This window comes from Haliotis cracherodii, unplaced genomic scaffold (genome assembly GCF_022045235.1).
Source record: "Haliotis cracherodii isolate W230 unplaced genomic scaffold, xgHalCrac1.p SCAF_16, whole genome shotgun sequence".
Taxonomy (NCBI): domain Eukaryota; kingdom Metazoa; phylum Mollusca; class Gastropoda; order Lepetellida; family Haliotidae; genus Haliotis; species Haliotis cracherodii.
In genome coordinates this window covers 24,062,073-24,130,513 of record NW_027266271.1, presented here as the reverse complement: position 1 = coordinate 24,130,513, position 68,441 = coordinate 24,062,073, and the positions used below count along the sequence as shown (strand labels likewise).

The window sequence follows — 68,441 nt, the reverse complement described above, 5'->3', positions numbered from 1 at the left end:
ATAATTTTAATAGGTTAGAATACTTGGACTGATGTCTTATCGTTGAAATGGTTAGTTGGAGTCCTCGGCGCGCTATCACTAACCATTTCAACGATTAGACAGACACCAGGTTATCATGCACTTACCTATACATACATGTTTACTTTTTCTTTAAGTACAGTCTCGTCACGTTTATTATTGCTGTCGCGATCTATTCAGATAAATGTAATTATTCTTTGCCGGAGGCCATACCGGAGTTTGTCGTTTTGTTAGTTACATGTCATCCTAAACAGAAAATTACCACCAAACAATTTTTATAAAGAAAACGACGATAGTTATTAATCAGTCATTCAGAACATTGACGCTAATAATGATGTGGCACATGCGCCTCTGGCATTTGCTGTTGATAAATATTTTAAGAGAACTCCGTCTTTACACATCAACAGATAACCATAGAAAATGTGATGGACATTGTCAGCCCAACTCTGTATCAAATGTTATAGTTATTATTTTCTTGTTGCTTTTCACGCGTGCTCCTGTATCATGATGTCGGACAGTTATATGATGTTCCCTTTCAACACAGATCAAGGGAAAACATAATACCAGCAGATTGTATCAACAGTATTGTCATCCCAATTTTTAATATACAGTTTATGTAAAACCCGAGGTGTATGCAAAACAACAACATTTATGAATTTGTCTGTATATTTAAATTTTTTTGCCGCACCATTAATATTAAAATAGTGCTTAAGAAAAAGCGAAATCGTGTAAATGATGTTGTCTGTCATAAGTGCCAAATGAAATGCATATCATGTTGCTATTGTAAAATATTTCGGTATAAAAAATATGTATATAAGAGATTACAATTATGGAAAATATAACTAATTAGTATGTAAACTTTTATAATGGAGCATGATATCGGTTCTTATTATGTATATCCACGCAATTAGTTTAACAACCATGGACTGAACTCACTGACCACCTGTTAAAATATTTCTTCTTTGCACTGTCGACCACACGGCCGAATTGTTGTTATAAATATATCTTTCTATCTACCACGTGAATTAAGGAAGGTGAAATTCCTATTAATGATGGTCTCAATTGGTAAAGATATCAGCAGCATTAGGATGAGATTTAATGGATTAAGTTGTCGGGCTCGGTCACATGGTTGATGGCGTGTCATCGTACCCCGTGGATCTTTGCTCATAATATTACAGGCTGCAGTTATATAGCCGAGGTATTGCCGACCTATAAAATATGTCCAAGGACAATATATTACCCGCAACCATGTAATTAAATAGAAACCTTTTGGGAAGATAACTTAAACACTGTCAGACACGATGGGAAGTGACTGGCCCTGAGCAGCAAACAGAACGCCTCTTGTTTCAGCCGATTTTAACCAAGCGAATAACTCTGCCGGGTTGCCGATCCTCTCAATACACTGCACATAGAGTCGAACCAGTGGTCGTTCTTGAAAAACTGAGTCTGGGCCGATTTGACATTGCACTTCGCTTATTTGACACACAGTTATGTACCGTTCAACTGCGTGTAGAGGGGCAAGGGCCCTGAGCTGTTGATGAGTTTAACCAGCCTGACTGTGCCAGGATCACCCAAACCCTCTTTGCTGCATTTTTTATTTTAATCTGTAAATAATAATAATTCACCCATGTTTCGTCAACTGTGTACTTTAAGACGTGAAACGTGCTACAATATTCACAATGAAATCATTTACAGCATTAACACCGCAGTGACTGAGTGTAAACCTTTGAATATCTGACATCTTACGTTCAGTGTAAGAAGAAGGCTATTTTCCCTGCGGCTGTAATTTCACGGATGGAATCCCAATGTCAAATGAATACTTTTGTCAGAGTTTATAAATCTTAACAATGCTTTATAAATTCCAATTCGTAATTGTATGTCCATTTCAGAAAAGAATAATTGGCAATGCTTATTTCACTCTCAAATAAGGGTGTAACTAATCTACAGATACTCTTACTCAACGATAAAAAATATGTTGTTCAAGACCACCTTGCTGCTTAAGATTTAAAAATATTGAAAAATAAATATGAATAAGAAGTAGTTCTGTGCTACGTCAGGTAACAAACAAACACTTTTTATTGAAATTGTGAGTTCTGCCGGTAGAGCAGGACATGAAAACCTGGAGTCATCACTGTTTTTCAGTAACCCATTCATTTAATTTTCACCGCAATTTGGCTTTTTACGCCAAATGGAATCTGTTTCGACGGATAATCGAGATTCTCTAGCGTTGATGTTCTTTGTCTAACATGAGGATCCAATTTTGACTCAAACAGGTGATAAACAGAATGAAAGGAGAGATAGGGAATCTTTAAGAAAGGCTGTGAACTGGGATTTGTGTTTGAGATATAGTTTCATGTAGACACGCCCATCGTTTGAAATGTCGCGTACCAATATTGTTTGGGATTATAAGAATGAACTGCACAATCTGGAAGAGGGGATGAGCGAAGGTAGAGCACCACAGGTACTCTCAGGTAACGGATCTCGGCGAAGGACCTTATTGAAGACACACCACAGCTTGGGTTCATAGTTTCCCCTAATGCCGTACGTACATTTATTGTCCTTGGTGAATGAATGAGTTTTAAAAACATAAAATAAAATATTGTCCTTGGTTCTTCAGTGTAGTTTTTAGGCTCAACTAACGTGGTTCATGATGTACATCACCTGTATTTGTGTGAAGAAAACGTGAGAGAACCAATAGGTTATTTGGCTCTTATTTCTGATCCTGCTTCAAACTTGTGCATTATCGTACGCATTGCGTTTTCCCACAACGTGTCACACATCTAAAGTATTACTATATTTTCCGCCCGAAAGCCCCTGTTCATCAGCATGGGGCATGTTGTTGTAAGCTGTGATCCGGGCATAATTTTATTTCAATAAATATATCTCAGTACATATTTTTGGAATGAATCATTGATATTTGTTTGAATTTCAATGAAGTTAAATATTAACTAGTTTTTGTTTTTTTTCTCCATATTTATACCATAGGCTATGCCTCCATGCATCACAATGTACACACTTACCGATGTACGTGATAAAGGGGTTGCTCTCATGTGGATGCGGTCCCGTGTAAATTCCAGGCTATCAGCCCATGTACACAGCTGATACAACAATATCATATATAAATGGCAGTTAGGCGGTAGATGACACACCATACTTACTATCAAGTGGAGATTTACATTTCAGAGCTTCTTTAACGAACGTAGCACATTTGTAAGGATTGACACATCATTAGAAGTCAGTAATTTATTAAATTTACAAATATTTGATGAAATATGCCACTTCGGTATGTACTTATTTCTAAACAGTACGTATGCCTCGCAATCAAATATGAAATGGAGTTCATCTTCAATGCTATTAGTATTACACATCCTACGAATTCGGTTAACAGTTATTGCTTCTTTACATCTGATATTACAACGCAGCGGCAGTTCATGCAATCTCAACAAACATATATATCTTCTTAATTCCCTAACATTGATGTTTGTAACATAATATTCAACAGTCAGCACTGACTTAATATTCTTATAATGTGCGTGTTGTTTTGAATCATTGATGATACTAAAAATAATTTGTTTTCCACAATCTTGTAATCTTTGTCTGAACATCGACAGAAAATATGAAATATCTCCAATATCTTGACTAACCCATGCATATCCGAAACCATACATATATAACAACAATCTTACACAAGATGCCCATGTCTTCCTTCCTGCTGAATCTAACTTCTTAATAAGTAGGTAACAGTGTCTTGGATAACGATCTTCTGACATTCCTAACAATTAAAAGCAGCACGTTTCACATTTTTGGTAGTAATCTATAATTATAAAGTTCATGTCTACCGCAGTCGGCTGAAGCTGTACCTCTCGGTACATGTTTACCAATACATATTTACAAACATTATTATGAAATCTTTCAATAACATCTCTTACTTGGAAGCCCCAAACCACCGCCCCATAAAACAAAATAGGTTTTATTTTACAATCAAACAACTTAAATAATATATTTACAGGAATATTTAGGTATTTATTCTGTAATTGCTTAATAACAAACATAGCTTTACTGGTTTTTGAAACAAGAGTATTTGTACACACTGTCCATGACAACCTAGTAGAAAACATAATACCTAAATGATTATAATACGTTGATGTCTTTAGTAGCTCACCATACAAAAAGCAATTCTCATAATGTCGTAAATGACCGCCATTTCGAAAAACTAATATTTCTGTCTTATCCTTTATCTGTAAGCCCCCGGATTTGCAATATTTACATAAAATGTCAATCTTTCTTTGCAAACCAATAACACTGTCATCAAAAATACATAAATCATCAGCATACAATAATAACAGTAGTTCCAAATATTCTACACCTATGAATATAACTCTTATATCTGCATCTTCAATCATGTATTGAAATTCTGAAATAAACATTGCAAATATAAACGGGCTGATAACACAACCTTGTCTGACTCCTGTTAAACTATCAAAATAATCAGTAATAGTAGTGTTGGATACTCTTACAGCTGCTTTTATATCTAAATGCATATTTCTCAGTACAGAGAATAATTTACCATGAACACCTTTATTCATTACTGAATATCACAGTAATTTCCTATCAACAGAATCAAATGCTTTCTTAAAGTCTACATTAATACAGTAAAGACGTCCGCCACTTTTAGATAGATACTATTGTACAAGACATTGCAAAGTGAACATATTATCCGTTGTGGAATGGCCTTTCCTAAAATCTGCCTGGGCCTCAGGCATACTGTTAAAGTGATCAGAAAAAAACGTTTAAGACGCGCATTTAGAATTGAGGAGAATAACTTCCCCAAGATATCCATCAAAGATATGCCTCTATAATTATTAACACAGTCAAAGCTTCCTTTTTATGGAGTGGAACAATAAAACTCTTAGCCCATTCGGATGGGAAATTACCAGTTGACAAAATAGTATTATACATAACTAACAAATATGGAATTAAAACAGTACTACAACCTTGGATCATCTCAGTCTTAATACCATCTGGCCCTGCAGCTTTACCCTGTTTCAGATCTTTTATTGATAATTCGATCCCTTCCTGGGTAATATCACCATTAAGAATATTATTTACATCATCATCAGTACAGAAATCACACAATAGTTCATTATGGTTATATCAAGTATATCAGTATGGTTTAAACTATTCTTAAAACAATCAACCATTCTTCTTGTGGCGAATCTTGTTGGAAACAGGATTACCACTTGTCGTCTTTGTCAATGCACTTATCTTTTTCCAGAATGTTTTTTACTATCTCAATTACTGTCTCTTTATATTCTGATCTCTTCTTCCTGCAAAAAGACCTGTAACTATTCCTTAATGTAGAATATTTAGAAAGAATCTCCTTATCACCAGTAACTCTAAACATATCTGATACATTAAACTTTTTATTCTTCATATCCTCACAGTCATACCATTTTTCTCCAAATGTTCGTTTTGATTTTCTAGCTCTAGAAAGTTATCCGCATGAAATAGAACCATTATCTACAGCATTGGTCAAAGCTTCAACAGCTAAATCAACATTCAAAAACAATAAATGCATAATCTCATCCATGTGAAGTGCAGACAATGACTCAGAAACATTATGTTTAAAGGCACCACATATTTCATTTCTCCATGTATATCTAGGACTATTATTTACATGCATTTCATTAACATTATCGACCTGTCTATCACATCCATGGAGGGTAAGTATGATAAGAAAGTGATCTGATTCACAGCGAGTATGTATGTAAGAGAATGGAACGGGAGTTCGAGTCTTCCCGCTGACCAGAAAGGTTCTCTCTGACTGTTGGAAGTTGCACTACTAAAAGTTGGAAGTCAAGAGTGAGTGAGTTGTGTTTAACGCCGCTTTTAACAGTATCCTAGTTATATCACGGCGTGTCAGCTTAATGTCGGAGGAAAGCCCGAAGTGATGCAGGTTTCAGACGTTTACCACTTCGGTGAAACCCACGAGCACGGGTATGGTGCTGACAAACCTAGAAACATAATCGGGGCGAACCGGGATTCGAACCCACAATCATAGGTTTCTGGCGTGTCCAAGGGACGCAACTCTGCACAGCGAATTGCGGCGCCTTAGACGACTGGGCCACCTGTGCCCCCTGTAAGTCAAAAGCTGATGTGAAGTAGTACTGCGCTCTCAGTGCATCATTTAGATATGTGTTGTGTCAGGCAATAGCAATGCATCTGATGACTTATTGTGTGTAATGCTCATCCTACATCCTACAATGGGGGCGGTCGGGTAGCCTAGTGGTTAAAGCGTTCGCTCGTCACGCCGAAGACCCAGGTTCGATTCCCGACATGGTTACAATGTGTGAAGCCCATTTCTGGTGCCCCCCGCCGTGATATTGCTGGAATATTGCTAAAAGCGGCGTAAAACAATACTCACTCTCTCTCTCCTACAATAGATGGAATTAAACAACCACCCTGACTTATGATTTAAATGAGCTACATCATCCATGAACCAGGCCAGAAGGGTAACACAGTTCCCGAAATACCAGGTAACAGCTAACTGCGGCGAAACAACTTTCATCGCTCATGTTGTGTGTTGCCGCCCTTTATCAGCGCAAGTTTTCAGCACATAATGACTTATTTTGTTCATATTTTTCAATTAGCTCGTAAAGAACCAGGTTAGAATGTGTCTTCCAAAACACATGCTTGTCGCATGAGGCGATTAACGGAATCGGGGCCTTCTCGCTGACCCGGTTCATGCATGTGGTCGGATGCCTATTACGTTGATCGATGCTCATGGTGTCAATCACTCGATTTTTTACAGACCGCCGTCATATAGCTGGAATATTGCTGAGTGCGGCGTTAAACAACAAACGATTACGATGCACTGGGTCGCTGGTCTGTTCAGTTACACAGAACACGACAAGCCACTGTGCTTTATTTGACCTGTAAGGATGGTGACCTGCTGGGACCGTAACACACAAGATTGACCTTGGCATTATTAAGACAGATGTATAGAAATGTAGCAGGTCGTGCGGAATGAATTCATTGTAGAGCTCCAATAAGAGGGCAATGCGCCTATTTTAGTATTTTCTATGTAGAGTCTTTCCGAGGGATTAACTAGATCTTTACCAACACCATATTATTTAATTGCGTTTGATACGGGGATCTACACACAATCTCTTTTGGAAAACTAAAGGCCATCTCAAAGCAATATAGGTCAGCTGTAGAAATAGGGATCTTAACTTCACCTCTTGATGGTTTCAGCAAAATATGGAATTCAGTAATGATATAGAATCAAATGTTCACAGTTTGTTGTCCTGTTATCTCTTTTTCATTATCGACCTCATTCCCTGACCCGTGATGATCCGGGTAGAGAATAGGCAACTTATGCTTGTTATAAGAGGCGACTAACGGGATCGGGTGGTCAGGCTTGCTGACTTGGTTGATGCATGTCATCGTATCAAAATTGCGTGGACCCCACTGAGATACCATTTCGCAGTTTAACGTGAATACCCCGCTCAGACACAGTATACTGACTCCGAGCCGACCAGTCCTTGTTTTATCCCCGTATTGCCGAGCGCCTGGCAGGGTTAACAACACGTACACTGTTTTAACGTCATTGGTCTTTTGGGGATCGAACCCCGACCTTCCGCACTACGGACGGACGCTCTACCCCTAGACCACGGAGGCGGTCATAACGGACAAAGCCGCAAAGACAAGTGAGAACACAAAGGGACCTCAGTGTCACGGATGGACATAAAAGGTAAACGTAACACACATTGTCATTCACAACCTACAGGGTTAATCCCGTTGTTTGCATGTGATAACATCTTGTGATAACAACGTGCTCCCAGGCTAACTGTACGGGTGCGCCCTATCTACGTGTATCATTGCTCATGCTATCATCCACGGTTTTGCCCAGCCCAATGGAACTTGAGTCAGTTGTTAATGTTTATGTGTTAAAGTACGGCAATGCAAACAAACCTAAGTATGTCGCCAGTCAAACAATCCATTCATCCCTTACTAAACATCTGTGTTCACATGAGCAAACGGTCGGCCCAGTCGTCTAAGGCACCGCAATTCCTGTGCAAAGTTGTGTATGCGTGTAGGAAAACCTGATCGTGTTCGAATTCCAGATTCGCCCTGACCATGACTATGAACAATGACTTAAGCCTCAGTCACACAGACAATGCGACCGCGATGCAACCTCCTGATCCACCGGGGCTTCATCTGTGACTGGTTGTCGATCGGTTGCAAAGTGGTTTCCAAGCGTCCGTAAAGGCAGGAGCACAAAAGAACCAGAAACTGTAGAAGATACATTAGAGACAACTGCTGTGGAGCACATGTCTGCTACAATTGAGCCAGAGCCAACAATATCTCAACAAAAGAAGAGGCGGACACCTGATGAGGAGGGAGAGCCAGAGATGTCCGATGTTGACAGACTCCATTCCGAGCTTGCCCCTGAAATCACCACGATTTTCTCTCTCCAACGCTACCATCAGATTCTCATAGTGTCCTAGCTATGGCCTTCTCGTGATCCAAGATCTCAGCCAATACTGATTTCGTCTTATCCTTCTCATTCTTCTGTATATTATAATGGTAGCAACTGCAGCATTTTGATTAAATTTATTCTTTGCAGGCGGAGCAACTGCAGCTATTCTTCTGTTAACATCTGGACAACTTGAAAAGAAATGATTTGATTCAGAAAAGCACCCTTTTTATACACATTATGTTTTGATCGGTGATCGATCGACAACTTATCACCGACCAGTCCCCGTTCAGTTGCAACAAGTCACCTAAGATTCGCTGACTAGTCATCGACCGGTTGTACACAAGTACCGGTCTTCATGGGGCGTAGTTACCCTGGGTCTGCCCGTTCTTGGCCCGTCTCCTATCTGCCCGGTCTGTCTGTAACGTTGTGTAAGGTAAGTTACCGCAAGACGGGAGCAACCAAAAGTTCTAGCAAAGTGGGAATGGGCGGCTCCTATCTGCATCATACCCAGGGCCCGCTCGCGTTGTTCGGGTGTCAGTCGTTGCACTTCTGTGGTGGTTTTTCATCAGAGTGAGTGTCTAACGTGTATCACTTTCTGCATAGAGCATTGCTGTGTTTGGACAATGTGTTTTGCATTGATTAAAGCTTAGATTTTTGCAATTGCAATTTGATGTATTTTAAAAGATTTAAAAGTTTCTTTTAGCCGTCAGTTAATTTATTTTAATTTAAAACAATGAGCCTGTTTTTTTAAAGAACATACCTTGTAACAATGTATGTTTTTGTGGCAGATAATGTCAGTCTGAATGATTCATAAATAAAGTCCAAGCCCTTCCAACCCCATACCCACCCCCGTATTAATGTTGAAAACATAGCTCTCAAACTACATTAATATAGGATATATATATATTATAGTCATTATCTTTAATGTGTGAGTGTCGGTTCAAGGGATGAAAGACAATTTGTTAAAAAAAGAAATAATTTCAGCACTGACCATAACAGTTCAACATAAAAGAATGGTATTATTTGTAAATTTCAGATTAATTATCTGCCAATTATGTATCTTCAAACTATGACAAGAAAGATAACACTTTAAATGAGTATTGTTTTTTAAATCTCGCATTGGAGGTCACTAAAGGATTACTAGTATCTAGACCCGTTTTTGAAACGACGCCCAAATGGTTTAAAATATTTTACTTGATTACAAAATAGCAGGGGCTATTTCATACCATAAATTATATCAACTTATCATATGCATAACACCAAAGCAATAATTACAAAGGGGTTGATGTTTATATATGTTTTATTCAATATTTGACAAAACATTTATTAGAGATGCAAACAAAGGTTCGACTTATTACAATCCAACCCCAGATCTACTAATGCTCAAGCTAGTTAAAACTGTACACATATTAATAATATTTAATCAGCTAAATGTAAACGATACGAATTTTACCCTCCTTATAAGACGTTCTGAAATCTTCACTTCTCCTCCTCGGTCACCCCACGGACACGAATTGTTATTACAGCTACATAGTTCTCATACCAAACAAAACTAAACAGTGTTAAGGATACAACATTTTTTCCCAAATACAAAAATAGAAGGTTGATATATGTAACTCTCTCACAAGACAAAATATTATTTTTGTCAAATGAAGTTGATTTTCGACAGAAGAAGTCGGGTTTTCGTTATTCAGAAAACAATGCTGTTTCCTTAATGTCAGAAATTAAACCAAAATAAAACAACAAAATAATCGATCAATATGCATAACCAATCTGGGCTTTGTCTCGGAGATACATGACAGGTTTGATAAGATTATATTTCTCACTTGTTTTGAAAAAGGTTTCAGAATTATCCCAAAGGGACGTAAAAAATACTTCTGAAATGTACGACCTGACAACCAGCTCAAAGTGTTATCCAGATCGCTGTTTTTATAGTACACCCCTCTCCCTGTTTCTAAATAATTTGATCTCTCTGTCATGAAGCGCAACAATGGTGTGGATATTGTACAATGCAGATGGATATGCAAAGATGCTCATATGAATGACGTGAAGGCGAACTGGAAGAAAATATTGGAAGCAAACGTAAAATACTGCCCTTACACCTACTGTAAAACAACTGAAGAAATATGGGTGCGTGCACTGTGCTTGGGACGCTAGGCGTTCCGCACGCGATGGAAGACTCCATTTCCACTGAAAGGGGGTCTGCTGTGGCGTGTGACGCAGTGCACGCTTCCGTGTATTCGCCATACCTGATGTTGTTATCGACTTCACGTATTTTTCTGAAATTTGTTTTACAGCAAGTATTTAAAATTATAACCTTATCCATCAATTTCGTTAAAGTATTTATATCATGGCTGCTTGTGGTAATTCAGAATAAATGCATGTAGAAGTAAATTGCATGAGCGATTTCCAGGCCAGCCTGGCTGAATGAAGGAATAGCCACTGCGTTGATTGTGTTGCCATGGTAACCTACAATTTCAAATAGTTTTGTTACGTTAGGAATTGTAGCTTGTTGAATGCGTCGTCAAATGGGTTAGAACTCTTCAATGGACTATGCTGTGATAGGAACGCAAGTCCTGTGATGAATTAACGGGAATAATGTAGTCATAAATCTATAAAGTTGAACAGGAAAACGGGAATTTCAAAATATAACACTTTAACTCTTGGTAACTTGTGACCATAACTGTTCACAATTTCTCACCTAATGTTTAAAAAACACCTCGCAGCCTTGTGGGCGAGTAGTGATTGTCTCAATACTTGTATTTACGAGTTTCCGGGTAAGTTATGTCTGTGGTATCTTTAAAGTAATATCACTTTCTTCAGTACAGTGATATTCTGTGAACTCGGACCGCATCATTTCCAATGAAACGTCCAAAGTAACACACCATGCGTTTGGAGTATGTCACTTTGTGTGTCGACGGTAATCATACGGAAGGCAGTGATTTCGAATAAACGAGGTCCGTACTAACGAGGTTCACTGTATACTTAAACGTCCTCCGCAGGAATGAAACCGAGACTCAACTCAATGATTGTCAATTTCTATAATCAAAATAGTATTGATACAACCCTTGTCTATTTGTCAGGCATTAATCGTACCAATCATGTGACATAACTTTCGACATGAATCACGTTGACTCATATGAACCTTTATCAGCATTGACAATGAATATGTGTTAATATTATTCTTTCAAATGTCCTAAATATTTCAAATGACAACCATTGATATCACCACAGAGTCATTCTGTGATGGGTCTCTTATCCTCGGAGTCCATAGAATACTCGGGCGTTAAGGTGGCGTGTTCCACTTCCTCCTGTAGATGTTCCATTTGACGTCGCAGGTCCTGTAGATGTTGATGGATGTCGTGCATCTGTTTCCGTGCATTCTGGAAGGTCGACGACGCTGCGTCTGCTGAGATCTCGATTTGCTTAAAACTCTCATCCGCTGTGGTGTAGTCTTCCCAAAAGTCGTCACTGTCGTTGGTGTTGTTGTTGTGTTGTGTGTTGTAGAAGGTGCAGCTGACGACGACTTCGTTGCCATCCGGTTCACTGTAGCTCCGACTGAATAACACCTCACTTGCACCGTCATCTTCGTCGTCGGCGTACATGCTGTCTGTGCTGATGTCATCTCTTTGTTCGGATATGTCAAGGTCAGATTCTGTCCGGTCAGTGATAGCTGGGGACATCCTCGATCGCCGACCATTTAAGTAATCCGGTGGCGACCTCAGTCCTTCCGAGCTTACAAAAGAAGGTAGCTTTTCTTCGGTAGGGGTCCTGTCTTCCAAGTCCTCAAGAATATGCTTCACAGATAAGAGCTCACTGAATGTCTCCTCGATTTCGGGAATACGCCGAGAGGATAGCTCTAAGTTGGATGTGCTTGGATCTCCTGAAGATCTTGATCTGCTATCACAACTGTCCTCAGAGTCATCATCACTCTCATATTGAGGTCGCACCATGAGATAGTCACTCTGCTTTATAGAGTCGTCCTCAACTAATGTCACATCTTGGTCATCGGACAACGTTTCTACACTCACACCAACGATATTTTCAAGTCCATATGCTTCAATAACATCTTGAATTTGCTGAGATTCCCTCTTGGGCGGACTGTTCTCTTTTTCTGATTCATCCGTCTCACTAACACTTGTCGTTTCGTCAGATTTAGTCCTTGCTGATGAATCATGGGTGTTTTCAACTTGTTTCAACTCAACAGGTATTTCAGGTTTCCTCACCACATTCCCTTGTTTATCCCTTTTAGATTTGCTTTTATCTTTCCCACCCTTCTTTTTGCTTGATTTCCTCTTCTTCTTTGCTTTTAAGGTACCATCATCAACAATATACCCATCTTTGTCTTCTGTATATGATTCTTCACCTTTCTTCATGGAAATCGGTGAAACATCCTCAATAGTCTCAGCAGGTACAGATACAACTGTCCTCTCAACAACTGTCACTGTGGCAGGTACAAGCATTTCATCAACAATTTCTTTGGGCGGACTTGTCTCCAGTCTCACCTCACGCTCAAGGGACATCTCCGGCGTCTTTGTTTCTATAGATTCGTCCATATCATCACCAACAAGACCCATGGATCCTAAATTCACGGGTCTAGAATCTGCTTCGTCAAGGTCAACACTATCTGAGAAATCTTTGAATCTGTCATCTAAGTCTTCATCTTGACTTTGACTTTCCACAAGACTTGACAGTCGCTTAAAAACTGTTTCACCAAACAGTTGGACCTCATTTAGTTGTGTTGTTTGTTCCAATGAGTCCAGTGCCTCTTCGTCCTCCTCATCTACCTCTGCAAGCGCATCCATCGCAGAGGGACTTGGGGGAGGGACATGTTTAGGTGATGCAGGCTCTGGAGGAGAAAGGTTTTCGCCCGCTTGATCACTCTGTGTAGGTGCTTCCTGTTTGGTTTCAACAACCTTACCGTCGCTTGTTACACTGCCACTGGTCTCTTTTGTAGGCTGGGCGTTTTCAATCTGATTTGTTTGTTTACTTTCTGAGATTGATTTCAAAACGTCAGAAGTAACATCAGAAACTGCACCCTCTGGAAGTATGTTGTTTGATTTGTCAGAAATCTCTTCATTCACAACCTCTATATCACTACATGTATCTTGAACTTGTTCGTCCTTTCTTGTGATGGTATATTTAGAAATGTCCAATAAAGGTTCAGGATTTTTCACATCATCTGTCAATGTTTTCTCAGGACTGTTAGATGTATTGTCGAGAACAGTGTCTATCACTGACTGCTTTGTGTCACTGTTGTCTGCTGCTTTTGAAATATTGATTTCTGCACTTCCTTCTAAATTATCATTCACAGTGGTTGTTGTATGTTCTGGGCTTTCAGAAAGGGAATCTGTATTTCCCTTATCTCCAGAACTTACTCCTGTTGAGTCGGAAATATCTTTATTTAAAGGAATGTCTGTTTCACGTTTTTCTACACTTTTTTCATTGTCTCTATTCTTTTTCTTTTTCGACTTCTTTTTCGATTTTCCAGATTTCTTTGTTATTTGTGCGTCTTTAGGCTTAGCACCTGATTCGCTGTTAACAACACATGAAGCTGTCACTGATGTGGCTTGAGAATGTTCATGTATATCAGCTTCAACAATAGTGCTTTGGCTTGGCATGTCTGTGCCCCTTCCAGAAACATCTGTAGACTCCAGACAATCCAATTTGCTAGCCTCTTCTCGAGTATCAAATCCAACTTCTGCAAGAGTGGAAGTAGACGAATCAGATTTTGGGGGAGTGTCCCTTGAATCGGCTGCTTTTATCTTCGGTACGACTCGTTTTGGTAAGGGGGAAGAGTTCGATTGAACAGTTTTCCTGGCAATTCGTGGTGACAGTGATGTTTCTTTTGATCGAGATGACTCAGCTTTTGATTGCTTTCTTGATTCAAGGGAGCCATATTCAGTAAATTCTTTTTCAGAACAAATGTCAGCGAGGTTGTAAGACAAATCAATACAGCTGATAAACATTTCATCCATCTGCTCCTCGTCGAGAGGCGTGTCATCATCCCGCAGCCATGGTGACACAGGACATTCCTGAGAAGCACGGAGAGATATTTTATCGCTGCCAACAATTAGCTTCTTTGTCTGAGGTGAGGTCGTAGCTGCCTTTTCAGGTTTGACATCCTGAAGTGGTAGAGTGAAACTGTCACTGTCCAGTACAGCCTGGCCCAGTGCCCTCTTTTTCTTCACGTTTCTTTTTCCTTTGCTTTCAGTTGTAGACGTTGCCGATGGCGGAGAAGCAGCAGCAGCGCCTTCTTCCCCTGGAGGTCTGTCCGACAAATTATCTATGATAGTCCTTTCAATTGACCGACCAAGTTCCTCCAACCTCTCAGTAGAGGTTTGGATTGGTGGCTGTTTGGGTAAAACACATCGTTGAACTTGAGGAGTTGATAAAAGAGGAGTACTGTACCCAACTGTACTCACATCCGATTCGTCATCATATGACCATGTACCTTGGGAACTTCCTGGACTTCCTAGAGGTGATCCGGGAGACTGGGTTCCCAAGTCGGCCAAAACATCGGGTCTCTTAGATTTGGATTTTGAACTTGAACTAGAAGGAGAGGCGCAGGCACCTGGACTATGCCCTGAAGAACCCTCTCCTTCAATATGTTGTGAATGTCTCTTTGATTTACCTTTGGACTTCTTCCCTTTTCGCTTGGGTTTGTCGTCAGGTTTCTCTGGTTGCTTCTCTTCTTCTTTCTTCTTCTTCTTATCTCCACCATGACGGTTACCCATGGTGTCTAATTGCTCAGTCGTTCCACTGTCAGAAGTGGGAGTCTCTGGGAGGATGTCTTCGGGAGACAGAGAGTCGGAAGCAGATAGGGACTGCAAAAGGCGGGAATCAAGCGCGGAAATGACAGTGTCGACGCTGTCGTCACTCTCGTCACTCATAAGCTTGTTTTGCTCCACTTTTCCCTGGGCAGAAGTTGAAGCACATGCGCCATGATGAAAGGTTTCGTCTTGGAGAAAACAGGGCCAAATTCAGATCCTGAAAACAACAAAAATACGCTTATTGTAACTCACATGTAATGTACATAATATTTAGAGACATCTTTGTTAAGGAGGGAATGTTTAATTATGATTTATCAAAAATATATTTAGAAAATCATTAAAAAGTCATTACAAATAAAACTGTTCATTTTGGCACTGCAAATTGGATGATTTCTAAAGGACAAACGCTTAAGAAAGGCAAAAAAAGAAATACAAAACAGACATTCTCTAATCCGTCAATGTACCATTGTGTACCAAAGATAGCGCGTTTATTTCGTCATATTTCAGAAAAGAATGCAAATATACTAACTGAGGTATGAATAAAAAATGATGAATGTCTGAACAATGATGATATTTTAGATTCGTAATATTTCCACACACACACGCTCACGCACACGCACACGCACGCACGCACGCACGCACACACACACATACACACACACACACAATCAATAACGACACTCTGACTGCATTGGTTGAATTGTCTAAATTGCATCACTTCATGTGTAAGAGTTGGTGTTCTGAACTAATCGTCCATGGATGAAGGAACATGACCAGCCCATACGGTATTGCTGCAGAGACATGGGTCAGGATACAATTTCTTAAACACATTTCCACAGCTAGTAATGACTGAACTAGCCTTTTAGATTCGTATGAATTCTAAATACGATGTAGCAAAATCTACCGTGTCTCTGATTAACAAACCTCTGCTTATAAAATCATGGTCAATGGTTGGCGTATATCAAATATTTGTTAAAAGTGGTATGTAACAATTTTGGATCTGAGTAATTGTTTTGTATATTTATATTGTATTCCACATACATTAAGTTAACATTTCAGGAGCCGATACCTGATACATTATTCCTCTAAAACTGACTATTTCAATATATCAATGGCAGTGCAGTTATCCAAAACTACCCAGGTATTTTTATAGGAAGACTTAAACACATTCACTGCAGCAGTATGCAGCCAAACTAAATTCCGTCCAAATTGTAAATTGTACCACCGTTGTAAAACAGTAAACAGGAGAGTATAAAGCGTGTTTATTACATCAGTGTATACCCAGTCAACAGCAAATATGAGGCTGGTGTAGGACACCTGTTTATTAAACCATGCGTAATTATAAATAGCTAGTGTTTATGAAGCCACGTTTTTACAAGCTTGAGTTTATCAACAAAGACGCCTACATCGCGTGTGGAACAAATATATTATCGTGTTAAGGAAGAGAAATTATTGAAGCCAACTTCTTTTTTGTGATAAACACAATGAACGTTTCGGAACATATACTTACTCCTTCATCCCCTGAGGTTGACATCCATAAATTCTCTTCCCTATGTGTGTCATTTCTAAATGCCTTTCAAAGACATATTACGTGTTGTCAAAATATTCTGCCGTATGCAATAATTGCAAAAACCGTGAATGATAACCATTAGTGTAAAATCAGTGCATGTTTTATCCACATCTACAGATACAACATATCAATAGGTACGAATACACAATGCCATTTAGAAAGTGGTCAAATGTAACAAATGTAATATTTGGAATAACACTTTCTTAGTAAAGTACAGATTCTAGTACTGAAAGGGGTACTCAAAGTACGTTATCTAGACTACCAGTTGTCGGACTTTCATTTTTGTGGAAGCCTCGGTGGCTGAGTGGGTTAGATGCTGACTTTGTGTGCTGGCGATTAGGTGCCTGACTCTGGCAAGTGTGGGTTCGAATCCCGGACAGGACTCAACCCAAATAAGTACTAGAATCTGTACTTTACTAAGAAAGTGTTATCCGAAATATAACATTTGTTATATCAATAGGTGTTTAATAGGTGTATTATACCTTCTACTCTGAAAAAGTGACACTATTCCTTAAACTATACACAGATTTACAAGCGGGCAATACAAAATACCAATACCGTGCATTATGTGTTACAACCTAACCTATTATCGGTGTAAAACAGAATATAACTCGTGTACACGTAGCGGTAAGCCACAAGTGTGTTTATCAAACCAGTGTTAACCAGTACGTTCTGCCAGTGCATCATCAAGTGGAAAACAATCAGGTATTCATGGGCCTGAGCTCAAGCAACTGCGTTTCTCCTTCCGCTGTTACGCCCATTAACCCGCGGCCATACGATAGCGATCCAGTATTCCACCGTTACCGACATATCCTTCGAGACGTACCACGTATCTGACATTTCAGTGTTGGAGGATAAATAACAAGTAGTGTGCGAGTCGCCGATAAAACCGCTACATGCACAATGTCATGGTAAATTCACTGCTTTTTTTAATGTATGTACGTGTTACACATGTATCAGGTTTCTTCCTCACCTTGTGTACTGATAATGTTAACAGTTCCTTCATGTTTGTGTTTACATCAGCTAATGAATTGTTGATTAATTCGGACGAAACGACTATCTCAGCTTATCTTAACGCAACATCATGTAGACTTTTCTGATATTTACTAAACTGCCAGGCAAAAGAAAGGGTAATTTAAATTCGATTTGCCCAACAATCATAGAACTATGATACCCGCGTCAAAAACATCACCATCGAAGAACCGTTTTTGTGTGTATTATTTTAAGCCACCATCAAACATGGATGTATACTTTCTTTTGTCCAATCACTGGCTTCTTGTACTGTACAACACTGGACAACGCGAGTGAAACTTTCATCAACTCACGATGTATGCAGCTCAGACAAAGTATGGGTGCGGGTGGCCCAGTCATCTAAGGCGCCGCAATTCGCTGTGCAGAGTTGCGTCCCGTGGGCACGCCAGAAACCTATGGTTGTGGGTTCGAATCCCGGTTCGCCCCGATTATTTTTCTAGGTTTGTCAACACCATACCCGTGCTTGTTGGTTTCACCGAAGTGGTAAACGTCTAAGACCTGCATCACTTGGCGCTTTCCTCCCACATTAAGCTGACACGCCGTGATATGACTGGAATAGTGTTAAAAGCGGCGTTAAACCCAACTCACTCACTCACTCCAAACAAAGTAAACTTTAATGAAACAGTTGATCTTTCAATAGAACTGACGGTGGTGATATTAACACTATGCCAATTGATACTTGGTATGAAAATAGTATTCAGAAACGGTATGAATATCATATTTATCACATCCTTTTCTGTCAAATGTAGGAAATAATGTCTTACATTGTTCGTTCAGATAACATGGTGCATGTCACTCTTCAAACAGACTGATGCCAATCTTAAGAATAATGTTTGTCATTGATATCCCCACAGTACAAGCACACCAACATGGGCTGATACCGCTTACAATATAAGATTCTATCAAAATATGTCAATATGTACTCAGTAAAATAAATAAAAATATAAAAAACAGTCGCTAGTGGTGCAAGATCTGCTACCCCTTACAACAATGTGACCTCAGTAGTACAACACAGACGATCCCTGACAACAATGTCAGAAGAACAACAGAGACGATCCCGACAACAATGTCAGAAGAACAACACAAACGATCACCGACAAGAATGTCAGAAGAACAACACAGACGATCCCTGAAAACAGGGTGACGTCAGAAGTACAACACATACTCACCCTGACAACAGTGTGACCTCAATAGTACAACACATACTGCCCCTGACAACAGTGTGACCTCAATAGTAAAACACATACTGCCCCTGACAACAGTGTGACCTCAATAGTACAACACATACTCCCCCTGACAACAGTGTGACCTCAATAGTACAACACATACTGCCCCTGACAACAGTGTGACCTCAATAGTACAACACATACTGCCCCTGACAACAGTGTGACCTCAATAGTACAACACATACTCACCCTGACAACAGTGTGACCTCAATAGTACAACACATACTGCCCCTGACAACAGTGTGACCTCAATAGTACAACACATACTGCCCCTGACAACAGTGTGACCTCAATAGTAAAACACATACTGCCCCTGACAACAGTGTGACCTCAATAGTACAACACATACTCCCCCTGACAACAGTGTGACCTCAATAGTACAACACATACTGCCCCTGACAACAGTGTGACCTCAATAGTACAACACATACTGCCCCTGACAACAGTGAGACCTCAATAGTACAACACATACTGCCCCTGCCAAGAAGTACAGCGATGCAACAATGGTGTCACGCTGTCATAGCAATGCACTGCCAACCAGCTGGATGACATTATACACAAGGGTATGAGAAGCAGAAATATGGGATTCCCTGGCGCAGATCGTAGAAAATGTGGTTTTGGCTGGGAACACACTGCTTCCAAGTACTTGTTAATTCACCATGAAGCTTCAAGAAAACATGATAACTTCACAGATAACTGACAGGTTTGGCAGGGAGTAAGTGTACAAAACATAGGAATATACCCGCTACCTACGTCATAAAAACACACTCAGAGACGTGTGTCTGCAGGTTACCTATCGGTGTCTTCCTAGCACATGTTGTTGTGGTCTCTTACGGCATGGCAGTTATGCAACATCATACACTGTCTTGGAAGTGAACGGAATCTTAACTAATTATGACATACTTCCCTTTATAGTTCTCAGACAGGATTACAGGGAACCTCGCGATTAGGTCAAACAGACACGTAATACGCCCTTATTCTAAACTGCCGATCAAAAAAGTATACTTAAAAACTGGATTTGACCAAAAATTGCAAACGTTATTAAAACGTTACTAGGCTGAAAACAGTCGATATATAAATCATAATATAATAATAATCAAATGCATCACCATCGAAAGACCATTTTTTGTTTGTTTTATATTTAGCCCGGCAGCTTAGAAAACTAAAGTGAAGAAAGTCATCTGTGATATTTCCGAAAACATCCGTCATACCCAAAAATATTTATATACAAGAAAAACAATTAGTTTGACTTTCGCCAGTAAATGAGTTAACATTTCGCAATATATTCAGATATACATATTGCTTACAATTGTGTATGTACTAGTCAGCGTTCAGGGTTGTCCTACTTCTCAATCATTCATTGAAAATTCATGATCAGTAATAAAATCTAACTACAATTTGATATAAAGTGTGTGTTTTTGTAAACGCTAGAAATGTTATTCGTTAACGTGCTAAATACATACACAGCTTTAAAGATTAATAGGGAAACGATACAGTTTGGTTAACGACTACCATTAAATATCAGCAGAGTAATAGTTCACTATCAATATTGAACTTGAACATCGAAAACACTATCGAATAAAGCGTGATTGTTATCTATTTATATATATATATATATTTTAGACAGTATGAGTTAACTCATGACGTCACACTTTTCGCGAACACCTGGTGTTATCACTGATTTTCAATTGTCCATTCATATAGTTTTCACAAATCTTCTGCGCCTAGTGGATACTGTTTCGGCGGATAATCGAGACGTATCATACTCTGGCGTTGACGTTTTATATTTGCATTAAGACGTTAATACTTACATAACGTTGCGACGCAACTTCCGTTCACTGATGTCGATATCATACGCCATTATTGCAAAAACAAACGGATCACATCTGAAATTATACATATTAGATACATTTTTAGAATATCCTTTCGGTTAGTCACATACATTAAATTTCGACATGCGCAGGGATCAAATTATCAAGTACAAAAAAAAACTTTTAAAAAAACATCCTGAAATAAATTTGTCGAACGGTAACTCGATTGACCTGGCTTATATACCAGTCAGGAAGCTGACAATAACTGTATAAACAATTACGGTTAATCGGTGGCGGGCAGGACGTTCGCTTAAGGTCAAGGATAACGTAAACAGGATAAGGCCTTTCATCGATCGACGTTTTTATTACTGACCTTGTAGAGCAATTGACATAACGGTATGAAAACTGGTGTCAGTATGATATGTCCATGTAACCTGTTCCGTCGTGTGAAATCTAAACAACCTTACTTTATCTTTTGCCTACTGAGAAGGTTCAAAGTGCAAACGGCTTTGGCCGTCAGTATAGGTTGTATATCCAGCCAAATCTGATGGTGATGGCATCTTTTAGCGCTGTGTTCTTTGGATTGACTTGAGGCTATTGTGCTTACACTTTTTACAATCAACTAATGATAGTGTGGGTATACCAAGTCCATGTCCCGAAGAGTGATCTAGTGACCAGCATAAAATCTCAAAGTTAGCGTTATCTCCCCTTCTTGTAAAGGGAACTAACCCTTGAACTTATGTGCGTCTTTCTTTTACGACAACGATTGCTTGTAATATTTTTGCAAAACATTCAGAATTCTTTTGCATGATTTGGTTTTCCATTCTAGATATATTCTAGATACCAATACTTGTGTTCAAGCTGCTTTCTCTCTGCTTGATAATATCTACTGTGTAAGTACTGCAGGTTTGTAAGTATGTAATTTGCTTATTGCCTATTAATACATGTTACTTATGCCACATCTAGCATATATATATACATACATCCTAGTTAAAGTTACATAAACCCCATGCTGATGTCAACAAGTTCGCGATATAGGCCTACGGGAGCAAGAGTATCGTCCATGTGCAATACATAAAAAACAGCCTGACTTATAAATAGTTCAAGGTAAATCATACTTTCTGGTAAATATAGGCATACTTCATGTTACAAAACAAATTGATATACATCACACAGGATATACAACGTTTACAAGTTACATACATTTAGGGTGACTATAAGTTTGCGTGGATATCGTGACTCGGTAGATAAATAGATGAATTAAACGACCTCACGTGAACAGCTTGCACAAACAAGCAGCCCCTCATCGTCCGCCATTACTTACATTATCTCCTCCGCTTATGCACGGCACTCTCAGTGTTCGGACGAATACGGTCAGCGACGTTAAACACAAAACATAGTTCCCCAGAATCGGCGCAAGCTTACCTGCAGAATGGCCGACTGACCAGTACGCAATGGATGACCTTAACTAACAGATAACGTAAAATATATGCCTTACCATTCAGCGAAATCTTTTCCTGCGAGGAATTTGGCCCTGTTCTGCCAAGCCTCCCCTGTCATCGGAGCCCAAGTACAGGCAGACATACTGCTGCTATATATAGAACCCGAGTGTTGGCAGCAGATGCAACACGACCTTTCACCTTTCCTCGCGAGCGCCGCTCGTGTGGTGCGCACGTTACAATATGCCTGTATGTACCCTCAATGAGAACCGTCTAGCGCTGAGCTGGAGATAAAATCTCGGATGCTTGGTTGAGACTGTCCTATTTAAACGCTGTTCCGTTAAACGCTATTTTCAACTGCATATTGGCTGTCGGGCTATCATGCAGGTGCAGACATACTCCAGACACATTTCAAACGCTTCACTTTTGAGGTGGTTGACGTTTAGTAATAGAGGTGTGGCAGTCAGCATACCAAGTAACGGACATCAGCTGATACTGATACAGAAACCGTATATGACCTCTGGCCGATTTTAGCAGGGGGCAAGGGAGGCCGATCTGAACGCCGCCGTCAATGACTCCGCAATTCGCTGTTCACAGTTGCGTCCCTTTGGCAAAGCCAGAAACCTATGACCGTGGGTTCGAATCCCGGTTCGCCCTGACTATGTTTCTAGGTTAGTCAGTGTCAAACACATGTTCGTGGGTTTCACCAAAGTGGTTAACCTCTAAGACCTGCATCACCACGGGCCTTCCTCCTACATCAAGCTGACACGCCGTGATACAACTGGAAGAGTGAGTGAGTATGGTTTTACGCCGCCTGTAGCAATATTTCAGCATTATCACGGTGTGGGACACCAGAAATGGGCTTCACACATTGTATCCACGTGGGGAATCGGACCCGGGTCTTCTACCGCTAGGCTAGTCGACCGCCTCTACAACTGGAAGAAAACGGTCAATTTCATTAAAATCAGGTCTTAGTTCTCGCTACCGATAACAAAGATCTGAGGACATGCCATAACGGGTCACGTCAGAACGACCTTTCGCGAACTTTGACCGACCAATGAAATGAAAAACAAGAAGCCCACATTAGCCAATCAGAAAGCAGCTTTCTCGGATTTTCGGCACTAGTTTCAAACTGTGGACTCCCATTTCAGACCATGCTTGAAAAATATGTTTGAAAACTGAACAGAAGAACGTCCTGGAATGTCAAATATATGGTCCAGATTGTATGGCCGTGGTTCTCATGTACAATACAACGTCTCTTCCGTTCAGCTGTTTATCTCACTGAAGCGAGAGAAAGGTGATTATTTTGACGGAATCAATCGTACAGGCCGTAACTGCCATTCGAAATAGCCCATGTTATCCTCTTCGTTATTGCACAATTAGAAAACACATTCCGACTGTCACTTTCTTGATTTGTTTAACGACGCTCTGATTGGTCGAATGAAAGGTCATTCTGACGTGACCCCTAACGGGATGTCCTCAGATCTTTGTTTAGCGGTAGCGATAATTAAGACATAATCTTAATCATATTGATGACGTGATTATCCATGGGGATTGCGGGGTACATGGAGGTGTATTTTTGTCAATATAAATATTTCAACTGGCATGTAATTAGTATTGTGAGAATGTGTGTGTGTGTGGGGATTTGGAATTTGGGGTAAAGATTCTTGCATACTGGTGGCAGCAATGATACTCATGAGTTACGAAGGTGTCACGGACGGGGATGTGTCTTCGTTGCTCATGCGGTCGTCCACTTGCAACCAAACACGATTATTTACAGGGCAAGTTACACAGCAGGAATGTTTGTTTTTTAATTCCCCCCTGGGTGTTTCGTTCAAAAACACAATGCACGTTGTAAGTGCCCACTAATGAGGATCGGGAGGACACAATGTCCGTTGTAGGTGCCTACTAATGAGGATCGGGGGAATACAATGTATGTTGTAAGTGCCCACTAATGAGGATCGGGGGAACACAATGTACGTTGTAAGTGCCTACTAATGAGGATCGGATGGACATAATGCGTCACCGGGCGTCCTCGACCCAACGTCGTAGCTCGTTGTTGTCAACCACTGTTGTTCCTGGCTCAGGTTTAATATTTCGAGTGAAAATATCGTAAAGTAAGACGAGTTCTATGGATGAACAACTTCTTTATTACAATAAGTGCGACTTTCTTCCATCATCTCTATCAGTCTGCTTGTTGACTCTGTGTTCATTGGTCATCCACTGGCTTCCAGTTATCTTAATCAGCTCTCTGTGTCCATCAATCAATTTACTGTATAAACTTTATGTAAATAAGTATATATACCTATGTTGTTTAGCACTATCCATCACTTGCTTGATAAAGGTGTTAGGATCTACACCGAAACGTCGCACTTATTGTAATAAAGAAGTTGTTCATTCATAGAACTCGTCTTACTTCATCACACCAACTCTGGGTTTGCGACTTTCCTGTTCCGTATTTAAAACAATGTAATTATTAATAACAATAGAACAATATAATCGATTATAATTATTAATGTGGAATATATACTGTATCAAAAACCATTTTCTCATTTCAGATTGTCCTCCCACATCAAACAGTCGCGCAGAGACAAACTGAAATACTGTTAAAAGCGGCCTAAAACACAACTCACTCACTGTTCAAATCGTTGTTGATTGGTTTGAATCACTTATAGAAAGGGCTTTGATACAGAAGAATGTATATAAAGTATATCGTAAAAGTGTGCAGTGACTGAAGTAATCAATATATCCCACCTATCTACCACTCTCAAACCTCTCATACATTGAAAACTCGTTGTTGCAATAATCATTCATAATAAAAAAAAGCACTCCAAAGGCATCTGTAATAATGAGGCCTGTGGTACCTGTCGGTCTATCCACCTGCTATATAGACCAACTTCACACTGGGTGTAATGTGAGGGAAGCTAACATTAACCAACCGTACATCCGGATCTCGGAACACCACAGTGACGACTGCCCCAGGTGCGCTGGCCGACAAGGCACTTCCTCTGTTCATTACCTCAACTAGGGTTTAAACTACTTCCCTTTCTCACGTAAATTCCACATGTCAAATATAATTTCCATCCAGGCGCTCAGAGTGAAGGTGTGCCGCATCGAAATCCATTTAGTTGTTGCTTGGTACGAATGATCCCTTAAAGTTATATCGGAGATGTTTACGCGTGTATTTGTGACGGAAGAGACACCTCTGCCATAATATTTTGACGTTTTTTGAAAAATTAAATTGTTAAAATATTTGTATTTCCAAAATGATTTTATTGCTTCCTAGCCACGTTTAATCTATTTTTATCTATTTTATTTCAAAACAGGAATATTACATATAAATATCTCGCTGTTCCAGTACTTATTTGGGGGCACGGGTGGCCCAGTCGTCTGAGGCGACACGATTCGCGGTGCAGAGTGGGGTCCCTTGGGCACGCCAGAAACCTATGATTGTGGGTTCGAATCCCGGTTCGCCCCGATTATGTTTCTAGGTTTGTCAGCACCATACCCGTGTTCGTGGGTTTCACCGAAGCGGGAAAAGGTCGGAGACCTGCATCACTTCGGGCTTTCCTCCCACATTAAGCTGACACGCCGCGATATAACTGGAATACTGTTAAAAGCGGCGTTAAACCAAACTCACTCACTCAGTACTTATTTTCTCTTTATTGTGAGAATATAATTTATAGTTTTCTGTATGTGTCAGAACTCCGCATCACAAACAATCTCAGGACCTTCGAGTATCCTAATTCACCTATTTTGGCATAGTCTTACGCGTGCAGCGCGTCCGAGGCACCATAATAAACAAAAATGTAAACAAGACTGTAAACAAAAATGTAAAGGTTGAAATCAAAGCCTGAGTGTTATGTTCATAGACATTTACCGACGTGCCTCCGACCCACGATGATCACATTATATCATATCGGAGTGCCTCTCAAGATCACACACACTGAGCGACGGCCTTATGAATGGAGCAATATTTGTCATTAAGACGTTATAATCCGTCTTGGAGTACTTTCTCTGGGGTACTGTTGGAGGATTCGTCGTTGACATAAGCACAGAATAATATGTGACTCAACAAACGTTTACACTTCCTTGTAAATGGAAACGAGTGGGTTCGCATCGTACTGTGTCCAACTGTCAACTGAAATGTTGTATTTTTATTTGTAATGTGTGTTTCATTACTTTTAAGTGTATGAATGTCCATTAACGCGGTTCGCAATCCCGTGCCACAGATCTAAAATGTTATATTGTAACCAGGGGTAGCTGCCTACACTGACATTCTGAAAAAAATACAATGTTTTTACTTTTTTAAAGATGTTTTTGGCTGGACATCAGCGTACTAGTGTGAATGATCTTCCCTATGTGCGCACAGAGACGTTCCTGTGAGTATTGAGAGGCACCGAAGAGTATGCTGGTTTCACTTCATATGAGTTGAAAATAGACAATGGAGTATTGTTCTATCATGAAATGATCTTGATCAGAGTATCGCCAAAACGTAGATTAACAAACGTCCCTAATGCTTTCCATAAAAATTAAAATGTACTTACGTCTCCTTGTGCCTTTTCTGATAAACGGCACCCCAATACGTGGATCCAACATTCTTGTATCGATACTAGCGCCATGCCAAGACTAACGAAGAATCAGAGAAACCAGGCTTTGTGACGACTGCATGCTGTTGGTGACCTGGTGTCGTTGTTGTAACCTGTCGATGGTTCTTACGTGGACATTAAAAGCATTGGCAACCATTCCGTGCAGTCTGGCCAGCCTGGTTTCTCTGATTCTACGTCGTCTTGTTGTGAGTGAGTGAGCTGGGTTTTACGCCGCTTTTAACAGTATCACAGTTATATCGCGGCGTGTCAGCTTAATGTGGAAGGAAAGCCCGAAGTGATGCAGGTCTCAAACGTTTATCACTTCGGTGAAACCCACGAGCACGGGTATGGTGCTGACAAACCTAGAAACATAATCGGGGCGAACCGGGATTCGAACCCACAATCATAGGGTTCTGGCTTGACCAAGGGATGCAACCCTGCAGAGCGAATCGCGGCGCCTCAGACGACTGGACTGCCCCTTAGATACGCTGGATAATCGAGGAAGTATAGTCTTGGCCTTGTTTCAAAATACACACCATTTAATACATTTCTTCTCACACTGAATATCATTTTAACCGTAGAATTCTTCCTGGCAATATGTTTGTTTGTTTGTTTAACGCCACACTCATCAAAATTCTAGTTATATGACGACGTCTGTAAATAATCGAGTCTGGACCAGACAGTCCAGTGATTGACATATGATCCACGCAACTGGGATACGATGATGGGATGCTTCAACCACGGACCTATATATATAACAACCTATATTATACAAGTCCGTGCTTCAACCAAGTCAGCGAGCCTGACCACCCGATGCCGGGGGTCGCCTCTTACGATAGCATGGTCACCTTTTACGGTAAGCATGGGTTGCTGAAGATCAATTCTAACCCGTATCTTCAAGGGTCCTGACTATATTATATGTGGTCTGATTGATTGTGCCATGGTACTTTAAGTGTACCTGATATCTCTTGTCCGAGCTCCATTACTCATACGCCACTGCGATACAGGTGAGGAGAAGTGAAATTTGGTTTAACGTCGCGTCCAAGATTATTGCACCTATATAGCGACGTGCATGCACGTGTGTGTGGCTGCTTGTACTAGATGCCGATTTATAGTGCTAGCACACGGAGATACTATGCCGCAGTTTTAACATGAATACCCCACTCAGACGCAGTATGACGCAGCCGGGGATCGAACCCCGGATCTTCCGCTCTCCGGGCGGACGCTCTACCACTAGCCAACGGAGGCTGTCTCCACTGCGATACAAGTTAGTTGATTAAGCAATTTCAAGTATGGAGAATGATGCTGAAATTTCAGTATATCCTCCTCGTGTCCGAACGACTTACACGCATCCCACACCTGACATTGTCCGCCGTTCTCTTAACAACAGGCAGTTCGGATGAGTAATCTTACCAATACCCATAGGGTTGTCTTCCATATTTCTCACATTACAGATTCCCGCCTTATAACAGCCACCAGGTGGCGCTCTCACCCGTAGGCTTCTGTACCACCCTCTCTAACCGATGCCACGTTTGGTGACGTCAACACATTACTACGAGGTCGGTGCACGGCGCCACCTAGCGGTAAGCTTAACGACATAACCAGCTTCCGCCAGGTCCACCAGGTCCGCCTTGGTTTTAGTAGAGACCACAATAATCTATTATATGACCTCTGGGTGTAGGAAGGTGGCGGGACCGCGGCAGTGGGAATGGGGCCGGGAAAATTGTAAGGAACAGTTTATGTTTCTTGTTAAGGCTAAAAACATAGATTCAGAAATTAACTTACGTGCTACGAAGAATCGCGGACTGGTGAAATATATATTCCGAAGTTATTCTGTGTAGGGTATTCATTTGGTGAAATGTAGAAAAATGTTGGTTCACATCATCTAAAACGTTTAGGAACTGACTGATATCTTTTGCGCTATTTTAGTCGGAGTCTAATAGTCTTCGAAAATAACAAAGCTAATCAAATAGATAAACTATGAAAGTATATTGTTTTTATACTGTCATGCAGCCAGCAGGTTTAAATGTATTCTCGCATCCACTTATTAGGCTAGTTAACTAACCCCCCCTCGTCAGTCAGTCCAACACATGGTAATACGACACTAAGCTGAAACTAGGCACCCGGCCATGGCCCCAAGAACAGGTACCCGGAGGGAGTCCAAAGTGTGAATATATGCCACCATTTTGATACTACGTTCTCGATAGATACCTGGGAGTACTGACACTGAAGGACATAGCCATGAAAACAAAACTGATCCAATTAGGTGTTCGGACACACTATCCTTTATATTGAGTGAGTGAGTGAGTATGGTTTAACGCCGATTTAGCAATATTCCAGCAATATCACGGCGGGGGACACCAGACATGGGCTTCACACATTGTACCCATGTCGGGAATCGAACCCGGGTGTTCGATGTGACGAGCGAACGCTTTAACCAGTAGGCTACCCGACTGCCCCTCATTTATAGTATCTTTCTCATATTTCGTTAGATGCTTCGAGAGTTTTTGAACATGATTCATATTCAACTAACCCCTCAATCTCATTGAAATATCATATTTTGTTTCATCAACAGGTATGACCCTGTTAGCTCATGGGTCAGTGAGTTCAGGTTTATGCCGCTTTTAGCAATGTGCATGTGGGATTAGTCCTGTACCATGACCGTGATATATATATTTTATGGGAAAAAATAATCTCGAAACGCATACAAAAGCAAGTCCAACCAGCTCTAGCTAGCTCTATTACCAGCAAAGGGAATTTTGTTTTTATTTTTAGAGTCAAGAAGGATATTGTGTGACATAAGATTTCAGAAACTAAATGTTAGTCTAATGTGGGATATGCCTCGCAAGTTCGTAAAATGTGGGGAATCGAGCCCGGGATTTCGACGTGACAAAGGATCGCTTTAACAACTCTATCTCGCCAACTTTGATGCAGTACAAGTGCAATAAGCGTGCGTCTTGGGAGATGGAAGATAAAGGAGATCTGGGGAAATGGGGCTGTACACTGCAGGTGCTTGTATCGCATGTGCAGCAGGGTTTGTTGAAAGTAGCAGGTTGAAGGGAGTTGACTATACCAGTTGGCAATGGCGGATTTTACGTGCGCTTTGCTTTTGCGTCTCCGCCATTGTGTCCTTGATAACAGTCAGCTACTTTCTATTTGGGAAACAATCCAGTGCCGTAGCCAACCGGGGGGCAGGGAGGGCAGTTGCCCCCTAGATTTTTTTTTTATAGAAAACAGTATTATTTGAATCAGGTTGGGGACAAGTGATACTTGTACAAATATTTGCTTAACGCCGCATCGCAGTTTTATCACGATGTGTAAGATTGGTGTAATGCAGGTCTTAGGCGTTTATCACCACGAGTACGGGTATGGTGCTGACAACAGATATAATGAGGATGGATCGGGATTCAGCTCTGCACACCCCGTTAGTAGTAGTAGCAGTTGCAGTGGCAGCAGTAGTAGTAGTGGTTGTGGTGATTGGGGTGAAAGTACCCTCGCGGACTGGGTTTCCGTGGTATAAAGAACATCGCGGTTCAGTTCCAGAATTACCATCCGCCATGTTATACGTGATGCGACACTGTTGCCGTCTGCGGCGTAAAACTCTATTAATTCACTCAGACACTTGTTAGTAATATTTTACAACTGAATTTGACTGGTCAGATGTCAAAACATGCAGCCCATCCCTTCAGTCACTGAGTACCGAAGGTAGAATTTGTTTACATATATAGCTCAATACAACTGGTGCCGTCAAATCGAGAGAAAACTCTTGGATGTCATCGCTACGGATTGGTTTAAATCTGAGCAAATATACTGACTTATACAGAGTAAGTGTGTGACATGTATTTAAACTTACCACCATGCCACGCGGGCCGCACAGATTGATCAGAAAAATGTAGTTCCTGAAATTAAAGGGGCATAACTCTTTTGACTGTATTTGCATTACATCTTGAAGAGTGAAACTCGTCAACAGTGTCAACACATTTGAAGAGCTTAGAGCCATAAGGGCCAATGTCATGTGGAGTCTGTTTTGAGAAAAGTGATGAAAACACATAATATCACGCATGTTGATGAACTTTTTTCTTACCGATAAATTCCTGGACACTAACGCAATCTGACAGCAGAGATATACATGTTGTTATAAAACACATTCAAAAAAGGAAATAAACTTAAGTTTTTAATTTGTGTAAGGGTGGAAAGGGCCAATGTCTGTATTTTAGCCCTTTTTGACCGTCAGGCATTTGCAAAGGATTTAACATGTGAGATTGATAAACTACTACTGAAAGTACAAACAAATGCTTTTAAGTACTTTTAAGTGATTTAAACTGATGCCAACTTTGTTGAAATAGTTGGAGTAAAATAATAAGTGGTCCAAACTTTCAAAATCTCTCTCAGACAACCAGTCTCAACCACACACGGAAATGAGAGCTAAAACGGCCAAAATCTAGCAAAGTGACTTTGACCTTTTTGGAACTTGACTTTGGCCCTTTATAGAATTTTAAGTAGCTATATTTCAAAAACGCATCAATGAAAACATACAATATTTTTTTCTACAGGTAGACAAGAACTCATAGATGTTATTTATGCAATAATATGCAAAAAGGGCCAAAGTGCATTTTAGCCCCTTTTAGCTCTGAGCTCTTCATTTATTCCAGTGTTAATACTGCTCCTTTCTTTCAAATGAAAGAAAACTTGGCAAGAATTTACAATTAGGATGGATACAAAAGGTATTATGCTAAATATTTTACTGAGTAAACGTAGAAATAGTGCCTCACATCACTAATCAAATGTAATATCTTTAATGTATTTTCAACTTCTTTTTCTTTCCTAACCGTTCCTCAATTCTTTGCACAATTCTTCCTTTACATATTTCTGTGGTATCCTTATTAGAGTAATATATTTTCTGCTGTGGTTTGATAATCGCACAACATACGAAATGCGCAGCATTTTATGCCGAACATCGTATTTCCAGGACAGATATAGGCATTAGTCAGCGAATGAAATGGTTTAACGATGCTTGCAGTATCGGGAGGCAACATATACTCTACAAAGTTACCTAGTCTACAACTACCATCTCATCCAACTCGATGACTGTATCTACCACACACAGCAACTACCACCACCACGACTACCGTTACTACCATACACATTAACTACCACCGCCACCACCACGACTACTGTATACGTAATTACCATACACATCAACTACCACAGCCGCCACAACGACTACCGTTACTACCATATAACTACCACCATCACGACTACCGTTACTACCATACACATTAACTACCACCGCTACCACCACGACTACCTTTACTACCATACACATTAACTACCACCACCACGACTACCGTTACTACCGTATAACTACCACCACCACGACTACCGTAACTACTATACACATCAACTACCACCATCACGACTATCGTTACTACCATACACATAAGTGAGTGAGTGAGTATGGTTTAACGTCGCTTTTAGCAATATTCCAGCAATATCACGGCCGGGGACACCAGAAATAGGCTTCGCACATTGTACCCATTTCGGGAATCGAACCCGCGTCATCGGCGTGAAGCGCGAACGCTTTAACCACTAGGTTACCCGACCACCCCACCGTACATATTAACTACAACCACCACCACCACGACTACCGCTACTACCATATAACTCCCACCACCACGAGTACCGTTACTACCATATAACTCCCACCACCACGACTACCGTTACTACCACACACATTAACTACCACCACCGCCACATCCACGACTACCGCTACTACCATATAACTCCCACCACCACGACTACCGTTACTACCACACACATTAACTACCACCACCGCCACATCCACGACTACCGCTACTACCATATAACTCCCACCACCACGACTACCGTTACTACCACATACATTAACTACCACCGCCACCACCACCACGACTACCGCTACTACCATTTAACCCCCACCACCACGACTACCGTTACTACCATACACATTAACTACCACCACCGCCACCACCACGACAACCGCTACTACCATATAACTCCCACCACCACGACTACCGTTACTACAATACACATTAACTACCACCACCGCCACCACCACGACTACCGCTACTACCATTTAACTCCCACCACCACGACTACCGTTACTACCACACACATTAACTACCATCGCCACCACCACGACTACCGTTACAACCATATAACTCCCACCACCACGACTACCGTTAATACCATACACATTAACTACCACCGCCACCACCACCACGACTACCGTTACTACCATACACATTAACTACCACCACCGCCACCGCCACGACTACCGTTACTACCATATAACTCCCACCACCACGACTACCGTAACTACCATACACATTAACTACCATCGCCACCACCACGACTACCGTTACTACCATATAACTCCCACCACCACGACTACCGTTACTACCATACACATTAACTACCACCGCCACCACCACCACGACTACCGTTACTACCATACACATTAACTACCATCGCCACCACCACGACTACCGTTACTACCATATAACTCCCACCACCACGACTACCGCTACTACCATACACATGAACTACCACCGCCACAACCACGACTACCGTTACTACCATACACATTAACTACCACCACCACCACCACCACCACGACTACCGTTACTACCATATAACTCCCACCACCACGACAACCGTTACTACCATACACATTATCTACCACCGCCACCACCACCACGACTACCGTTACTACAATACACATTAACTACCACCACCGCCACCACCACCACGACTACCGTTACTACCATACACATTAACTACCACCGCCACCACTACCACGACTACCGTTACTACCATACACATTAACTACCACCACCACCACCACCACCACGACTACCGTTACTACCATACACATTAACTACCACCACCTCCACCACCACGACTACCGTTACTACCATACACATTAACTACCACCACCGCCACCGCCACGACTACCGCTACTACTATATAACTCCCACCACCACGACTATCGTTACTGCCATACACATTACCTACCACCACCACCACCACCACCACCACCACCACCACCACCACCACCACGACTACCGCTACTACCATATAACCCCCACCACCACGACTACCGCTACTACCATATAACCCCCACCACCACGACTACCGCTACTACCATATAACTCCCACCACCACGACTACCGTAACTACCATATAACTACCACCACCACCACCACCACGACTACCGTAACTACAATACACATTAACTACCACCGCCACCACCACGACTACCGCTACTACCATATAACTCCCACCACCAAGACTACCGTTACTACCATATAACTACCACCACCACCACCACCACCACCACGACTACCGTAACTACAATACACATTAACTACCGCCGCCACCACCACGACTACCGTAACTACAATACACATTAACTACCACCGCCACCACCACGACTACCGCTACTACCATATAATTCCCACCACCACGACTTCCGTAACTACCATACACATTAACTACCACCACCACCACCACGACTACCGTAACTACCATACACATTAACTACCACCACCACCACCACGACTACCGTTACTACCATACACATTAACTACCACCACCACCACCACGACTACCGCTACTACCATACACATCAGCACCATCGCCACCACCACAACGACTACCAGTACTACCATACCCTACAACTACCACGACTACCGTTACTACCATATACCATAACTACCACCACCGCCACCACGACTACCGCTACTACCGTATAACTCCCACCACCAAGACTACCGTTACTACCATACACATTAACTACCACCCCCACCACCACCACGACTACCGTTACTACCATACACATCAGCACCATCGCCACCACCACAACGACTACCGTTACTACCATACCCTACAACTACCACGACTACCGTTACTACCATATACCATAACTGCCACCACCGCCACCACGACTACCGCTACTACCATACACTACAACTACCACGACTACCGTTACTACCATATACCATAACTACCACCACCGCCACCACGACTACCGCTACTACCATACACTATAACTACCACGACTACCGTTACTACCATACACTACAACTACCACGACTACCGTTACTACCATACACTACAACTACCACGACTACCGCTGCTACCATACACTACAACTACCACGACTACTGCTACTACCATACACTACAACTACCACGACTACTGCTACTACCATACACTACAACTACCACGACTACCGTTACTACCATACACTACAACTACCTCGACTTCCGCTACTACCATACACTACAACTACCACGACTACCGTTACTACCATACACATCAGCACCACCGCCTCAAGAGAGTGGTGAGAACTTCTGAGGAATGAACTGGGCATGGCAAAGGTTTCAGCACGCTGGGCTGCAAGACTTCTACTCCTGATAAGAAACGCTCCAGGTTCTCCAGATCTCTCGTGAGAATTGACGTCGTTTTGCCGAAGGACGTAAAGCCTGTTCCATCAGCTGGAAAGGTGATTGCTTTGATTTCTGGGATTCCAAAAGAATCCTACTAGTCTGTCCCACAGTCTCTGAACCATGTCATCTTCGCTTCCGTCCAGCTCTTTCTGTAATGCAAAAGCCCCAATTGAATCTACTTTCCTCAGATTCTTAATCACCCCTCTGCGGCCCATTTTCAATTTAAATATAGTTATTTGTTTCTAACAAAATTATACATTTTTAGAGACAAAGCGCTAGTTTAGAGTCCTGCTAGTGGACCACCTTCCATCATAGTCTATCATAGTTAGGCTCAGAACATCTCTGCCACTCCTCATCCCCCCCCATCATACTATCATACATCACCACCGCCTCCATAACGAATACTACCGCTACCAATTCCAAACAAACCCAGTGACAAACAAACACCCACTACAGAGCTATACTACGTCGTCTACAACCAGTTCCACTACCTATTTCTTTGTTCCCCAAAATACTGACGCTGTTGATGTTTATGGGGTACAATGAGTTCCGCAGAGAAAATGGTAAATGTATCAGGCTTCGGGAACTGTGAATGGTGTGGTTTGTAAGAAAAAGACATGATCCCCCGTAAAACAACCAGGAGAACATATTGTCACTTTGTTTTGGCTTCTTAGAATTATACAAGATTATAAAAAAATCAAATTCTCCAACTTTAAAATGTATCTATGTGTATGTACATTGCTCAAATGTACGTTACAGAGGAGAGAGTTATTTGTAATCTATGACCCAACGCAAAAGGATGATTCATGGCCTGTGATCGAGATGAGGCTTGTACTAGCTGCCAACATCCTTCATCATCGCAGCATCAATAAACAGCGGGCCAGGTGGGGCCGGGGATTACCGTGCGGAGATGTGAGTCAGCAACGTTTAACACATCTCCTGGATATTTCCGTGGAATGCGTAGTGGTGGTGGAGTGTAAACATTTATGTAATCTACCATACAGACTGAGTACTCGTCCACACACTAGTAAGGCATCTCCCGAACGGACAATGGAAACATCAATATCATCGTACCATTTACCTGGAGTATATAATTAAATTGGTATTTGGTGAGTGCCCAGCCGGGATAAGATATACCCATGCATTCCACTACAGGACAGTGGCAATATTAACTGAGGAGTGAATGAAACTATACCTCTCAGTTGATTTTGTCATATGTTTGATTTTTACTTCAAAATATCTTAAGTTATATAAAAAAATAGTTAAGTATATAAAAAATGAACTGTACTGGCGCTTATTCAGCATTCAACGAATACTTCTACATGGTTCGATTAAAATAAATGTGATTTTATTTTTATATTTTATTTTTTTTAAAACATACACAACTGCTGGTGGGTTGCTCAGATGTCTTTTATTTGAAATAATAATATAAAAAAAACATCGGCTCAAATTTACAACATTTCAAAACATGGTTGAGGTTATGTAGTTGCAAATTCATTTCTAACCACATTCTTCATTGAACAAATTCGTTTTTACACAAAATTAAACAACCATGGCAACAGTTTACTTTTCCCTAACTGTTGCAGGAATGAATGATGGCTAAATAATCACAAATTTAAAAGCAGTTGTTTCAATTTTCAATAAATTAAAAAACAATCTCGGTATACTTCTTTTGACCCCTAATTTAGACAAAATATACACACATGTATATATAAACTAACACTGACAAGACTTGTCTGGTATTTCAACAAATCTCACATATACATGGCACCGAATTCGGTCAGATGTTGGTGTTAATGTCACCTTGCTGTTATTGACAGCTTATTTAATGTATTATTTTCATAAGAGTCAGGGAAATGGTTAACAATATATTGTGGTTGATGCCGTAGTTATGTTCATGTTCAAGATCAATATCATTGTAATGCCCTTTCGTACAATGATGATAAACATCGACACGTCAACAATCCAATACTCACACAAAACGTGATTATAACGGTTGGGTTATATATGGATGAGAATTTCGAAGTGACTTCAGTTATAACAAACGAATGTTAACTGGGGACAAAAATGTATTGAAATATATTTTGAATAATGATAACTATAATCATCATCATCATCATCATCATCATCATCATCGTAATCATTATCCTATTGGATGTCAGTCTTTCTGCATAGGTGGAACGCTTTGATGAGAGTGACATCTATTGTTGTTTTTTACCGTTATTTCCCTTCTGTGTGAGTAAACAACAACCAGGACTCGCCCCGACGCACCCTAAACACCTCCACCCTACAACCCCCCCCCCCCCCCCTCCCCCTTCCTGCTACACCTGCCCCACCCACAGACCATGAGTACACGTGGGTAACAGCTACAGATATCCGAGGTAAGTTTCCTCACACTGATTTAGTTGTGACGTGTACGACGTGGATAAAACATGAGGTAATCTGCCACCTTGCCTGGCAGACCGTACGTGAAATGATTGACTCGACCCAGAGCCACATATAACAGTCGTTAATGTGTACCGTATATATCTCAATAAACTCAGGTGGGCGGTGCACGTGAGGTTAAAATTAGATTCCCCATTACTTCCCGTAGTATTCTCCCTTGTTACAGGTACATCAGATTATCAGTGAAAGAACAATAATTACCGCTATAATAGTGAGTGAGTGAGTGAGTTGGGTTTAACGCCTCTTTTTTACTCACTCTAAAATGACTGAGACCTGCATCACTTCGGGCTTTCCTCCCACATTAAGCTGACACGCCGTGATATAACTAAATACTGTTAAAAGCGGCGTTAAACCCAACTCACTCACTCACTCTAAAACAACTGTAATTCGATGCTATATAAAAATTCATATAAGCCCTTCCTAATTGTCCCTCCATCTGTCTCGAATTTGTTAACTGTGTGTGTTCTCGATGGTCTAGTCCTGCACCATGACCGTGGAATATATTTATCTTATGAAAAAATAATAATCTAGAAACGCATACAAAAGCAAGTCTAGCCAACCCTAGCTAGTTCTATTCCACATATGTGTAATATAAGATTTCAGAGACTAAATGTTAGCGTATCGATGGTCCTCGGAACGAGGTTTCAGTACGTGCGTTCAGTGCGTTAACCAGTGTCAATCAAGTTGAAACAAAACGCAACCTTGGTTATAATAAAACAACATTGCTTTAACATAACTATGAGCGGTGTTATTGCTTGACAAAGCTGCCATTGCACCGTTTCTATTTAATGCATGTAAAACGACAAGAAAGTTCAAAATAACGCATTGAACATTAAACGAGATGCAAAATAATCATCAAAAATTCACAATTGATTCTAAGGTATTTATATCAACAATCGAAAGTTAAATTTTCCTGACGCATATCAGAATACAAAAATACTGTCGACACCTGGTTAACTGTCTTCATTAAAATCCTTGTATTCATGATTGAGTCAATAATTGAAACTAGGTAGCTTTAACGATAACGTCACTTGAAGACCTTGTTTTGAGTATAAGAGAAATGAAAGACGACATTAGATAAAAGACAAGTCAGGCGGGACTAAAAGAATCAGTACGTAATATCCGTCAGTTCGTTATAAACGTAGTTTACTGTCTTAGCTCATGTTAACTGTTTTCCGTCATACAGCGGTTGATCTGAGTTGACCATCCTATTGAACCCCTGGGGTGCGGTATTCTGGTTGGCAGCCTCCCGTGCTGAGGCACTACGGTACACGGCCACGTAACACAGGGCGCTGAACATCACGGTGGAATCTTGGTGGGTGCACCCCGTCAGATCAAGTTACAGGAACCGACACAGTATTAGAGCCTGCGTCTGTGCACCGTACACACTACAGTAGGAAGTGCAGTCGGATACACGCTACAAGGTAGGTACCTTAACCGGAGAGTCTCTCTATAGGCGTCTGGTGTGGATGATAGTTTCATGTGTTCAGTCTTCTAGTGTTGCTTGTGGGCCAGAACATGGCATTTACACAAACTCTATGCTATGTCCATGCTAGCCTTGGCCCAAGGCTGTACTGAAAGAAACGTCCATGGATGTGTAGTAATTCTATCCTCCTAAAAGGCAAGTTTAGATATGTGTACAGTACAGTCTCTTATAGGGACAACTTGTTCTTATTATTAACTTAATCTGGAAATTAGCATTTAAACTAATAATTATTGCCTTATCAACTTGTGCAAGTCTATGTCAATGTGTGTTCCATACATTATATGTAGATCTATGTGTTCGTTGTATTCGATCAGTCAAGGGGGGCAGGACGTCACTTTATACGAGTCGATGAGACGTATGTACCGTATGAGGTGTCGAATACTATTAGTAAAGATAGGATCCTTACTAAAACATATATACTGTGAACGGTCCATGCTAAAACTAGTCTACCAAGTCTTACATATAGTTTATTGCAAATATGAATTAGATATCTTTGTTCATGTCATGGAGACGGTTTTATTCAGATCATGAAGTTTTCACTGACGCTATAAAATGTATGTGATTAACTATTTACATTAAGAACCAATGAAAACTATGTATCGAAATAATGTGGTTCGAATGAATGCACAGTACATAGATAACGGTTTCAGGTATTGTAAGATGAAAAAGTTCCATTGTACAGTTCTTTAGACAAACAGATGGTTTTGGTTAAAACATCTCTTAATCGAATCGCCTCTAGCGCTACTGTCCATTCTTTGATAAGGTTAATGTGTACATTGAAACTAAACTATATGTCGAAATAACCGTCCACATCACGTTGCTTCATGGTCCCGAAGATCACATATATCAGTAAACTGCGGATATAACGAACTCAAAGGCTCCAATAATTTTAATTCGTAATAACCGTTGTTCGTTATAAGAATATATACAGCATATATACAGCAAATGGGCGGGACCCCAAACAGTTCGTTATATCCGTCAGTTCGTTATAAGGGTGTTCGTTATAAACGTAGTTTACTGTGTATCTATTTCATTATGTGGCCCCGCTCAACAGTATACTGGATGTGTCGTGCTACTGGACAATAATGTGTGTTGTAAGACTTACTGGAACATCTAGTAGTATACATGAATTGGCCTGTTCTCATTTGTATTGCTTATATATATGTGACTAGCATCATTTAAAACTTCTTTCCCACTAGGGGCGGTCGGGTAGCCTAGTGGTTAAAGCGTTTGCTCGTCACGCCGAAGACCCGGTTCTATTCCCGACATGGGTACAATGTGTGAAGCCCATTTCTGGTGTCCCCCGCCATGATATTGCTGGAATATTGCTAAAAGCGGCGTAAAACCACACTCACTCACACTTTCCCACTACTATATCGACATACCGCTTGTGCCGAACCCCTGAAAAGTCGAACTATATCTCATCATTTCAATCACATCGAGTTGACGTGGGTCCGTGACGGAAACTATGTTGAGAAAAGATGAACATATGAAGTGCTTCAGTTATGCAACATTTACCTCGTTGCATAGAAGCCGTCGATTTTATAGCAAGCAGAATTATTTAGATGGAGTTGTGTCTGTGTTCATGCGTCACCGAGCTGGAATCACACATGTCACAACAACTTGGCTAAAGCATTCATTAACTGAAGTAGAGATGAGAGCTGTGGTTATAACGAAGGTAATACCAGAGTAAATGAATGCCACGTGGATGGAGTGTCAAGTGACACGTACATCATAGTACCAACTGCCGTTAATAGAGTTATACAGAAGTAGTTAGACTGCAGTAAAGTTCTGTGTACGAGTAGGGTCAAACAATGTTATTCTGTAGTGAACCCACGTGTAGAGTGCGAACCATGAAGTCTCTTAAGAACAGCTGAAAAGGGGATGATTACAGGTTGATAGAGCTTCTAAATGGAATGGGGGATATTGATGCATTAAATACTTGCTCTAGGGTCAGTAACAGAGACTAATAAGTCGTGTCCAAGCATCATCAGAATGCTCGGTTGGCCCAGTGGTCTGAGGCGCAAACGATCTGATACAGAGCTGCTAGGACCCGCTGGTCCTGGGTTCAAATCCCAAAAATCCCGATTATCATCCTCGGATTGTCAGCACCATGGCTGTTGGTTTCACCAAAATGTTAAACGTGGAAAACCTGTGTGACGTTTATTGTTTATCCCATAGTGAGGTGATGTGTCGTGTTCCCGAAATACTTTTACAATGGTGACTGAACCTAAATCATTCATCTCTCTCTCACTCAAAATCATCAGAAATCGCATGTCACTACACTTCAGCAAAAACACATACTTACTGAAGGACATGTGAGAGCTGTTATGATAACCCGTGCCAAGATACATAATGAATGCCGTGTGTGACAGTATTCGTAGCACCAGAGATCATAATGTAGTGTCTAGTTTATGGTCTCTGGTAGCACTGGGGAAAAATGCGGTCCCTTCAGAGGTATACAAGGGTATCCGATGTCAGACCGCCCTGAATCAGCTGCTGGTGGAGGATTGGCAGTTTCAGTCGCCAGCAGTGGGGTCAACAGTTTATAAACATGCTGTGTTTGGATGAGCGGACAAGGACAGAACAGAACGGATATTAATGGTTACAAAGTAGAGCTCTCGTTTGGTCCCTGCCAGACATCTGCAGCTTGATGAGATTTTGGGATCTTCGCCATACGTCCAAACAAACATTAACTGTTTTACTGCTGTGTACTTTTCGTACGTGTATTGCAAACAGCCACGTTGGAATAATAATTTTATAAGGGAGCCCTCTGGTATTAAGGAACCCATGTCTTTTATTCTAAAGAGCTGAGAATGGGATACGTAGAGGCCGATAGAGCTGATAAAGGGATTAGGGTGGACGAGCTGGGGGTAAATGTTCTTATATGTTGATTATGCTCTAAGTATAGACCGATTTAATCGAGCGCCGGCACGTTGACACGCAATCACTGGGTTACACATTTTAAGCATCAGATTTTCATTTAGCTCGGCACTTAGGCAAACATGAGGTACCATGGACCTATGTAGACCCCACGAGGTTATTCATGTCTCAAATAGTAAAATTTTAAAAAAATTATTTGAACTCGATAGCGAATTTTAAAAATTAAAAAAACGCATCCTCGTACAGTGTATTTTTGCATAGAAAGTTGATGCAGGTTTGAAGGTTCAAGACAAGGGATCGCTATGAAAACACCTATCAGTTAATTAATATGTGCTTTATTTTCATGGCGCCATCATGTTTAATGACACGCATACGTATGGCTGAGGTAGTCTGCAGGTTTCTTGCAGGACATCGTGACCTCTGTGATACCCATCTCTGCTAGACAGACAGTCGCAAGTGTTCATACTTGTCCTGGCTGTCTGCTTGCCATGCAGGCTGCGCTTCAAGGCCAACCATGAGGCATGAACGTTGTCGAGACCTGAAAGTAATCCTCATATAATCTCACAGCTCCATCTTGCTACTCTTGATTGTTGCCTAGGTAACCGAAGCCTCTCCCGAAACCGCGTGTTAAATGACTGCAGGTTTGTTTTCGTACGTTGCCATTGGCTCGCCCTTGCTGCAAGATGAAATACTTATCTTGTACGCACAGGTCTGTGGATGTTTTGCTAGTAAATGGTTAAATAATAATTATCTATTTAGCATTTTGGCTTACGTTTGTTCCGGGGCATGGAATAGGTCAATATTAATAATGAGTAAAATCATTTTTTTTTTAAATCGGCTTCAGGATCAGGAGAACAATGTTTGTCTTCGAAAAAACATGGTGTAAGTTCAGATTTGTTGGCAAAAAGTCAACGGACACGTGGAAATGTTGAGGATATTCAATGTGTCTGGCAATAAGCTAATCATGTGAGCATATACATGTATGAGTGCCCGGTTTATGGATGGATAAGCACAACCGCCCGGTATATGGATAGCTACACAAACTATGTGTTTATAAGCGCAGACAGCTATGACATAACGGATGGTAGCCAGTGGAATTCACCGTGTTCGGAGTGCCGATACAGTATGCCGATAGTAGTGACATTGAAGAATACCATTATCAGGCTGACCTAGGATTGACCTTGCGTACAGACAAGTTTAGCACGCATGCGTTTGATGCCATGAATCACCCAGTAATTGGCGTTCGGACTTCAGAGATTTGGCAAAAGATAATTTGTGACCACATTCTTCCTCATAATTAGCTATTATATAATATTATATAAGATGGGAGATTTCAGAACCTAAGAAAGTCTAGACTTGCTTTATTTAGGTCTATTGCATTTCAGAAAGGGCTTGGCGGAAGCAGAGACCATAACATAAGACCACCATTAGTGTGGAATATATTTATGTTATGAAAACAAAATCAATATAACTATCAAGTCTAGCCATCATCATCAAAATTATTTGTTTTAATTTTAGAGGAGAAATGTATTGTGTAATTAAGGATTTGATAGACGATGTGTTCGTCAAGGAGATTACAGAGCAGTAGAATTAAAAACGTTCACTGACGATATGGTGAGTTTCCCTCCAACGATGAATTTTTGAGGTCGTTTGGTCCAAATATGGCGCGGTGCAACGTGCGAGTGTGAAATTAGTATGTCAGCATGACCTAGCTTTTTATTAACGACTCCATTAGACAATCGTAAATTACACGTGCCCCATGTGAAACAGTATCGTCACCATGCACCCATCAGAGAAGAGACAGTACCAAGAGGCTGGCTATGTCAACATGACTGGCGGATAGTCAACCTGCATACTGCTGCAGACACACATATCTCACTTTTCATGACTTTGTGAATGTCATTTAAGCAATAAATAACTTGTACCACAAGACAAATGTCACAGCCGCCTAGCGTGTTATCGTGGAGATGCTATGGCATATGTTACTCCTCTTTGAGCCGCGTATGGCAATAGCTATCTACTATAGTAGTCTATATTGGTATAGTGGATAGAGTGTCTGCCAGGCGAGTTGAAGGTCGGTGGTGTGATACCGAAAGACGTTAAAACACACACACACACACACACACACACACACACACACACACACACACACACACACACACACACACACACACACACTCACACTCACACACTCACACACACACACACGTTATTATTTACAGCCTGTCGAGATATGACAGGAATACAAAGTCATTCATTTGCTCGCCAAAGAAAGTGACAGGGACGTCTCACAGTATCAGCAACAAGTGCGCTGTACGTCTTCTGTTCAATTGTCGTTTCTGAATAGAGAGAGTGCCAAGCAGCCCCTCCGAATCCCGAGTACCACCTAATGTTCTCATCATTTGCTCACCCCAATACTATACCTTGAACGGATATCAAAAGAAAAGCATTGTCTCTAAAAGGGTAGAAGGAAACCTACGACGCTTTCCTAAAATATATTAGGGTACGGTTTGTACACCATTATTATTTTTAATGTTCAATCTGCGTACTCGGTTCGCCCCGATTATGTTTCTAGGTTTGTCAGCACCATACCCGTGCTCATAGGTTTCACCGAAGTGGTAAACGTCTGAGACCTGCATCACTTCGGGCTTCGGGCCTCACACATTAAGCTGACACGCCGCGATATAACTGGAATACTGTTAAAAGCGGTGTTAAACCCAACTCACTCACTCATTCATTCTGCGTACTAAATACGAGTTTATCTGCGTCTCGCTTACCACCCTGCTTAGTCCAGAATACCCTGGTATTGGCAGCCTCAATAGAGGCTAGGTACGTAAAAACATTTTGTTACACAATATTGAAAGAAGCGACAAGCCAGGGTCAGAGTCACAGGACGATTCGGCGAAAATCTCATACTGTAACATAAACTTACGACAATCATAGCACTAAGATCACTTTGCGGAACGGGAAGCTGGATGATTTGACAATATTTTACCAGCGCTTCTTTACAAGATGTCGTATACCTTCAGATAAATTCAATTTTTTGTTTTGTTTCAGGTTGTGAATAGAAAGGTCCAAAATGAACAGAAACAGGAAAGTCCCGTAAGTCATGATTACTAAACAGAGATAGATGCCTTCAGTCGTACATATGATGACCTGTGATTTAACATGTTATTCATAATTTCTTTGAAAATTGTGCCATACAACAATGTGTCTAGGGCGCAGCAAATTACTGTGTAGAGATCCAAGTCATGTCCTAATGCGAGTCGTGTGTTACAAGATTCACTCTTGATTATTAACCTTGATCTGCCAGCACTAAATATTCTCATCCCATGTGTTCGTTGAGTGGAAAGCGTCTGCTAATCGCGGGTTTGAATCCCAGACATTTTTTCTAGGTTTGTCAGCACCATAACCGTGCCCTTGGTTTCACCAAAGTGGTAAACGTCTGAGACCCGCAGCTTTCCTCCCACATTAAACTCCACCGCCATGACATATACTGAAATATTGTTCAAAGCGGCGTTTGGGCTGTGGTGTAGCGCTAGCCTTGTGGTTAAAGTGTTCGCCCGTCACGCCGAAGACCCGGGTTCGATTCCCCTCATTAGTGCAATGTGTGAAGTCCATTGCTGGTGTCCCCCGCCATGATGTTGCTGGAATATTGCTAAAATCTGCGTAAAACAATACTCACTCACTCAAAAAGGCGTTCAACCAATTGCTTATGCACCCAAGCAACTACAATATAAATTTAACAGCATTTGCTAATTCCTTAATATGACGCTCTACACGATGCACTTATGTATCGCCCTATGTGTTGCCGTCCGCAGGGAGAACGTGTTGGCGGTGTTCTCCAAGTACCAGGCGAACAACGTCAGGCAGCTGAAGAAGGATGAAGCACTGGGGATGCTGAAGGCAGAGTTCGGACTTGACGACGAACAGGCTGAAAATATCTTCTACACCTTCGACAAGAACAACGACAACATCATGAGCATCTGGGAGTTCAAGATGTTCTTCGACTGTGCTGGCGACCAGTATGTATAATCAAAATCATTAAGATGTGAAACTTGGTGATCTCCCAGTGTGATCTGGACAGTTGAAAATACATTTTGTAATCTCTCCTTAATGAATTGAATTATTTAGACAAAAATGTGCGGTATAATTCTGGCTGGCTTTAATGTTACATCGACTTAAACACTACATCGAGTTAGTGGAGTTCGAATAAATGAGGTTTAACTCGGCTCCGGTATGATTTTACTCATACAAATTGTCAGCTGTTGGGTTGTTATCGGAGGTTACTTATGTACCAGCATAGTGCCAGTGCAATTTACCCTCTAATCAAGGCCATATGTGGCGACGTACCTGTTCAATATTACAACAAAATGAAAACAAACATTATTAAACACCGTTGTTAGCCATATTGCAAACCACCACGGCGAACACCAACAACTGGCTGTACACAATTCCCCCATCTGTGGAAGGAAATCGTCGTGTCGAGCCAACACGTTAACCAATAGGCTCGCTCAACGCCCTTTACATAACTTGAAAAGTCTACTTTGATAACACTCATACAATTTTATCAGAAAATTATGCAACCATATTGAATATATTCAGCAATTTTAAGTATTTAATTAAACTCTGTTTAATCTATGCCATATCATCCAGGCATTGCAGTATACCTTAACAGGATAAAGTTCATTTAACTTATTAATGGCGTGGTATTAGTGTTCGAATCACATTGATTTCTACCAAGTCTTAAAAAATAAGTCACAGATTTCGGCATTTGACATTCAACAGTTTAATTTGACGACTGAATATCTTAAGATATAATTGAAATAAGTATATCATCAATGCAAATGCAAAACTGTAGAGGGTCATGCTAAAAAAGCCTGAAACATGATTGGTGAGTTCTCTGTACTCCGCACCCCTTTCTATCCAAACACTCTTCACTCCAGCTCCCCCCAGCCCATCAAGTCTCTCCTCCGCCTATTGGCTACTTTCCCCTGTATCAGTCGCTTCTTCCTCTCATTCGCTCTCCTCAACTTCTCCTCCATCTGCTGCCTCTTCTCATTCTGAATCTTGTTCTGCATATCCACGATCCGGGCCCGGCGGTCGTCACTCTGCCTCGCCATAGCGCCATGGTTCCATAGCGCCTTTTCTCTCAACATCGTGGCGAGTTCAAGCCTTTCTTCCAGGCTCGAACCGGTTTTGTGGACCTTCTCGAGTCTATCCGTAAGTCTCTGGGGCCGGGGTACCCTGGCCTTCCTCTGACCACCACCAACTGTGGGGTAGTTCCCGATGATTCCCTCCCTCCTCAACTGCCGCATCACTTCCTGTTGAGCTGGACGCCAACTTCGGACAGGGGTCAGTTGTAGCTGGGGCGACGTGGAAGGGAGCCATTGCCCGGTACTGGCTCTGGGTTGGGTGGACTTTTCACCCTTCTTTCCTCTGTTGTTGTTGTGGTTGAGAAAGTGATCTTGTAGATCCGGTGAGGACTTACACCGATACATCACTGGTCCAGCTATGACAGCGAGCAGCCGCGACGAAGTTCAAGGCTCGACACGGCTTGATGCCGTTCTCCATTAACTAGGATTGTGACGTCACGGTATTGTTGACGTCACATATAATGCACTGTCGTAGATTGTGTACTGTGACGTCATCAATTGTTGTGTCTCATTAAACTGGTTCCACTGTTGGTATTGGACGCAAGCTCACCGCCTCTAGCATTTGTCACCAACTCGTGTTATTCCGGGGCAAGCCGAACAGCGTCTTCTTGTAGGTTGCGGAAAGGGGCGAGTGGTGTCGAATGCACTTTTCGTTTAGTTAGACAGGAATCCAGTCTATGCGTCATTGTGATTCGGTTAAGCTGGTTCCATGCTCTCTCTGCGAGTTGCCAACTTCTTGTGTCAAGTAACGGAGCCCACACAAGGCGCTCAGTACGATTGCTGCCTGCCGAAAGTTACAGGGGGAGAGGTAGTGTAAGCACATTTACCGTAAACAAGTCAGCCAAACTACGCTATTAGGTCATTCGTTTGATTCGGCTCCGAAATCCCATCACGGAATATTGCTAAAAGCGGCGTAAAACCATACTCACTCACTAAAATACCACCGAATCTATTTCGGTGACAACATTTGAGAATTTGAGTATCATTAAGAACTAATATAATTTTTGGTGTGGCCTAAATAGTAAAGAGGATGAATCACTATTTACATTAATTGTAATTCATACTAATGATTGCATTCACCATTTTAGTGCCCAGGAGATCGTGCAAAAGTTCCGGGAACTTGACGCCGATGGGAGCGGCAAGCTGGACGTGGAGGAGGCGAGGCTTGGCCTGAAGACTCTCAAAACAGCAACTGGGCGTGTTCTGGAGGATAAGGAGATTGAATTCTTTATCCAGACGACGGGGACAGACGACAACACCATCGACCTCGGCCACTTCGTCAACCTTCTGCACCGACTGAAACTCTACAACGCCCCTCCACCACCCGCTAACGTCAAGATCCATGCCTAGACTGCACACACAGTGAATTGACGCGGTCAGGACAGAGAGGTGCGGTTTATACCGTATTCTCTGTAATAAATACGCTTGTAAAAATGCATCATAACATAATTTCTGTAGTCCATTGTAAGTCTTATGCATCGAAATTCGTTATACAACGAAACCCCGTCAAGCTGGAAACCCCGATTAGTTTTTTTGAGTGTTTTTGATACAAAGAAGCTTCTTTCAGTAGTCCGTGATCCGGACATTTGATCATTCGGGTGATTTTACTGGTCCAGACTAAGGGGTACTGCTGTAGCTGTATTTAATGATATTAAATGAGTCTGTTTATTGTGGGATCTGTCTAATATGTAAATACATATGATCAATGTTTACTTTTAGAGGTTATTGCTATAAACAAACACTATTGGTATTCTGGACAATATTTGAACAAATAGTCAAGTTTATTTTAATTTTGTATTTCATTCTAACGGTATTTTAATTGTATTCACACAATCAATATCATCGGGTATATTGTATGTATATTCATGTAAATATATATATCGCATTTCACTTTCTGGTTGAATAAAAATATTGCTCACGAAACTTCTACAATAAAACCAGTTCCTGTATAATTACACCTAATTACGCAGATTATTTACACAAAATCACGTTTCGACATGCAAAGCGGGTTTCGATGACAGCCTCATGTCGGTGAACATTTAAATGTATTTCACTGTTTTCCTATTTAACCATACACATGTTATTCATCGCATGCCAAAACATATTATTCTATTTATAATAAACCATACAGTACAGCAGTGGTACTTACTATCACATACGACAAGTATGCTCATGAACATAAATATGTGTATCTTTTATGGAGTGTTTGATTTGCCACAAAGCGGCAGTTTCATTGAGGGGAGATAACTCGTGTCAGCATAACGTATGCTGGTGAAGGGACGGCACAGCCCAGATCTGTTGCAAATATCAGCCGTCCGTAAAAAATTCCTTATTCATCATATTTTCATTATATGTTTCATTGACTCAGTAGTTTGCTTTATGTATCTGTGTATTCGCTGTTGCAATGTCAGCTGTCCGGATAACATATTAAAAACTATTTTGCATATTTAATTTATTGAAACATGTTCTTTGAACTCAAAAAGTTGCAAAGTAGCATAATTATGATTTTTAAGTTTTAACAAAATGGATTTTTTGTTTTGATCTAAAGAGCTAGTAGTCCTGTACCAAGACGGGAATATATGTATTTCAGTGAAGCCAAACCAATCTAGAATAGGAAGCCAAGCCATCTCTATTGCACAGAAATGTAATGAGCATTAAGAATTTGTTCAGATGAGATATCTGTATTGTGTAAGAAATGATTTCATAGAGTATGTGGTGGTCTAGTGCTCGAGGCATGCTTTTGTTTGTTTGCTGCTCAATATTTCAAACGGGGTTATCATTTATTAATAGGATGCTCATGTCTTATTGTCTCAAATGTGTTCAAGGGAAATTCCTATGTTGAAGTCTTTCACTTTTCATTTTCTATCTTGTTATGATCACGATTTGATATAATAAATATTTATTCACAACATATTCATGTTTGTTGTTATAAAACCTTATGCCTTGTGGTCATGTTTGGCATGAGGTTTACTTCTCGAACATCTTATCAATATTATTAAAATTAACCTGTACCAAAATTACGACACACTTTCCCGTTAGATAATGTTTTTGTTACATTTTCTGTATTTCAAAACGTATCAACTATTAGCAAAGTAACCCTTATTCGCTCGTTACATACGTTATGTTACATAGTCGTTGTCATAAACGGTCTAATAAAAATCGTAAACTGTATAGGATCATATATAGTATTGTAATACTGTCAATTAACAGTCAGCTGCTTAAATGGGCATATTCTGCGCTACTGCTTGTCTACGTATGGTATCCGAGTGTGACACATGTGTCATATCCAGGACAAGCATGATTCTCTCTCTCTCTCTCTCTCTCTCTCTCTCTCTCTCTCTCTCTCTCTCTCTCTCTCTCTCTCTCTCTCTCTCTCATCCCTTACAGTTCACAAATTGATTAAATAATAACTGAAAGTCAATAGTTCTACTCATGGAATAACACAGTGTGTATGCACCCGCTGAGTACTGATGCACTGCATATCCCAAAGAGCGGTCTGTACTAGGAAGTGTATTCAGGTCAGGACTTTCAGGACATCCGTTTGGATGTTGAGATAAAAAGCGCGTCCAACTGTTGATCACAACACTAGATGTTTACTAACATACGCATATCATCCACAGGGTCTTATTACCCAGGAATCTCGAGTGTCGAGGTCGAGCGTCGAATGCCAGTACCAATCCCCGGTCGGTCTTTCCCACATTTGGACCCTAAACACTATTACACACAATCCTAATCATGTTTAAACCCTAAATACGTCACAATTATGGGACAAGAAACGTGTTTAGGTTGTTGGTATGATCTAAACGCATTTTGCACAGTGTACACAGGTACTAAATGTATCTATGCAAGGTACATGTATATCGTAAAACCTTGTTAATCCGGACGATACCATTAGTTGTAGTAGATTTCTAGCCTTGGGTCGCAGATTGAAGAACCTTCACTTTACACTGTTTTATTCTCATATCATTCAAGAGTATTCAGCATATGCATCTAATAGCGGAATACGGCACTTTATGTTCAAGAGGTAATGGCACATAATAGCTAACGTCAACCCAATAGGATATTTTCGCTGTTTAACCTCACTGTGCCCTCACCCCAAATGTTGTTATAGTGGATTATAGGGGATTAAGAGACACAGATCACTTTTCTCCCATTACTTTAGGTTCCTTTCGTCACCTAAACAATTAATAAACTTACATATTTCGACAAAGCAGTTTTCGGGGGGTTACGTATAATGATTAAATATTTGTCGTGTTATTGTTTAAGACTAAGCAACTATGAATTATGATTTCTTAACAGTTTTGATAGTTATTTCAATAATATTAACGCGATTATTTAGAGCCATTCTGTTATTGTATCTATGGTAACAGTAACGCCCCATAATCTGTGTTTTTTTAGATAAATCAGCCTCCTTACGATAATATTTTGACATAGATAATTTAAAGAGACTTCAGACATAATTCATTTTTTCAGGTAATGCCATCACGAGGTCCAGGTATATCTTGTTTCAACAGGATGAGAACACGGACATCCAAAAACATATATCAACAAAATACAAATTTATCGTTCTTGACACCTCGTTATTCATACACTATTTTTTCGACCTTATAAACATATTATACAATGAAAACGAGGGCCATCAATTTTGAATGAACTAGCCACTGAATAGGCATGTGGTAAAGGCATGTATGTACAATGCCTGCCAATCGTTACATCGTCCAAAGCTTTTTTATCCCTTAATTACTATATTCAAAAGTTGATAAATATTATATTTTAAACATGTTTTCGTGATAGTTTTTCACGTTAGGCGAGTGTTTATTCAGTTAGAGTATGGACTATTTTAACTATGTACTGATTATGATTTTACAACTGAATTATGGACTTAGTTCGACCGTTATATTTTAATTTGAGCTTCCTGGTACATCGCTCATGCAAAAGAGCTGTACAAAAATGTAATTTGGTTATATGGTTACCAACTACGCTCGAAAGTAATCAAATATGTAATATGATTTTCCATGGGAAAACGAGATCTATTTTGAGTTAAATGCAAACATGGTAATCTTTCAGAAAGTAGATCTGGCACATAACATTTCATTATTGTCACTACCGCGTGTGTGTTTTTTTATAATGGTTTCACGAATTTCATTGATACTGAGAACTGTTGACCTATTTATATTACAGTTGAAAAAAAACTACATAAGAGGAGGTGCGATGCATTTGAGTGAGTCCATCGGCCACGTGACTTCCGGGAGCACACAAGGAGTCCTTAATACTGTTTTTACTTCCGGAAAGCAGCCCAAGGCGTTGTGTATGAATAGGTACATTGATATGGCATACCTGTAGAAACCGTAATAGTATGGAATTGTTCCTTTGCTGGGTGGAATTCTGTTAGCACATGTATGCATAGAAAATCTCAACGAGTGTCTTCCGAGTTCAACGACGTCAAGACAAGGGGATACAAGTTTAAAATATACGAGGCTTGATATATTTGATCTTGGAAGACACGAGGATGAGATTCTATTTATCATCCAAAATCATTCTGCCAGCGTTTTCTGTGATAAGCAGTGTGTTGAGTGGAAATAGTACAGCTACAGTTTCAGTGGCAGATTAGTGGCGTCATTTGATTGTGACGTCATGGTAACGATGACGTCACAGCGATCTGCAAAGCATTGCGATGCGATATTTTATTGCAGCGATATATCCTTGATGAGATCATTTGATCTCACCAAGTGATATCTCACGTGGAGGCCAGTTTTGGATATCAAACTGCATTATCCGTTGAAATTGTAAAAAAATGTTTGTTGTGTTGTGTGTCTTGAATAACGCGCAGGTAACCCGAGATTGTCTCTTGCTTGGTGATTTGTTTTTAAACTGAACGTTTCGACATGTACTGTGACAAGACACAATTAGACATGCGTAATTAACTGTGTTCATAATAGCTACAAAAACCCTTTCAGAGTCGATTGTACGATTCCGACTATATCATGAGGATGTGTTTATGAATCACTACTAGTATTTAAAAATGATTTCACCAGGTGTCACGTGCTAGTCACACAGTCCGTTTTTCGTGGTATTGTGTGTTTCTGTTCACCTCGTGACTCAGGTAGTTCCCCCAACCCCCAACCTCTATTTCATCCCACCCCTACTCTATATTCCCAGACTCTGAAAGTTTATTCAATATCACATACTTGTGGTTGACCCGCGGTTTTGATATTTTCTGAATTTAGATTGAAACCGGACGCTTTTATAACTTTGTCTTCCGTAAATAAGAACACAAAATATGTGTTGACATCGGAGTATTTTCGGAGATTTGATAATGGTTCAGTTTGACGTGTGCCGTGTATTGAGATTAGATTGCAGGTGTGGGATTTCAGTAAGATCTGGAAGTCACATGACAGAGAGGTATAGCGGAAACGAAGGACATTCTTAAACAAAGATATGTCCGTGGTTGGCTATACAAATCGGACCGCCTCCGTGGTCTAATGGTAGAGCGTCCGCCCGGAGAGGGGTTCGATCCCCGACCGCGTCATACCAAAAGACGTTAAAAGATTGTACTTGTTGTTACCCTGTCTGGCGCTAAGCATTAAAGGGGCTAAAACAAGGACTGGTCGGCTCGGAGTCAGTATAGTGTGTCTGAGTGGGGACTAGTACAAGCAGCCACACACATACATACACGTGCATGCACGTCGCTATATAAGTGCAATAATCTTGGACGCGACGTTAAACCCCATTTCATCTCACCTCAACTATACATATATGTTCAAATAACTGTGTTTAAATAGATTTAGAGGTGACGGGCAACCTTTTTGTTTAATAAAGCGTTCGTTTGGCACGCCAGGATTAAACTTCCCATTCTTGATGTCCCCCCCCGCCATGATATCGCTGGAATATTGCCAACAGCGTATACTCACTCACTGAAATTCATACTCTTCAAAACGTACTCGGGATTCTCGGAAAAAAATTAAACTTTAAAGAGATATTAGTTTGTAGTATAGGTGAATGATAAAAATGAGCGAGTTAGGAACACATTACAACCCTTAGTGAAGTGTGACAGTAGATGTTATCACCAACAACGATCTTGAACCACGATAGTGGTAAGATGGGAAATTTCAAAGTTGACTTTTCTGGATCAGTAGTGCGTAATACCGCCATGATTTGTCAAAAATTCATTCACTCGAGGTATACTGCGTACAAGTCTTCGGTCGGGTAGCCTAGTGGTTACATCGTTCGCTTGTCACGTTGAAGACCCGGGTTCGATTCCCGACATGGGTACAATGTGTGAAGCCCGTTTCTGGTGTCCCCCGCCATGATGTTGCTGGAATACTGCTACAAGCGGCGTGAAACCATACGCACTCACTCACTCCAATGGCGATTCGAGGGAGTCTGTCCCACTCCTCTTGCAGCGCCTGGCCAAGTTCAGCCAACGTGGTCGGCGGCCTGTGACGTTGACGCACAAGACTCCCTATTATCTCCCAGACGTAATCAATGAGGGAAGGATCTGGGCTCATTGCTGGCCATGGTATTTAACAGTTCTTTGGATGTTGTGCTGCTGGAGGTGAGTATTGACTCTTCGTGCACGGTGAGCTCCGGCGTTGTCGTCCTGGAAGACAAAACGTCGCCTCACACGCCTTGCAAGTGTCAGTGTGTTCTCCCGATAGTACTGTCAATTGACCCTGTCTTGTACAATAGGGAGTTGAGGTCGGTAAGTCTCAGTGATGCCACCACACAACATAACCGATCCACTGCCAAAACTGAGGTCACAGGTGGACATTTGCTTGACGTTCATTTCGACGTCGCAAGGCACGACCACGCCTATCAAGGAGGCGCAAAGAGAATCAGGATTTATCGGAATACATGACACGTGGCCAGCGACGATTACCCCAGTTTCGACGATGTGTTCACACCATTTCTCAATATGACGTTTTGTGGCTGTAGGGGGCGGCACAAACCTTGGCCGTCCAGCATGGCGATGCGCTGCATGTAGATGATTTCTAATCGACTGACTCTTTAACTCGCACTCATGTGGTCGGATGGAAGTTTACAATAATTTGTTTCGCCATTTGACCTCGATTTCGTAAAGTCTTTTTTCGGATCAACCGATCCTCTACTCTTGACGTTGACCTAGGACGCCCTGAACGGGATCGATCGTCAACATCCCTGGTTTGTTGGGACCTATTCCTTAGTCTTTAAATCACAAACTGTGAACAGTTGAACGTATTTGCAACTGTACGCTGTCTTCTGCCAGTTTCTTGCCTGCCAATAGCCCGCAGACGCCCCGCGCGTTGCAGAAGCCGCTTCGATCGTTCATACACAAACAGTGAATGAAATCATCTAAACCACAACTGTGTGATAAGTAGAATGAGTAAGATTGACCGTTATAATGGTCCACAGAGATTCATCGACATTCCCTGAAATTGTCAAAATCAGGAATGACACCTTACGCACGTGTATGGCGCTACTATGTTAGGCACGTAAAACCATAGGATGTGTTTTGGTGTTAAGATGTTTGTCGTCAACACTTTGTTCTAGTACTTGATGTCAACATTTATTTTTCATGTCCCCTACTTTTTGAAAGAGTATATTTAATGACAACTGAATTTAGTAAAATATTCATATTATTGACTATATGGCGTACCATTTATCAAAGCACGCCAGGGTAGCCTATCGTCGTTTTAATTAGTATTGAGATCAATTCCCTTTCATTTTCACAAGAACGCGGTAAAGACCGGGAAATTGCTTGGCAGAATATAATATTCTTTAAATTTTAATTTTGTCAAATATAAAATCTTTCAAAGAAAGTGTTTTCGGGTTGTGAACTGACAAATCTCAATTTTATGCTCTTAAAGAACATGTTCACATTTACATGTGTATTGATTTTGGTGTAATATTTCCGTGGTTTTAATTACCATTCATACATTGAGATGGTGGGTATTCTTCAACTGATAGTTGCGTAGTGAGACTGGAAATTACTCTGTGTGAAGTGACCACGCAGCCATTCTCGGGAAGCCATGAATGGAATAGAACCGTGCTGGAAGTGTTTCCAACACAGTGACATACGCCGGTGTTTCAGCGTTCACTATTTCCTCCTCCGTCAGTCATTCACAATCAGTACATAGTGTATAAGGACGCATGTACCAACAATAGCGTGACTGGGTCCGTATTGACTGACGCTGACCCGCCCCCATGAGTGATTGACTCATATATTGACACGCGTGGCTCTCGACAGAAAGTACAAGTGATCGACTGAACAGTTTAGCACGTGATCACATATCGTAGTCACACGACTGCCTCGAGGGAGGGAATTACACTGTTGATAATTCGATCTCAACAAAATCCGCTTTTGAGTTGAACATAGTGAAACAGATGGATTTTTTTATTTCGTCAGGCGCAATTTGACATGATGCATGACTAGGCTTGAAACATCTTATTATTGTCATGATGATGATGATAATGATTATTATTATTATTATTATTATTATTATCATCATCATCATCATCATCATCATCATCATTATCATCATAATACAGATTAAAATTAAGAATGCATCAAAGAAGGTTTGGGTGATCCTGGCACACTCAAGCTGGTTAGGCTCATCATCAGCTCAGGGCCCTTGCTCCCTCTACACACGCAGCCCAGTCAGCGAATGGGACTTCTCCCAGAAAGCACTGCCTAGTCAAACCCACCCAGAACTTTTCGGAGAATGTGAAGACTCCCCAACACTGCAGCCTTCTGCATTATCCAGATTGTCAGAAGGGCTGTATTCCTGGTAGCAAACCCGGGTACTCTCTCTATGCCAGTCAACAGATTGATAGGTACCAAACCTAAGGCACCGAGAACAATGGGGAGTCGGACAACTTGGTAATTGGAATGCAAGCGTGACATTTCGAAAGCGAGGTCCGCATATTTGCCATGTTTTTCCTCAATCTTGTCAATCACATTAGTGTCAAAGGGGACAGACAATTAAATGATTTCCCTTGATTTATCAAAAAGGACAAGATCAGGTTTGTTGGCCTGGATACGTCTAAGGCTGTAAATGGGCCTATTCTAAAGAATTTTGTATTTATCATTTTCCATGACGCCCTCTACATATTATTATTATCATTAGTAGTAGTAGTAGTGGTAGTAGTAGTAGTAGTAGTAGTAGTAGTAGTAGTATTTTCGTTGTTGCGTAGTTGTTTTAATTTCGTAATTAAACGTTACACGGGATAAAGATAAAAAGAAATAGTTAATTGATTAAGAAAATATTATTACCTATTTTCGCAGAGGCTATGATATACTTTGTAGTTGTGTGTAAGTTTTCAATAGTGTTATATCAAAACAGAGCCTATACTATATAGCATTGTTATTCTTTGTCTAGATCTTCATAAGGGCCGGTATAACCTGATTAACCTCTATTGTTAGATCGATATTATCGCTTGCTGTGTCGATATATATCAAAGCATCAGTGAAGATGTGTTGGTCCACTGTTCCCCATGGCAGTTCTGGTTGAGGCCCCAGACGACTAGTCTGTCGTCTATGTTTGGCAAGTCTAGATCACTGCAGTATCAATGAAGAGAGTCACTCAGCTCCTTTTTATTATATTTTTATTAAGATAACTGAACAACTGTATTTTTCTGTACGATATGTTCATTTCAGAGACTAGATGTTAGTCTACCCGACGACCTATGCTTGTAGTACGAGGCGACTTAAATGTGGACAAGGCTCCGACAGATTGGCAGTCCCAGAAAATAAGAGTCGTAACATCACTCTGTCTGATTCATATTCACTATGTATACGAGTCCAACAGTTACTACATGACACACAGACAATGGCTAAGTTGAACACATACAACGTAGAATAGGTCTTCAGTCTTCAGTGTTAGTCTTAGTGTGTTAAGAGTGTTAGTGTGTGTTAGTATGTTAGTGTGTTGTCGTAAGAGGCGACTAACATCATCTGTTGGTCAGGGTCGCTGATTTGGTTGATGCATCTCATTGCTCGATGCTCATTATGCCAATCACTGGATTGTCTGGTCCAGATTCGATTATTTACAGACTGCCGCCACATAGTTGGATTATTGCTGAGTGCGGCGTTAAACAAGAAACAAACAAAGAAAGTTTGTAAAGACCGGCACCTGGGCATGGAGCATAATTTCTCTTTAACGTATCCCGACGGTGTGGATGGTTACTCGTGATATCAATCACTTAATTGTCTGGTCGAGTCTTTATTATTGGCGGTATATAGCTGTGACACACACACACACACACACACACACACACACACACACACACACACACACACAGAGAGAGAGAGAGAGAGAGAGAGAGAGAGAGAGAGAGAGAGAGAGAGAGAGAGAGAGATGTCACGATACGTCCACGCATACCGGTTTATGCACAGATATAAATCAGTGCACTTCCGAATTCCACTTGATTCTCTTTGACAGGATGCTTTGATATATATGCCTGAATGGGAGCACACTGAGGACGCACGTTGTTACAAGTACCCACTAAACTAAAAAATACCGCCGCACGTCATCCGGGGGAGATATATTTTGTTCACCATATTTTTGGCATGAGTAATAATTTATCACGTACTAGTTTGCTGGATTATTTATTATTAACCTGACTCAAACATGAAACAACACACGTGTCTCCCTTTGCATTAAAACACATCTGTGACGTCAATCGTTATGTGATCCGTTATTTTTCAGGAATGGACGAACAGTTGCCAATTTTATATGCCTATATTATCATAAATTAACATTTCAATTAATGCACACCTACAAATGACGGAACTATCATTTAATTTTTGGGGAACTTTTAGACAAAAAAAGGTTTCAGTCAGCTGCTCACAACATACAATCTTTACTCATATTTTCCCCAGAACACATTATCTTTGAGAACATACCCAGAAAGCGATTTAATATTTTTCTTTGAATCGACATATGTTTTCAGCGAGGCTGAGCTCTTCACAAGATACAATGTGTGAAGCCCATTTCTGGTGTCCCCCTGCCGTGATATTGCTGGAATATTGCAGAAAACGGCGGAAAAAAACAAACCATACTCTTCACAAGATACAACCTTTTCTCTGATAGGGAGGCGGTGGGGTAGCGTAGTGGCTAAAGAGTTCGCTCGCTACGCGTTAGACACGAGTTCGATTCCCCTCATGTTTGAAGCACAGTTAACTATGTTTATAACGAACACGCTGGTAAATTACTGGCAGATATTACGAACTTATTTTTTGGTGCCGGCCAGTTGCTGTATATATGCTGTACATATACTTATAACGAACTGCGGTTATAACGAACTGCGGTTATAACGAACTTAAATAAGTGATCCCTTTGAGTTCGTTATAACAGTAATTTACTGTATTTCTAAAAACGTATACTCACTCACTTAAAAAAAAACTCTTCAAAAAGCGTATACTCGGAAATATATCAAAATTTCCAAAATAAGTGTCCGTGATATTGCTGGAATATTTCAAACGCGGCGTAAAACCATACTCACCCATTCATTCTCTGAAGAAGAGCCAATCAATACATATTTATCCCCTAGCTGTAAGTATGTCCACTATAGGATTTGTTTTTGGGGGTACATTTGGGGGAACATAAAAATCCACTATATCTCGTCCATTGCAGCAAATTAATGTACAGATATTCTTACTTTCTCCTGTATTAAATGTCCTTTACAAAATTCACTTCACTCGTACTCGACGATGCGATCATTGTAATTGACTTGTGCTGATAATTTGGATATTAAAATGGTCACTCGTATCCAAAAATTGATTTTGCATGCTGGAAGACATTTTACAAAAATAGTTTGAAATATCTGAAACATTAAGTGACATGTCACTGAAAAGTTGAACGCACCAGTGAATTGCCGGGTTAGAATTAGTCTTCAGTAGCCCATGCTTGTCGTAAGAGGCGACTAACGGGAGGTGAGGCTCGCTGACTTGATTGATGCATGCCATCATATTCCATTTGCTTAGATTGATGCTCATGATGTCAAAAAACCATCGATAGTCTGGTCCTGACGCGATTATTTGCAGACCGCCGTCATATAGCTGGAATATTACTGAGTGCGGCGTTAAACAACAAACAAACAAACACACACAAGAAAAACAGCGGGTGATGTTGTGGAAATACACTTCTGGAACTATTAAGTACACGGAGAGTGACAACACTTCTCATTAAACTAAAGCCACTTTCCCTAGGGAACCTGGGACTGTTATGAGACGCTGGACGTTTTACAGGTTTATTGTGTTCTCGCCCTATCGTTCTCGTTGAACAGAGTACAGATCGAACACAGTCCTAGTACTAGTACAGAATCAGTTTATAGATCATCAGTCTGGTTTTACGCCGCTTTTAGCAGTATCACGGCGGGGGACACCAGAAATGGGCTTCACACATTGTACCCATGTCAGGAATCGAACCCGGGTCTTCGGCGTGACGAGCGAACGCTTTGACCACTAGACTACCCGACCGCCCTTCCTCTGGAATATGTTCATATACATGATAATTTATGATTCCTCGTGTGAGTAACTATATACCCGACCCACAACGAGAACCATATCGGAAACATATTTCAGCTAGTAAAAATAAAACAACAACAGAAGATTTTTCAAGTTAACATAAACAAACTATAATTAGATTCTGAATAAACTTCCTTCTATTGATGTGAAACTGCATTCTCCGAGACCAAGGCAACACTGAAAACGAACAAGGGTCAACGAAAATGAAATGAATGAAAATATTTAATAACGGTGGTTCTCCCGGAACACAGAAATTCGCATGTGTTGTTATTAACGTAGACAGACAGGAAGTGAATTTTGTGTAGAAGGTGTGTGGTATCCCGGAAGTGGACGCTTGACAAGAAAGTCTCAGTCCTTTATAGATCTTGACTTTGGTCTTAAGCTGTCATTGTCACCTAACAAAACCCCAAGCGGGAATTCCGGTTTGGAATGGGTGAATGAGACCGGTGAAGATCCGGGGTAGAATAGGTCTTCAGTAACTCATGCTTCCGTAGAATGCGACTGTGCTTGTTGTAAGAGGCGACTAAAAGGATCAGGTGGTCATGCTTGGTTGATGCATGTCATCGTATCCCAATTGCCTGGATCGATGCTCATGACATCAATCACTGGATTGTCTGGTCCAGATTCAGTTATTTACAGACCGCCGTCATATAGCTGGAATATTGCTGCGTGCGGCGTTAAACAACAAACGAACAAACAAAGGCAAAGAAAGTGGAATGGGTACCAGCAACTAGCGGGTCGTAAGTGACGGCTTAATGGATCGGGTAGTCAGGCTCGACGACTCTGCTAATTGCGTGTGATCGTGTTGATCGTTGTTCAATAACCCATCAATCGTTGGTACAGGCTGGATTATTTATAGTCCCCCGAGAGTGGACAACAAAGAAAGAAAGCTACCAAACAGCCATTACACAGATCTGGGCGTTTTATTTTGTGGTAGATGTATGGGTGACTCAAACAAGGTGGTTGTGTGTATCAGGCAGTCAGTAATTTCAGTCATTGTCAAAATTACTTAATAATCAATCAAAAAATCTAAAAGATTTAAATCATATTTCACGCTAAAGGAACAATGAAGTCTCGTTACTCTATTCATTCGGATATCCCACCTTCTGAACGTTCATTGGAACGTTTATCCATATATAAAAGATAGCTACGTGATAAATACTTTTTACTAACATCCTTAAAGAGGATGCGCCCCTCATGGTTTATTCTCCCTGCAGTGTTTTATTGAACGATAAACAACCCCCACTAGTCGTTTATTTCTTAAATATAAAGTGACATTACGCCGTACCAATAATTCGTGAATCCGGATATTTGTTAATCCGAACGATTTAATCGGGAACGCTGTCCGGATTATGGGGGCTTCAGTGTAACCATGGACATATTTAGACATGCAGGCCTCTCGGGACACGCTGCCCCAGCGTGTTGCCTATATAGGTCATATAGATATGAATACACTTACCTGTTGCACCAGGTAGACGGATGATTCACTTGTACAGCATGTGTTGTGCAACGCATTGGGGACATGGTGTTTATAAATATCAGGGCCAACACCCAGCGGGTACATTAGTCAACTAAGATCGTACGTTTTCTTTTAGTAACGTGACTATGTTCAACCTGGGGTTACACACACATACAATGCTTATTTCGTAATCGTTCTTCCAGCTGTGCCACATTTAGCTAACATTGTGACATATGGGGTCTATACAAGGGAAAGGGTGACGAAAGTAATATTTAGGGGATTTTGTCCCACAGAACCATGGTAGTCGTTGTCCTGTCTTCTATATGTTGCAAGTCAGTAAAAAGAAAGGGGAATTGCGATGATGATAGGTCCGGGGTTTATACTGTTATTTAGTAACTAAACCAAACATTTAAACATGGTAGAGGTCATGTGGTTGCAAAGCCACAGTCTTCAGTCTTTATTGAATTTACAATTTATTTTGACACAAAATTAACCAGCCACAGATTAGTTTTTACAAACTGTTGCAGTCATGAGTGATGGTTAAATAGACATCAAGTTTAATAAGAGTTCTTTCAATTTTTAATTACATACAAAAAACTTAGCATACGTTCTTTTGCCCCTCTGTTTAGTTCAAACTGAAATTCAAATGGATCTGTACCAAGTGAAAAACACCTTGATCTCTGATTGACAGGACAGTTTTTTATGTATTTAAAAAACTTCTTACATAATATAGTCCGGCAGTGACGAAAGAAAACCTCAGTGATTCCGTTACGTACAATCTTGTGATAAAAAACATATACTATGAACAGGATGAACATCTTGCTTGTTTTCTTTGAACACAGCAGGAGGGCATTCCACTGTCCGTGACAAATACCAGAAACAAGCAAAAAGATCCACCTTGATGCCATGTAAAATTGTCACACAGGCAAGCACATTTCCCTTCAGTGCATGTACATGTTGATATTTCATATTTATTTCCTCAAAGATGAGGATAAACGTTCCTGCTTCTGAGGACATAGAAGTTAGATCAACAGTTGAAATTAAGTTTTTGAAGATAGCAAATGTTTCAATCGAACTTGATGCTACATCATGGAATTATAAGTCTACAGTCTTGGTGTTTTCGTATGCTGCTTAGCTTTTACAGTTTAAGGGCATGGCTAATGATATTAATTTCATGAGCATAGACTTGCCGTCTACACTCGCATTAATGTGGTTACAAATTTCATGATTTACCGTATTCTTGAAGAATATTCAATGTAGGATCAACCACATGGGGGAGTAGAGCCGAAGCAGTCCTAGACGAATTCTGCGATTCCGCGATCGCTAAACAATTTGCAGAAAATGTAACTTGGCGCAGAATTGCAGAAAAGTCGCGGAATTTGTCAATCAATACACTTACTCTCATTATTATCAAGCTTTTCCATCGAATTTGGCAGTCGAAAGATCCCTAAACTTCTAATAAGCGATTAAAACCTACAAAATGTGAATCTTTCAATAAACCTAAACATGATAGAAATAATTCTCACTTTTAAACGTTCTTTTGGTATTATGATTACATAACCGATGTTAACATCTGACCATAGATAATATATGAGACAATTTGCATATTTATTTGCATAATTGTATATCTTATCCAACGATAACTGCTTATAATGACAGTTTGCTGAATTTTTTCATTTCGGATTTGGATTCGAGTTTTCGAAAAGTGAGTTCGTATTGACTTTTTTAAGGGAAAACGGTCATGTTTTATCGCAAAATATCCCGCAGAATTTTGGTAATTTGACCGCAGAATTTTGACAATTTGACCGCAGAATTCGTCAGGGACCGCGCTGAAGTGGCCGTTGTCGTCACGGATACTATATACGTACCCCGGGTTCGTTTCAGTATACAGAAATGTAGGGGGAATAGCATTCATGCTAGCTCAAAAGATACTTTGATTTATTTTCATAATATCCCCAAAATAAGTAGCATAAAACCGGTGTATTAAGATGACATAGAACTGAATTATGTGTACTGTTTACATATCAAAGTTTGCAACTTTGTTTAAAAGTGTTTAAAGCCACATTCTCAACATGCTCGGCACAATACAGCTGGCCAGAGATGCCCTTCCCTTGGCTCATCGGTTAACAGTAACCATGTGACTTACTGTGGGGACAGTCTTGGCACGGATTGTTGGAGTACTGCAGGAGGCTGAGGGCAGTAAGATGATCGTACAGTCAGATAAGAAAGATCATAATACAACTGCAAACCCTTTCCCCCCAAAGTAGACAAGAAAAATACAATGCTTATAACTATAAGGTAGTTGTTACATACACTCTTGGTATTAAATAACCTTAAGACTTTTTCCTGTACAATTCTGGAATTTTCTTAAGTATAAGGTAATTGTACAATCTTCGGATAAAACGTATACCTAATAAGCCGAGAATAATAAAACATTAAATCGAAATATATGTTTGAATTTCATCAGAGTCTTAACTTTGAATATTTCCTGAACCATTTTGGAATTTTTTAAGTATAAGTTAATAGTACAATCTTAGGATGAAACGTATACCTAATAAGCCGAGATTAATATAAAACATTATGATATATAATTTGTACATGGCCCCTCAAAAGGATCAGGTAGAGGACGAGAAATACTTTAAATACGTATACTTGATAACCTTTCAGGGGGGTTAAAATTGATTTTGAAAAGCTGTTTAATGGGACCAGTGTACTGCTGAACCCACCCACCTCGTGTTCTCGTCTTCCTGGTGCAGATAACAAACTCAGAACATGATCGTAGACTTGTGCCCACTAAAGCAGATCTCCGAGCCAGCAGTAAAACAGGAATTCCTTAACCGACAATATATTAAATGTCAAATGACGATTTGCTCATAATACATTCATTTGAGTAAACGACGCAATTGTTAAGGAAGTACACCCATATATTTTTGATCGTTTTGGAAAGTACTTACCTCAAAGACACGTGATGTGTATTTCAAGTACGTGTTATTTATACATTAAAAAATAACACGTGTACCAGTTGGAGGGACCCACGAAGATCCGGGTTAGAACAGGTCTTCAACAACCCATGCTTGTCGTGACAGGCGACTATGCTTGTCGTAAGAGGCGACTAAGGGGATCGGTTGGTCGGATTGCAGACTTGGTTGATGCATGTCATCGTATCCAAATTGCGATGATCGATGCTCATGGTATCAACCACTGGATTGTCTGGTCCAGACTCGATTTTTTACAGACCGCCGTCATATAGCTGGAATATTGCCGAGTGCGACATTAGACAACCAGTTGGAAGGAGAGGGGGCGTCACAAGACAGTGTGCTATTACGCATTCACATATACTAAACTACGGTTATAACGAACACGCTTATGACGAACTGACCGATGTAACAAACTTATTTTTAGCCCCGGCCATTTGTTGTATATATACTGTATATATGCTTATAACGAACTACGGTTATAACGAACTAAATTTAGTGATCCCTTTGAGTTCGTTATAACCATAGTTTACTGTATGCGGAGTATCTACAAAAATTAACACAAACAGCTGATTTCATTGCTGACCCGTGAAGAGACGTCCTGTTTAATACGGGATACACTTGCATTACGCATTGTGTAATAACATCATGTGCAGGCGGGGCTATTTTATAGCACCAGTTGGACATGGGAGGCGTTGGTAACGATGTGCAACGGTACTCTAGATCTGCAACGTCTTCTCTTCTCCTGATAGACACTGATGTTTTTCACAAATCACAGTTATGCATAGACACACTTCGAATGCATCTGAAAACAGTTATTTGTTATAAATTGACATATATTGATTTTAACATGTCAAGTCCGTGAGTTGTTTTGCACATGTAGGTGATCTGTCGTATAATTCGCAAACAAATACGTTAGAATTAGAGTTAAGTGAGTCAGGTTTTTAACGCCGCTTTTAACAGTATTCCAGTTATATCGCGGCGTGTCAGTTTAATGCGGGAGGAAAGCCCTAAGTGGTGCAGGTCTCAGACGTCTACCACTTCGGTGAAACCCACCAGCACGGGTATGGTGCTGACAAACCTAGAAATATAATCGGGGCGAACCGGGATTCGAACCCACAATCCAAGGTCTCTGGCGTGCCCAAGGGACGCATCTCTGCACAGCGAATCGTGGCGCCTTAGACGACTGGGCCACCCGTGCCCTCTTAGAAATAGAAACTACTCCTTGTAGTAATGCATGCAGCATCACTTGTAAACAAAGTACTGTGTCGAAAGAGCATCACATTCATTGCCACGTCTACTTATGACCTTGACATTCGTGTTGTAAATGAGAGTAACGTCCCTTGGACGAAATCGCCAGTCGTAAAGAATGTCCTCGTGTCATGACACTCCCCACACACCTGAGCTGAACCGAGTTTGTGGGTAGATTTTCCGTTGAATAAAGACGGTTCTAACTTGGTGAATTTTGTGTATAAAAATGCTATTATGAACATGATTTTAGAATAGTTTCGTATTATCCACCTTCGAGAAAGCTGCGCACTTTATTGCAAGTTTGCACCTTGAGTGAACAGTCTATGGTCGAATCATCAGCTCCGAATGCTGTATTCATACACCAAACCCTTGTAACAACCCTTGTGTTTGTGTCCAAGTTGAATTTCGATAATGTTCGACGTTCAGTAAGCAATAAACAAATTACGACACTCTTTCCCGTTAGGTAAGGTTTTTGTTATAATTGCTGTATTTCAAACGTATCAACTACTATCAAAGTAACCCGTATTCGCTCGTTACATACGTTATGATATACAGTCGTTGTAATAAAACGTTACCTAACGGGGACTTGTTTAGTAAACTGTTTACGATCGTATATAGTATTGTAATACTGTCAATTAACAGTCAACTGCTTAAATGGGCATATTCTGCGCTACTGATTGTCTACGTATGATATCTGTGTAAAATGTGTCAGATCCAGGACAAGCCAGATATAAGGCTTCTGTCAAGGGCCAAGAACAACTCTCTCTCTCTCTCTCTCTCTCTCTCTCTCTCTCTCTCTCTCTCTCTCTCTCTCTCTCTCTCTCTCTCTCTCTCTCTCTCTCTCTCTCTCTCTCTCTCTCTCTCTCTCTCTGCATATGGAAAAGGAATATATTACACATGTGCCACATTCCGCTAACTACATACTAGCAATACTGACAATATCAGAATAGTTTATCGGAATCTACCCCTGGTCGAGTATGTGTTCCTGGATTCTACCCGGATATACTATTCACTCACACCCGGTCCTCATCGTGACGAGCGAACAAAAGAGCTTACAGGAGGTCTTTTGTTCACTAAAAAGGCCTAAGGGGGAAAGAACCCGATTGTCGCGTTCAAGGATGTGTGTCCACCACAACGGTCATCAAAAGACCTGTTTGAGGACTCCCTTCGAGATCAGTAAGAGTGTGGGCCAAGTTGCCTCCACATTGTTTCAAGATCGACACCTGCCCGTGTTTTCAACAAGACGGTACTTCCAGGCCCAAGCACGGGTGGCCGTCCGTCTAAGAAGCCGCAATTCGCTGTGCAGAGTTGCGTCCCTTGGGGACGCCATTAACCTATGATTGTGGGTTCCAATCCAGGTTCGCCCCGATCATGTTTCTTGGTTTGCCCGCTTCATACCCGTGCTTTTGAGTTGCACCAAAGTGTTAAATGTCTGAGACCTGCAATACTTCGGGCTTTCCTCGCACATTTAGCTGATACGCCGTGATATAACTGAAAACTGTTCAAAGCGGCGTTAGACCCAACTCCCTCACTCACTCATGCGCGAAGCAGAATTGGCATTGGCATTAAGGTATAAATGTATCCACAGATACCTCGACAACTATGTAATAAATGACTACTGTGTATTTTGATCTATCAAAAGGACTTTGAGTAAATAACCGAATCTCGACAAAATAATCCAGTGGTTGACATGAGCATCGATCCACGTCAATTGGAATATGGCGACAAGCAACCACACAAGCCACAGAGACTGACCACCCGATCTCGTTATCTTTTTGAGGTCTATATAATAGTCAAGATCTTTTTTATGGATTGCTTTTTCTATAGATCGAACCGTGAAGACCCGG

General features: G+C 40.8%; 2 protein-coding genes across 3 annotated transcripts; one reads left to right on the top strand and one right to left on the bottom strand.

The window, feature by feature from the left end:
- Positions 1-11,137: 11,137 nt before the first annotated feature.
- On the bottom strand, positions 11,138-22,507 carry LOC139463965 (serine-rich adhesin for platelets-like). Of its 2 annotated transcripts, XM_071245435.1 has the most exons (3): positions 22,411-22,507; positions 20,913-20,987; positions 11,138-15,490 (listed from the first exon to the last, which is right to left on the bottom strand). In XM_071245435.1, the coding sequence occupies exon 3, from the start codon at positions 15,391-15,393 to the stop codon at positions 11,737-11,739; it is 3,657 nt and encodes a 1,218-aa protein (XP_071101536.1). In that variant the 5' UTR covers positions 15,394-15,490; positions 20,913-20,987; positions 22,411-22,507; the 3' UTR covers positions 11,138-11,736. The 2 variants fall into 2 exon arrangements, with proteins under 2 accessions (XP_071101536.1, XP_071101537.1); XM_071245436.1 differs by lacking the exon at positions 20,913-20,987 and having other exon boundaries at positions 22,411-22,506.
- A 16,698-nt stretch (positions 22,508-39,205) lies between these two features.
- LOC139463964 (uncharacterized) lies at positions 39,206-50,313 on the top strand. The gene is made up of 4 exons (XM_071245434.1): positions 39,206-39,301; positions 45,304-45,348; positions 46,068-46,271; positions 48,491-50,313. The coding sequence occupies exons 2-4, from the start codon at positions 45,326-45,328 to the stop codon at positions 48,750-48,752; spliced, it is 489 nt and encodes a 162-aa protein (XP_071101535.1). The 5' UTR covers positions 39,206-39,301; positions 45,304-45,325; the 3' UTR covers positions 48,753-50,313.
- The last annotated feature ends 18,128 nt before the right edge of the window (positions 50,314-68,441 follow it).

What these genes read in the sequence shown, in the direction of transcription:
- LOC139463965 (XM_071245435.1), bottom strand. Translation starts at nt 15,393, where the DNA reads ATGAGTGACGAGAGTGACGACAGCGTCGACACTGTCATTTCCGCGCTT.
- LOC139463964 (XM_071245434.1), top strand. Translation starts at nt 45,326, where the DNA reads ATGAACAGAAACAGGAAAGTCCC. An exon ending in AACAGAAACAGGAAAGTCCC is followed by an intron (nt 45,349 to 46,067) that starts GTAAGTCATGAT and finishes TGCCGTCCGCAG; the next exon opens with GGAGAACGTGTTGGCGGTGT. An exon ending in TTCGACTGTGCTGGCGACCA is followed by an intron (nt 46,272 to 48,490) that starts GTATGTATAATC and finishes TCACCATTTTAG; the next exon opens with TGCCCAGGAGATCGTGCAAA.